Below are 72,089 nucleotides of genomic sequence, written 5' to 3'. Positions count from 1 at the left end.
TATATATATATATATATATATATATATATATATAAATTCGTACCCCATAGAAGGGGCATGACCTAAATTTTCTTTCGGGATTATTACGAGACCAAGAAATCTGCATTTTTAATAATACTCTGTGTTGACATCGCACTTGACTCTTCATCTTTGGATCTTCATTTTCAGTACAAAGATTGTTCAACTCCGATTTGAACTCTTTCATTAAGAACCCAAGAAAATAAAATTAAGTGAAATTACAAGAAATCAGTGAAATATAAAATGTAAATAAAAGAAGAGAATAATAATTTAGAGAAAATAATACTTACCACTAGAATCCATCGCACAGATTTGAAGTTTTTTTTTTCTTGAAGCTATGGCAACAATGGAGTTTAACGTTCAAAATGAAGAAAGGAAGAGAAAATAAAGGGGGGAGTTTTTTTTACCGTTATATTCGAGCCACGTGGCCAAAAGTAACACTTCAAATGCAGTAAAATATTTTGGTAACGCGCTGCTTGGTCGTGTAGTCACGCACAGTGTCACATCAGCACTAAAAGATCACTAAAATACTGAAAAAATAAGCCTGGGGGTAATAGGTCACCCGTAAAGGTTGGGTGCGTCATAATTAATCCGACTAAACGTTAAGGGGGCATTTGACGATATTCTCGTCTTTATATTGATGTATATCCGTGTATATCCATTGTTATATCTTTGTGTCTCTAGTTTATCAATGTATATTGCTTTCAATACCCTTGTGTCTCATGTATATCCATGAAAATTTGTCCGTAATCACTACAAAAAAAAAAAAAAAAAAAAGTAATTTGCGGAGGTTGAAAGTTGCAATTTGTGGAGAGTTTTAGCCTCCGCTAATTGCTTGAGGAGGCTAAAACTCTCGCGAATTGCAACTTTCAACCTTCGCAAATTACCATTTTTTTGTAGTGAATATATAATGATTAACAAAGTAATAATTACGTCCTAATCTTAAACAAGCTGGTGAGGTGGACTGAAATATATTTCATTCTATGCCAGCGTGCACAACAAGCAATGACTCAGTAAATGTGTACGTGATTCACGGACCTTCTGCTAAAAAATGTAGTACGTAAATTAAGACTATGGCTAAGTAGTTGACTTTGAGGAATCAATTAATAATTTTAGCTTGGTGTTTTTTCAACTCCTACTTAAGTGAAAAGTTAATTAGTCCTTCATTAATAAACAACCTCGAGATAATTTGATAATAAATGAATCACCATGATCATCACTAGCTAGCATAATTAATCGAGAAATGGTCATAGTCCTCTTCTTCCTTTCTTAAGGATTTCAAATTTTGTGTGGTGCATACGCTTAAAGGATTGCTAATCCACTCTAAGGTAACTGAAAATAAAAGCTACTCGTAGAATCTAATTTGTAGGACATACTGTGATGTTTTTCAGCTGTTGATTGTAATCCATTTTAATAATTATTATTATTTTCTTGTAAAGATTTCGAACTTAATGCTTGTAGTGTTTAATCCCTTGTAGAGGATTGTTAATGATAAAACTACATAAATAGGTTAAAGAAAGAAAGTTTCTTGACAATATCAACCATTAAGGTATATGTCTAATTACACAATGATATCATTTCAACGCTCTATAAAAAAAATTGAGATTAATGAATTTTATTTATTAAATGTGCATATATTCAGAGTCCAAATATTCAATTTATGTCATATGCCAATTTATTTTGTTTTCCCTGCATTAGAGCCCAAATATATTCGGAGGTGCTAAAATAATAGGCATGCGTGTAACTCTAGCATCAAGTTTGGGAATTAACGGTAGAGATTTATTGGCTTATTTTTTTTTCTTTTTTGGTCTATGTGCATGAAAGCCTCAAAATAATAACAAGTTTATAAATAAATTGTGACTGTCGAAGTATTCTGTCTTTTTTCTTTTTTCTTTTTTCTTAATGTGCATACAGGCTAATTAAGCTATTATGTATACCTTGGTAGCAAGTTTGAAAATGGGTGGTTCTTCAATCCATTTTTTTGCACGGATTAGCCTTCTTTTGGGGTGGTCTTTTAAGTTTTGCCCTTCGGTTGAAAAAGTGGCCGAAAATATCGAGGTTCTGGGTTTGAACTCCCGCTCAGGCATAAAAATAAAAATAATTTCGCAAGATAAGACTTCGAAGAAAGTCTGTCTTATGCGTCATAAGTTTCCTTAAGGCATAACTAAAGTTATGCCGGATCCGGCATATATTGCCTTAAGGCATAATTAAAAGTTTTCCTTATAAGGCAACCTATGTTGGATCCAGTATAACTTTAGTTATGCTTAAGACAACTTATGTTGTCTCCGGCATAACTAAAAGTCTGCCTTATAAATTGCCTTAAGGCATAAAAGTTATGTCGGATCCGAAAGTTATGCTGTCTCCGGCATAACAAAAAGTCTGCCTTATAATTGTCTTAAGGCATAAAAGTTATTCCAGAAAGTTATGCCTCAAGACAACTTATGTTGTCTCCGTGATAACTAAAAGTCTGCCTTATAATTGCCTTAAGGCATAAAAGTTATGTCGGATCCGGCATAACTTTGGTTTTGCCGGATCCGGCATAACTTTGGTTTTGCCTTAAGGTGCTTATACCGGATTCGGCAAAACTTTTCTCAAGCCTTGCCTTGAGAAATTATTTTTTATTTTTATGCTGAAGCCGAGGTTCAAAGCCAGAACTTGGCAAAAATTAAAGACCAGCAATTTGAGGGGCAAAAATTAAAGACCGCACCCCCACCCCGAATGAGGGGCGTTCCTGCAAATTGCCCTCTTAAATTTCTTTTATGTGTGTGGGGCCTCAAAATAAATGTTGGCCCAAATACGCATCCATACCAAAAATCAATTTGGTTTTTGGAAGGCAAAATAGTGTTTTAACTTTTTGAAAGCTATTTTGTTTTTTCAATTTTTATTTGGAGGTTCCTACTCATAACATAGTATGATAAGTAGATTTCTTCCTTTACCTTTACGTACGTGGAAGCCTGAAAATAGATATTTTGGACCAAGTTTGGAAATGAGTGGTGGAAATATGCAGGCTCATTTCTTCTTGTTCCTTTATGTCCATGGGTCGTGAAAATGATACGATTAAATGTGACTCAGTTTCAAATACGTTTTTTATAATTTAAAATTACGCATACATCTCTAATATTATGAAAATCATACACGTACATGCTTTATGATCAAAAATGGTAATAAATATATTCTAAAATATGTATATTTCATATTTGTAAGTAGAATAGGAACACAAATTACTTAATAAGATATACAACTATTAGCAAAGACTTTCTCGCACTTTAATCAAGGAAATTAATATATATATAATCAAGGAAATTAATATATATATATATATATATATATATATATATATATATATATATATATATATATATATATATTATTATATAAAATTTCTCATTTTTATTTTATTTTATTTATTTATTTATTCTTCGTTGAAAAATTATCTTAAATTCATTTAATTGGATGAAGTTTCGTTCTAAGAGGTTTAAATTACTACTATTAAGAAGAGCCGGTTGGGCTCCCAGGATCGTCGTCCGTTCCAATTTAATAATAATAATAAAAAAATTGTGAGCCCCATAATTCTAATATATATATATATATATATATATATATATATATATATATATATATATATATATATATATATATATCCATTCCAATTTAATTAAAAAAATGTGGGCCCCATATATATTAAACAACAACTAATATTAAAAAAATAGTGGAAATTAATAATGTCTAAAAAAAAGTGCACCCCATATTTAAAAATCAAACAATATTCATGTAATTTCCAAAGTATCTCATTAAGTCAATAACGATGGATTCATTGCCACGTGCGTATAACAAACACTAATATAATAAAGTTTTGAATACGGAGCACAAACTACAATGTTATATTAATCGTATTTTGAACATAGTATCCCATATTGACAAAATCAAGCAATATAAAAAAAAAAAAAAAGTGAATCCCATATTAAAAAAAACAAACAATGTCAAAAAAAAAGTGCAAAAACAAAATTGTGGGCCCCGTAATTCTAATATATATATATATATATATATATATATATATATATATATATATATATATATATATATATATATATATATATATAGTGCAAATTAATAATGTTAAAAAAAAAAGTGCACCCTGTATTAAAAAATCAAACAATATTCATGTAATTTCCAAAGTATCTCATTAAGTCAATAATGATGGATTCATTGCCACGTGCGTATTCGTAGCAAATACTAATATAATAAAGTTTTAAATACGGAGCACAAACTACAATATTATATTAATCGTGTTTTGAACATAGTATCCCATATTGACAAAATCAAGCAATATATATAAAAAAAAAAGTGCAGACTTTGTATTCGTATCAAACACTAATATAATAAAGTTTTAGATACGGAGCACAAATTATAATGTTATATCAATCGTGTTTTGAACATAGTATATATATATATATATATATATATATATATATATATATGCATAAAAATAGTGCAAACTAATAATGTCCAAAAGGGTGAGCCTCATACTAAACAACACCAAGCAATATAAAAAAAAATAATAAAAAAAAAAGAAGAAACTATATAAAGCATGGGTTTAGACCCATGATTCGTCGTCCGTTGTCCCTTAAAAGAAAAAAAAGGGTGGGCCCCATACTAAATAACACCGAGCAATAAAAAAAATGAAGAAAAAAAAGTGAAACTCACCATCTCCAAACTCATAGGAAAAAAAAAGTGGACCCTATATTATCAAAATCAAGCAATATCAAAAAAAAAAAAAAAAAAAGTGAACCCCGTATTAAAAAAAATATAATGTTTAAAAAAAAAAGTGTTGGCTTTGTATTCGTAGCAAACACTAATATAATAAAGTTTTAAATACGGAGCACAAACTACAATGTTATATTAATCGTGTTTTGAACATAGTATATGTATATATATTATATGCATAAAAATAGTACAAATTAATAATGGCCAAAAAAAAAAAAGTGCACCCCATAAAGGCTGGACCTCATACTAAACAACATCAAGCAATATAAAAAATAAAATAAAATAAAAAAAGTGGAACCCACCATCTCCAAACTCACTGTAAAAAAAAGTGGACCCCATATTAACAAAATCAAGCAATATAAAAAAAAAAAGTGAACCCCATATTAAAAAAAAAGTACAGACTTTGTATTCGTAGTAAACACTAATATACTAAAGTTTTAGATATGGAGTACAAACTACAATGTTATATTAATCGTGTTTTGAACATATATATATATATATATGCATAAAAATAGTGCAAATTAATAATGTCCAAAAAAAAAATGCACTCCATATTAAAAAATCAAACAATATTCATGTAATTCCAAAGTATCTCATTAAGTCAATAATGATGGATTCATTGCCACGTGCGTATCAATCCATTAGTGGGAGCAAATGAAATTGCTTTTCTTCAAAAAGTTAAGTAGTCAAACCATACAGTTTTATTTCTTTTTTTTTTTTATATTAGCCTGAGATCTAATCTAGATATTAAATTGTTGTATTTGCTATTCCATCATGTCATTTATTTGTTATGTTCACTAAAATAAATATACTTAAAATATTTATATTTTAAAATAAGATAGAATTTAATTACTGAAAGTATTAACTGATGCTTAAATATTGCTATTGTTTTATCTCAAAGAGAGGAAAATAGTTTCCTTTTAAACAAGTCTTCTCTTTTAAAAAATATTAATAAATTTTCCGATTTTGTATTCGTAGCAAACATTAATATAATAAAATTTTAGATACGGAACAAAAACTACAATGTTATATTAATCGTGTTTTGAACATAATATACTCTCTCTCTCTCTCTCTCTCTCTCTCTCTCTCTCTCTCTCTCTCTATCTATCTATCTATATATATATATATATATAATCACTATTCAAAGACAACTACATACACATAGATGCACTATAATCTAAAGTGTTGGGCACGGGCATAGGCCGTCTAGTGTTCTTAGAAATATGGGCCAATTTGTTGAGGATCAAATGGAAATTTGGCATGGTGTGCTAAAGTATTAGACTTAATTGGCATAAATTAGCCAAACTTTAATAAGCTGGCACAAAAAACCCATTAATTGTACCACATGACCCATAAATTTGCCCCCACATATTTGTTTCCCATTTTCTCTCCCACAATTTTCTCCACTCTCTTATTCATCCCCCTAAAATCTCTCCAGTGTTTATCTCTCTCTTATTTCTTCCATCTGTCCATTAGAGTGTGTATCTCATCCATTTTTACACTCTCTTTCCTTCCATCTTCTTAAATTTCTCCGATCAAAATCGAAAAATATATCATGATATGTTATGAAGTACCATGTATACATTCTGAGCATTCGATGGAGAAGAAGCGTACCATGTATATATTCTGGTATATATTGTGAAGTACCATGTATACATTCTGATATGTATATTGTGAATGTATATTGTGAAGTACATGTATACATACTGATATATACTATGAAGCATCATGTATACATTTTGACATATATTTTGAAATACCATGTATACATTCTGATATATAATGTGAAGCACCATGTATACATTATGGGAATTCAACGGAGAAGAAGAGTACCATGTATACATTTTGGGAATCGTGAAGCACCCTGTGGACATTATCAGAATTGGATATAGACAAACTTTCGGATATACTTATTGTGAAGACATCTTCAGTTCTGTATTCAAATGATAAGAATGTATATAATGTAGCACATACATAGATTAATCAAAATATTCATGATTAAAAGTTTAATATGCCAGAATTGTTTTATAATTATTTAATGTATGTTGCTATACATCTTATGTATTTTCTGCCTATTCTGCAAAAATATACTGGGAATATTTTCTAAATAAAATGCATAAATAAACACAAACACATATATATATATACACACAAATAATTATTATACTATTAATCAATGCATATTTGTTATGTATAAAAAATGATACAAATATGATACCAAACTATACATTAAATATGCAGAATTATAACCATTTAAGTTTTAAAGAAAAATCAATATTTTTCTTGATGTATTTTGACCGCAGAATATAGACGTTATATAGGATATTATATGGAAGATGAAGAAAGTCTTCAGCATTATAGGAGCTAATCTGGCTAAAAAGTAGGAAGAAATTCTTTTGAAATACTATTTGAATGAATTTTAGTCCAAGTAAACACCCTTGATAGAAGGATTCTATTATGAAAGATTATGTTACTATAAATTAGGGGGAGTATGTACTGATTGTAGAGAAAAGAATATTTTGCTTAGCATGATTTTAGGGTTGAATACAAATTTGGCTACATAATGCCATTATTTTAGGACTATTTTTGCTATAAATGTTTTGGGTCAAAAAGATGCCAATTTTATGTAGAACTTATACCATTGTGTCAATTCCCCCAAATGGAATACTATTGACCCCCCTTCAACAAGGGAAAAGTACAGGGTGTGACCACCGGCCAAAAAAAAAAAGGGCAACTTACATAAATGACTACACTTTGGGGTTTTTTCTTAGACATAGCTACACTTTTGCTAATTACATTTCATAGCTATAGTAATGTGTATTCAAATTCGGTTGTATTCCAATTCGGCTGTATTTTGCTGTATTTAATTCGGATATATTCAATTCAGTTGTATTCATTCTTAACTACTTTTACACTATATTCAACTTATTGTATTTAAATTCGGTTGTATTCAAACAATATAAATGCAAAACAAATACAGGGATATTCAGATGTATTGAAATTTCACTGTATTCATTTGTATACAAAAAAATCTCTTTCCAAATACAGGTGAAAAATACATAAAAGAAACACTCTATTTTACACTAAAAAAATAACGAATACGTGAAATACAATCGGATATGAGATACAAGAAAAAAATACACTCACAGATTTGGGATACAAAGAAATAAAATACACTCGGATTTGAGATACAAGAAAAAAATACACTCAGATCTTAAAATACACCGCCGGAGTTTCCATTATCGGCAATGGCACCGTCATCCGGTAAGGATCCAACCAGAAACCATTTCTTTCTATGTATTCAACACGAACAAATAAAAGCAACACAATTTTACACTTAGATCTGAGCGGTGTCGGTGGCGGCGACGTGAGAAAAAGGAACTCATTAATGTATCAGAAGATGAGAAGAAGAGATTTGTAGATCAAAATAGAAAATATTTTGTGGAGTTGAGATCTGAATCGTGTAGTTGAATCGATAGATCTAATTTGATTGTTGTAAACGATCTTCGGTCTATAAAGCAAGGGAGATCTTCGGTCTATAAAGCAGTAAAATCAAAAGAAATGATGCTAAACATTTTTTAGCTCAAGATCTGTTCCATTGTTGAAAGAAGAAGAGAAATCCATTGTTGAAAGCAGAGATCTGTTCCATTGTTGAAAGAACAAGAGAAATCCATTGTTCAAAGGAGAGAGAGTTGAGGGAGAAGAGAGAGAGGGTTGAGGGAAAAGATTGGATACAGTGGAATAATTTTGATGCAGGGGAATATTAGTTATCTTGTGTAATTGAAATACAAGATTTAACTATGAGATGTAATTAAAATAAAGTGTAGCTACTAAATATAAATAACTCCTAATATTCTCTACACCATGTAGAATTCCCAAAAAAAAAAGGGTCCAAAAAGGCCCCATTTTAAGCAAATGACCCGAGTTGTCCATTCGGTCCAAATTAATACCAAGCGCTAGCCGCCCAGCCAATTCACTACCCAAAAAAATCAGACTTTTGTCGCAACAAAAGAGCGAAAAGTCATCACTAAGAGGTTCGCTACAAAAAGAACAAGACTATTTGTGCCTACTAAAGTCGCCACAAAAGATTGAATAGTCGACACTAAAGATTGACGAAAAAAATTCATGTTAAGCCTTCAAAAAATATCCCAAAACATGTATGCATACATTTATTAAACAGAAATTAGACACCAATGATACATTTTGTAAGTATACATTAATTATACATTAATTAAGCAAAAATTATACGTTGCTTATACAATTATTATACACAAATTATACAACAATGATATATTTTCTATATATATACTTTAGAGATACATATTCTATACGATAATGATACAGTTTATATACGTGTGTGATACATTTTTTCTATACATACTCAGTTGTGATACATATCCTATACAACAATGATACAATTTCTATACGTATGATACATTTTCTATACATATACAGTAGTGATATATATACAACAATGATACAGTTTATATACATATGCTGGAATTAGTTAAAAAATGACTAGAAAATGGAATTATTTTGAAAGGACTAAAAAATGACTTTTAAGATTCTTGAGCTATCGAGTGTTAATAGTTTCACCCGGATGATCATTTGTGTCCTTTTTGTATCGAACAAAGCTGGGCTCGAATTGATTCAAATTTTCTTGAAGTAGGTTATTAAGGGTAAAAATGGAGATGTTAAGACAGATACGTAACTTGTGGAAGATTATTGGACAGTGCAAAAATATTTACTTCTTGCAAATACTGGTGTCACTAACATCTGATTAAGTGCTGGAGAAAAGAGAAAATTAACACCTTTATATATTCTCCATTTTACATTGTACATCACATCATTGAGTTGGCTATACTTAATTGTAACATGTAATTTGTTCTTATATATTGTTAGAAATGGTACGTAATTAGCTAAGTTAGATTTCTCCTCCAAAACTGTTATGTGTTTGCTTCCACGAGTAACAGATTGCTTTAAATACGATTCTACAATATTGTGCGTATTTCGACTAATTGAGCGCTTTCAACCAACTCCTCAAATATAAAACTAGGTGAACATTTTGTTAAATATCATATTCAACAAGCAAATCATAGCGTATCTGGATGAAAATGTCAGCTTCTAATTTGTGAAAAGGCTTAAATATGGTAGTTCATAAATTGGTCATGACACGGCTACATGTATGGAGATAACTAAAGATACACATACAATTGTATGTCTTTCGTAAGTCAGCAACTTTTCCTCGTTTGTGCATTATCTGAAATTGGAATTTATATCTATAGCCTATAAATAATTAAAGATACACACATACAACTGTATGTCTTTCGTGAGTCAGCAACTTTTCCTCGTTTGTGCATTATCTGAAATTGGAATTTATATATATAGCCTATAAATAATTAAAGATACACACATACAATTGTATGTCTTTCGTAAGTCAGCAATTTTTTCCTCGTTTGTGCATTATCTGAAATTGAAATTTATTATCTATAGCCTATAGGCTAAAGCGTACATTAGATGACTAAGTAAAGTTAGCCCGTGCTGTGCTCGGGCCCAACCTCTAGTGCAGAAATTAGAATAAATCAATTTAATTAATATTTTTTAGCTATAATCAGCAAATTTAATCTCAATTTTAATTTATGATCATGAAGTAACTCAAGTTAATATTAACGTGATTTTTTTTATTTATTTTACAGTTGGGTTGCGGAATTATGGAGTTATACGGACATTCTAATACATGAAATAAAACTGTTATCGTTTCAATATTCAAGTGGGGCAACTTTATCTTCCTTTTTTGTCGGGTTTTTATTGAATATGTTTGCATGGAATTTTTCCTTAGAAATTTGATGCTAAAGTGAAAGTTAATGATAGAATTAAGAGTTTTTCAGCTTCTATTAATGGATTACGCAAACAACTATCAACATTTCATTCGCTTGATTCCTTTAAAGTTTAAACATGATGTGTTGCTATAGTTAAAATTGTAAGGAAAAAGAATTTTATGGAAATTTTATGACGCTTCTAAAAAATTGATAGCTCCTGCTTAATGTACTCTCTCTCTATATATATATATATTGATAAATTGTTCTTTCTCATTTAAGTTTTGTCACCTACAGAGCAATGACATCAATTTTGTTTGTAGAAATATAATAGTGGGTTTTGTGATACATCGCAACACAACTATTATAGTACAAATAAGTATTCGGCTCTTACAATTGTGCTCATCAAATAACAGGAAATATTTTTAGGACTTTAATGTGAATTAATACTATCAAATAAGCTTTTAAATCTTCTTTAATCCCAAACAATTTGTTGATAAAGAGGACAAAAGGGAAAAATTGAAACATGCAAGTTGTTTCAGTTGGCATTTAAAAGGAGTTCATGAATATTCTTTCTAATCTTGTATGCAAAGATTTCTATGAATAGTGATATATAAATTATTGTTGCTGTGTTATACTCTATAACTATGAATAGTCTGCTGATTAGTAGTCTTGATTTATTAATTATTTTGGAGTGAATATAAACCACCTATTCCTTGCGTTGTTGTGGAGTGCTTTTTTTGTTTGTTAATACTGTAAATAATTATGCAAATACTATCGATCAGCAACTATATACACGTTGAAGCTAAGAGTACAGCAGATGAGATAAAATAGAAAGAATAATTAACTTTTAAAAGCTGCAAATGGAGTAATGGAGTGCACCTGCATAAAGCTGAGAATTCAAAAGGGATCCACCGTACAGAGGGGTTAGTAAAAGGACAATTTGGTCGACACAACAAAGATTTTATGAATGAGCTACAGTAATCTATTTTTTCAGCCAATAGAACTGCTTCATTTGTTTACAATTACAGTTTTATAATTATCTTCATGGGCCCATATTACAAAAAAGCAGGATTGTTTTGATTAAAACGTTGATAGTTACATCAGCAAAAGGACACACTGGTAAATTCAGTGGCTGACCCTAAGCTTCTCTAGTTAGTGGCTTATATATAACTAGTGTATTTGACCGTGCTTCGCGTGGTATCTTAATAAATTTAAAAATGATCTTTTATAAATTACGTCAAGATAAATGAGATAATTTGTTTTGCTTAGACTGAAACTTCTTTTCCTTATTAACAAATTATGTATTATAAGATGCAATGCTATTGAAAACGATTAAAAAGAAAGGCATACAGATAATTAACGATCTTTTTGGATTGGTTGTGCCAAGTCAAGAAGGAAAATACAACTTCATAAAAGAGCAGATAAAATAGTTGAAAGCGGTAACCCTCCTATAATTCTGAAATCTAAGTAGTATTCTCTATAATTACACACAAACAAATGATGTTAAGCTTGGTATTGACTCTTAATTATATGTAATTAAAATTAGAACATTGGAGCACATAAATGATTTTATGATACCACACAGAATTCTATATGATACAATATATAGCTATTGTATAAAAATGACGTTCTTTTTAGTTGAACTTCTAGATTTGCGGAGATGAATAATGCATGGAACACATTTAAAAGATGAGGAAGTCGATCTACTTTCTTCATGTTTGTCAATTGCCATGTAGAATCCAGTTTCAAATATTTTGTAGTTGTTGTTATGCAATTTTGTGTTCACCTCTTCTCATATGGAATTAAATATGAACGAATTGCAAGAAGACAAAGAGTTAGAAAACATGTAACGTTTAATTTATCTGTTTCACTTTGATTTTGAAAGTTATTGTGTGTAAACACCTTAAATAGGGAAAGAGGACCTTCTGATCATCCATTTTCCTAAACGTCTTTCTCATTTAACATTTTTTAAACATAGCGCAATTAATCATAATTAAGAGAGTTAAGAAGTGACTTTTGAGTTATTTTAACATGGCACATATATGAACGGGGGAAATAGAAAAATGCCAAAAAAAATGAAGGAAAGAAAATTAATTGTTCTTGGCCAGAGAGGGGAAAAGATTTATTACCATAGCTATTTTTCACAAATATTGAGAAAAGAAAGTTCATAAATCAGTAATACTCTAGCAATTTCTAAATAAACTAAAGAGTATTACAAAGAACACGAAGGAGAACAAAAATAGCAACATACCTTGTATCAAATGTCTTTTTCGATGAAGTAGCGGAGGCTTGGCGCAAGAGACAAACGTGATCATTTTTTTTTTTTTTTTGTACAGCACCTAAATTGAGAATTTTGAAGGTAAAAGTGTAAAATCTAAGAAAATGGAAAAATCAAAATCCTGATCAATAAATGGTGCCATATCATCTTCCCAAGAACATCAATTTTTTTTATTAAAATAATTAGGACATTCATGCCAATAATGATAAATAGAAAATATGGGGAATTTTTTTTAAAAAAAAAAAGAAGAAAAAAAATAATTGTGCTTTTTGGTAAAAGGAAAGAGTCAGGTCACTCTCCTTTGCCTAGCTTTATAATATATATGGATATAGGTGATAGTAGATTTTGCTAGAATTATTTAGCTTGCCAATCAAAATCATCCAAGCAACAAAGTCTATATATTTTAATTTTCATATATTAAGGTGTATAATATAGACTAAACTAAAAGGTATGATGACCATTCTCAACAATTTTGTGTCACGAATAAACTCAAAAAGAAGATCAACAATAGAAGTTCTATAACATAATAATCTAAGGGTGAAAAAAAAAACATTCTAAAAAAATATTCATATAATAAAAGTACCAAGACACTCACTCACTTGCTAAAATAAATATTGTACCTGAGATGGGAACAATTCCTTCTGCATCAACATTTTCTTTATTTTGTGCTTTTGATCTCCTCCTCAGTTATACAATTTTGTGTTTTTGATCTCCTCGTCCATTCGACAATACTCTCCATTTATTGGAATGAATACCATGTTGGTGTGATTTTAATTAGGTGTCATAACCTGTACATTAAATTGTGAATTATGAAATTAATTACTAATACTAATTAAAGGTAGAAGTTATGAAGATGAGGGGGTGTGAGTTATGTAGATGACTTTGTAAATTAAAATAGAATAATTTAAAATGATATAAAAAATAAAAAAAATGAGAAAAAAGATAAATAGAATCCTTGGCCATATAGAGGTGCCACATAGGATTTTCTATTCCTAGTTTTATATTATATATAGATAGTAAAGTAATGACTTCTAAAATTTTCAATTTTCCGATTTCCAAATTCAGTTTGCATCATAACAAATGGTTATGCGTACGTCAATTTTCTTTCCAAATGTTGTATGAGAGTATTCGCGGGAACAAATGTTTGGTTGGCTAAAATTTCCGAAAGTACTTTGATACCTTGATCAAGCACAAACAGTTGCTCTAATATTAACAAAAATATCTTAAACTTATTAGTCAACATAAACTGCTAATTATAAAAAAACTATTTATTCTTAGTCTTCAATTGTTATTAGCAGGTAGATGAATTGTTCATATTGGGCTGAGTTGAGCTGAAAGGGTGGGATATGAACACTGAAAATTTATACTGTAACTGACATTAATAATTTACTTAGAATTGAAGCATAGTAAGTTATTATGGTTGAGAATAAATTACCTACGTCCTGCCCACACAGTATCGGCCACACTCCCAATCACATGTCGCAAATGTACACTTTAAGAAATAAAGTCACCACAAAATACTCTATTAATATATCAATCGCAACAATCAACCTTTCATTATTTTCTCATTTTCATTATATTAGTCTCATCTCATCTTACTCTGTACCATTCGCAAATCTCTCAAAATGTACTAGTGATTATGGGTAGCTCACAACTAGAGGTGTCAAATGGGTTAGCCCAGCCCAATCCAATCCAGCCCTAAAGGGTTAAAGAATTAAAAAGGCTAGGACGGGCTGACCCTTTTAATTGAAGGGCCAGCAAAATGGTAGCCCAACCCAGTCCTAAGTGAGCCGCGGGCTAGGACGGGTCAGCCCTTTAAGTTTTTTCGTCTTCCGAAATAACATTTTCTAAGTGATTTTTGGTACAATTTGAACATGAAACTTTTACAATATGAAATAGAATTTTCTACCACCCATTCTTGCACAAATCTTAAAGGGAACAAATAAAAAAATATTATTTTTGATCACTAATTCAGATCACGTTGGGCATAAATACCGAAAACCGAAAAAACGGACCGAACCGAATTAATTCGGTTTTTCGGTGTTCAGGTTTTCGGTTCGGGTTCGGTTTCAATTTTCAAAAATTTTGGGGTTCGATTCGGTGTTCGGGGTTTAGTATTCGGTTTTTCGGGTTTTCGGTTTAAACCGAAATATTATATATTAGCCAAAAAATATTAAATAGTCCAAGCTCATGCCAATTAAATTTAAGCCCAAAAAAAATAGAACCCAAGCCCTCTTTCATTCTTTCTGTTGTATCTCTAATTACCCAAGCCCACTTTCACTCTTTTGTTTTTGTATCAATCTTCAGACCTCAAACCTAACGTATCCCTAATTTTCCTAATTTTCACTTCTCAGTCATCATACCATGGCTAGTCAATCAAACAAGCCTCAATCTGTTTATGACTTCACTGTTAAGGTTAGCCCTTTAATTATTTCAATTTCGGGTTCTTTTTTTCTTTCTAAATTGTTCAATTTTGCCTATATTTTCAGCAAGAAATATTGTTCTGTTTGGTTTATTAGTTACGAATTAGGAAATTGAGTTATGGAGGGTTTTTTTAAATCTTTTTTTGGGTTAGTGAGTGATTGAATTTTGTTTTTGTATTGATATGAACAACCAACTTAAGTAAAGAATGTGAAAAGATCATTCATTTTTGCTTTTGTTTATTTTCTTGTGGTTTTGTTGATTGGGGTTTTGAGTTCTGAGGCACTGGTTTGAGTTTGTGGCTTAGTAAATGATTTAAAGACCTTTTTGTCTATATATGAACTACCAAGATATGCTAACAATGTGAAAAATCATTCATATTTTATTCACTTATAGTTTTGGTGTAAAGGGTTCTAGCTATGACGTGTAGATAGTTGGGATATTTTGTTAAAATGGATGTGGTTGAACAACACAAGCATAGTGTATTGTATACATTTTCCAACCATCTAAGTGCTATTAATGCAATTGATTAAACTTATCAGTAAAACAGAAAGGAAAAGATGAGCAGAAGGTGTAAACTTGTGGTATATGGTATTAGCTTAGTGCTAGCAGCCAATTAACTTGTGATATATGCATTTTGTGGAGCTTGTTTTAGTTTCTTTATAGTCTAAAGTTTTGGTTTCAAATCTGTTTTGATGTTGATAAGTAATGAAACATTATTGATTGAGAGTAGTTCTTTCTCAGGATTATACGGCTTAAGCTGTAACCGTGATAAGATATCGGATGGCTAAAGCTCTTTTAATTTTTGCAGGATGCCAAGGGCAATGATGTTGATCTCAGCATTTACAAGGGGAAGGTCCTTATCATTGTCAATGTTGCATCACAGTGGTATGTATTAGCTTGATAGTTGTTTTATTCAGTATATGTTTGAGATCTCTTCCTCTGTTTTCCAAGATTTCAGTAGGAACTTTTGTCAGAGAAATAATAGTCTGTTTTTTCATTCCTTTTTGTGATTTGTAAAGTGTGCTGCTGCCACAGTTTCTGTGCTGCTGCTGCTGCTGAAACTGTGGTGCTGACTGCTGAAAGCCTGAATTGAAAAAACCGAAACCGAACCGAACCAAACTTCAAAAAACCGAAACCGAATTAGTTTGGTTCGGTGTTCGGTGTCCACTTTCAAAACACCGAAACCGAAATATCCGAACCGAAGTATGAGAAAACCGAACCGAAGAACCGAACGCCCACCCCTACGTTCAAAAGAAATTAAACATAATATAAATTCTAAGACTAAAAAGTATTACTCCAGTTTCTAATTTATTACTCAATAGTAAATACATTCTTTTTTCTCATTACTTTTTATCTTTTTCTTTAATTTACTTATATTTTTTAAAAAATTAATTAATTTATTATTCTTTTCTGGCCTCAAGGGCTGGCCTCAGCCCACCCTTAAGGTCGGCGGGCCAAGAAAGGCTGGACTTTTGAGTCTCACTTCTATATGGGCCAAAAAAATCTTAACCCAACCCTACTTAAATAAAGAATTGGGTTGGGCCGACCCCGCCGGCCAAGTCCATATTAACAGCTCTGCTCACAACATGCATTTTTTTGCACGGATTGCCCTTCTTTTGGGGTGGTCTTTAAATTTTACCCCTCATATTTGTGTTCTTTAAGTTTTGCCCTTCGCTTGGATACCTGAGGTTCTGGGTTCGAACCCCCGCTCAGGCATAAAATAAAAAAATAATTTCGCAAGGCAGGGCTGGGGGGAGTGTATGCCGGATCCGACATACAATCCTTAAGGAAAAACTAAAGTTATGCCAGAAGGGGCAGACTTTGCCTTGAAACATATTTTTTTTTTTTACTTTTCAAGGCAAACTTTTAATTATGCCTTAAGGAAAAGTTCCGCCTTATGGGGCATACTTTTAGTTATGCCTTAACTAAAAGTGTGCCCCATAAAATATAACTAAAAGTATGCCCCATAAGGCGAAACTTTTCCTTAAGGCATAACTAAAAGTTTGCCTTAAGGAAAAGTTCTGCCTTATGAGGCATACTTTTGGTTATGCCTTAATTAAAAGTCTGCCGCATAAGGCATAGTCCCTTAAGAAAAATTTTTGCCCATAAGGCATAACTAAACTATGCCTTGAGGAAACGTTATGCCCCCTCCGGCATAACTTTAGTTTTTCCTTAAGGACTTTATGCCGGATCCGGCATACAATCCTTAAGGAAAAACTAAAGTTATGCCGGAAGGGGCAGACTTTGCCTTGAGACATATATTTTTTTTTATTTTTTTTTACTTTTCAAGGCAAACTTTTAATTATGCCTTAAGAAAAAGTTCCGCCTTATGGGACATACTTTTAGTTATCCCTTAACTAAAAGTGTACCCCATAAAATATAACTAAAAGTATGCCCCATAAGGCATAGTTCCTTAAGGAAAAGTTTTGCCCATAAGACATAACTAAAAGTTTGTCTTAAGGAAAAGTTCTGCCTTAAGGCATAACTAAAAGTTCTTCCTTAAGACATAACTAAAAGTTTGCCCCATAAGACATAACTAAAAGTTTTCCTTAAGGCATAACTAAAAGTTTGCCTTAAGGAAAAGTTCTGCCTTATGAGACATACTTTTGGTTATGCCTTAATTAAAAGTCTGTCCCATAAGGCATAGTTCCTTAAGGAAAAGTTTTGCCCCATAAGACATAACTAAACTATGCCTTGAGGAAAAGTTATGCCCCCTCCGGCATAACTTTAGTTTTTCCTTAAGGACTTTATGCCGGATCCGGCATACACTCCCTCCAACCCTGTCTTGAGAAAATATTTTTTTATTTTATGCCTGAGCGGGGGTTCGAACCCAGAACCTCAGGTATCCAAGCTAAGGGCAAAACTTAAAGACCACAAATATGAGGGGCAAAATTTAAAGACCACCCCAAAAGAAGGGCAATTCGCATGTACTTCATGTTGGTATACTCTCAAGTCCAGGCTTAGGCCACATCATCCCCGTATTAGCCCTTGGAAACCGCCTCACCACTCACCATAACGTCTCTGTCAGCGTTTTTGTTATCACCTTCGGTAGCTCTCTGGCCGAAACAGATATTCTCAAATCCGCCAAAAAATCAAATCTTATTAATATAATTGAAATACCAGCTGTAGACATCTCTAACCTTATTGATTCCAACACAAAAATAGTCACTCAGCTTTGTGTACTTGTACGTGAAACTTTACATATTGTTAAGTCCGCGGTATCCGCCAAGAAGCATATTCTTGACGCTCTCATCGTTGACCTTTTCACCAAACTATGTATTTATTCCAACCAGTGCATGGTTTACAGCTTTGACTTTATACTGTCCTGGCCTTGACAAAGAAATTGAAGGTCTATATGACGAACCCAGGTTGCACACCGGTTCGACCCGAAGACATGGTTGATCCAATGCTGGACCGTAACAATCAGGATTATCGCGAGTACATCAGAGGACCTGGGATTGGGATATGTTTGTCGGATGTAGGGCTGCTTATCGAGCGGATTGGACGGATTATTACGCTTAACAGTTCGGCTTAGCGGTTATCTGCTTTTAAAAGTGCTAATCCGCTAGCCAACCTATAAGATATCGGTTGATTCGGTATCAGATTAGCAATTATCGGACGGTTATCGGGCGGTGTATCGGTTAAATCTAAGAGAAAAATGAATGATAAAATCACATGTAGTCAAGGAAATTACCTGCATTTAAAGTGACTCAAAATGTAATATTTTTACCTTATAGGTTATAAAGAAGATATTGATATCCTCCAAAAAAAAAAAAAGGGATAGGAACATAACCATGAAGATTGAAATGTTGGATTCAATATTAGTAAAAATACCATAGCAAGTAGCAACAGTTTTCCAAGAAAATTAGCAAACTACAATATAGGCAAACAAGAAACAGGGAATGAACTATTTGATAGAAAACAACCAGGTTTCACAATTAACAGAAATAGAGATACATATTTTAGGTTGAGGCTTTAGCTTTAGGTTTACAAATTACAATCACAATACATATTTTATTTTTTAGGGCTAAGAATATAAATATGACAAATTCTTAACGGATTAACGGTTTACTCGATAAGAAAATTGAGTAATCCGCCCCCGCACCGATAAGCCGATAACTATAAAATTTTAATCCATTCCCCAACCGCTGATCCGATAACGCAATACCATTAAGCCAATAAGTCAATTTTGCAGTTGGGTTAACGGTAGCGGTTCGGTTTTGAACAGCTCCTGTCGGATGGAATCTTGATGAACACTTGGGAAGATGCGGAGACCCGTTCACTCAAAGCACTTCGAGAAAATGAAATATTAAAAGCAATCGTGAATTCACCGGTTTATCCAATTGGACCATTAAGAAGACACAACCAACAAATCCTAGATGGTGACAAGAATTTCGTAGTCAATTGGTTGGACGAACAAACTCCTAATTCGGTGCTATACATATCTTTCGGAAGTGGTGGGACTCGTTAGCTTTTGGGTTGGAATTAAGCCAGCAGAAGTTCATTTGGGTGGTAAGGCCACCATCAGAAGATGGTGCAAACAAGACATTTTTCACAACGGTAAAAGGTGGCGATGGCACTTCTGAGTACTTGCCGGGAGATTTTCTAACACGGACTAAAGATTTTGGATTGGTGATTCACGTTTGGACGGATCAAGCGCAAATTTTTAGCCCTCCGTCAGTTGGGGGATTTTGTCACACTGTGGATGGAATTCCAGCATTGAGAGCATAACAAATGGTGTGCCAATGATTGCATGGCCGTTATATGCTGAACAGAGACTAAGTGCCACTATGCATACAGAGGAACTAGGGATTGCTGTCAGCCCAATAGTATTACCAGCCAAAAAAGTAGTGGAAAGGGAAGAAATAGAGCAATTGGTGAGAACGGCAATGCAATATATAAAAGGAAATGAATTGAGAAAGTGCAGAAAAAGCGCTAAGTATAGGAGGCTCATCTCATGATTCCATGTGTGAAGTCCTCAAAGACATTCAGAAGAGAATACTGTTAAGTTTAAAGACTACAGATGCATTAAGTGAGAGACTTTAAAGGTGAAGTATGAATTGGGAAATGGAGGGAAATGAAAGTTTGAAAAACAACCTTTCAAGTGAACACTTCTCCCACATTGGTGGTTGAAAGTGTTATGTGTGTGCTTATATTAAGCAACACATTCTCTAGCTCATAAAAGGTTGAGAAGAGGTCCATCCCTTGCGCCGTCGTCGTCGCTCGGTTCGGATTTGGGGATTTGGATTTGGTCAAATGATCTGATTGATATTATTTCCATTTTCGTTACTTAATATTTCCAATCCGGATATTAATTAATTCACGCGAAATTTAACTTAATTCATTAAATTCGCGGAATTAACATAACTATGACCTCTTCTTCACCGAACATGCACTTTCACACCTGTTCAGATCAAAATAACAGGCTATAAATTTTCAGAGGCTTCGCCTCATTTTTTACACTGAAAAACTACAAACATTTTTTTGTTCTCTGAAAAAAACGCATTTTCCTTTCCCCTCATACTACATTCGTTTCAAAACAAGAAAACAATAAGTGTCGTGCGATTACTACCATTCGTTGAGTTCGCTGAAATTCTGCAATTTTCATTGTCGGTATTGCAGAATAGAATTCCGTTCTATCCTGGGAAGAATTAATCCAAACCTTTGGCAACTGTGAGGGGATTAAATTCTTTAAGGAAACACAGTTTTTCTGTGGGCTCGAAATAAACATATTGTTCTTTAGTTTATGTAAACAGATTACTATTTGATTAACAAGAATCACAAATGCTTGGTTACAAGAAAAATATGTGTTAGGAAACTGTCTAAAAGGGTTGAGCAGATTGGTAATAAAGGCTAATATATCGGCCTAAAATAATCTGTGTTATGCACTTTATGTATTGTAATTATTTACAGTATGCTTCGAATAATTTGTAATAAGCAATCTAATTGCTTGGGTTGATATTTCTCTCCTTTATATAACTTGCAAATCTTCACAATTAAACTTGGTATATATGTGGCGAAAGAAAATTATAAAAGTATATGTACTAGCACAGGCATGATCATAGGTCGACGGTACGCAAGGTAACAGAAAAAGCGTACATTGGTTGTATTAATATATGGTCCTGTATATAATTTTAAGATACATTTTCCGGACGGTTCTTCTCATCCACTTTGAGCAAATAAATTTAGGAACAATACAGGGTGACATAACGGTTAATAAAATTGAAATGAATCATGAGATATTATAGTTTAGTTATGTAGGAACAATCATGTGGAAGTTAATATACCGTAAATAGATCTTTGCACAGAAAAAACAATTACTTATATGTGATATTTTTCTTGAACTTATCTATATTTTAGTAGAAAAACTTTATCCAATACATGATGTACCAATACTTACCCTGCCTAATAGGGTACTTTAACCCCAAAAAAATTAATACATGCACTGAGGGGAGTATAGTTTATAAACTAATTAAGGGGCGTGGTGGTTTGTCCACCACCCTTACAAGAAAATAAATAAATAGAGGAACACTTTTCATTGACTTGTTTTTAGTATCTCAACTTCAGATTTACTCCCTTAGTTTTGTCATTTCTGGCCTGGGTTGTGGCGAGGCTAATAATACAGACCTAACCCGTGCATTTTTTGTCATCTAGGATTAGTATAAGTAACAGGCTGTCAAATTATGCCTCATTTGTTTTCATTAAAATTATGGCGTCTGAATCTAAATGCACATCTAAATAATTAAGATATTGTTTTTAAATCTGAACATTGAATGAGCAAGACTAGTTTTCAACACTTGAATGTGCATACTTTATATATTTGTAATTATAGTAAATATACACTTCAAATAAAAAAGTAATTATATTAGAATAGATAGAATAGATATATTAATTTAATAGAATAAAATCATTATTGATTAAAATGAAATATTTATGTTCGCTTGTGATGGTGGAGATGGTTTGTAGTTATGGTGGAGATGGTTTGTAGTTATGGTGGTGATGGTGTTAGTGGCTATAGTAATAGTGGTGGTGATAGTTGTGATGGTGGAAGTCGCTGGTGTTGTAGTGACTGGTACTGTTGTAGTGACTGACGGTTGGAAGAGGGGTGATGGTTGTGATGGTGGAGTTGGTTGATGTTAGTAGTTGGTGGTGGTTGACGATGTTTTGGTAGTAGTTGGCGGCGGTGCTAGTTGTGGGGGTGGAGGTGGTTGGTAGTAAGGATTGGCCGCAAATGATCGCAGAGGGCAAAAATTTAACTAAGCAAATTTTCGTAATTTATTCATCTTTGTCAAATTACCTCAAGGAGTACTGCCTGACGACCAAAAACACTTATTTATTCGTAAAAGATGGGTCAATTTTCGAACATAAGTACTTTTGGCTACATAAAACTTGATCAATCTTCAATTCTTTTGAACAGGTCGATGAATTGTTCATTATATTGAAATACTAGGTGAGTATGGCCCATGCCAGCATTGGCCCACTATTGTGAGCGTTGGAACCGTTATTTTTTATTTAGCTTCTATTTTGGTATGAAACTGCATATAATAAAAAAGGATTACCTCTGAAAATATAGAGAGCAAAAGGAAGGAGGAAGTAAACTGAGAATCAGTATATGATTATCAAATTTATATCTCAAACACTATGTTTTTCAATTTATTAGATAGAAAAATATCTATATGACATCGATCCAAGTCGAAGTTGATTTTTTTAAAAAAAGTGATTGAAACAGAGAATGTAAAAGAGTTTTCTCAAGGTCGTGATCTCTATTTGAACCTTAAAATCATAGAAAATTCAAGCCGAAAGATCCATTAACTTTTTAGAAATTAACAGGGTGTAACGATAACATACTAAAGATTTTTGTCCTACTATATTCCTCCAAAAGAAAACTAATGATGAGTCCAAATTAAAAGAGAATGAACAAATTAGAAAAGCAAAATTAAAAGAGAATGAACAAATTAGAAAAGAACAGAAGTTGACAGAAATATCGTTTTATAGGTCGGTCCGTTGTGGCTGTGGCTGTTGGAATAATAACCAGCTTATAAGCAAAAGGCGGAAACGGCCCTCAACTTAATTTTAAATGACCAAAAACAGACATGTTGAAACTAATGCTTATTAAATAAAGAAAAGAAATATATCCCCTGACTATTTAGTCTTAGTCTTCAATTGTTTTTAGCAGGTAGATGAATTGTTCATAACGGGCTGAGAGAGTTGAACGGGTGCGATATGAAGAATGAAAAGTTATATAAACTGATCTTAATAATTTACTTAGAATTGAGGTATATATAGTAAATTATTATTGTTGATAATAAATCATTTACTTACGTACTGCATTGAAATATATACCATACTAACCAATCACATGTCGCCAGTGTACATATACTGATACACGTTAAGAAATAAGACGTCACCAACAAAAATGCTCTATAAATATATCAATCGCAACAATCAACATTTTCATTCTGTTCTCATTTTCATACCTTCATCTCATCTCATCTCATTTTACTCTGTACCATTCACAAATCCCTCAGAAAATAATATTGTGACAATGTGTAGCTCACAACAAGTTCTTCATGTTGGTATACTCTCAAGTCCAGGCTTAGGCCATATCATCCCCGTATTAGCCCTCGGTAACCGCCTCATCACCCACCATAACGTCTCTGTCACCATTTTTGTTATCACCTCCGGCAGCTCTCTGGCAGAAACGGAGATTCTCAAATCTGCCAACAGCTCAAATTTGATTAATATAGTTGAAATACCAGCTGTAGACATCTCCAACCTTATTGATTCCAGCACAAAAATGGTCAATCAACTTTGCGTACTTGTACGTGAAACTTTACCTGTTGTTAAGCCCGCGATATTTGGCAAGAAGAATATTTTGGACGCTTTCATTGTTGACCTTTTCTGCACTGAAGCTTTGCCAATTGCAAAAGAATTTGGATTACCTAAGTATGTGTATATTCCAACGACTGCATGGTTTACTGCTTTGACTGTATACTGTCCTGTTCTTGACAAAGAAATTGAAGGTCAATATGTGGAGCAAGACGAACCGTTGAAAATCCCGGGTTGCAAACCGGTTCGACCGGAAGATGTGGTTGATCCAATGCTGGACCGGAACGATCAGGATTATCACGAGTACATGAGAGTACTTGGGACAGGGTTCTGTTTGTCGGATGGGATCTTGATGAACACTTGGGAAGATGTGGAGACCGGTTCACTCAAAGCGCTTCGAGAAAATGAAATATTAAAAGAGATCGTGAATTCACCGGTTTATCCGATTGGACCGTTAAGAAGACACAACCAACAAATCATCATAGAAGGGAGTGATGATGACGATAGGAACTTTGTACTCAATTGGTTGGACGAACAAACTCCTGTTTCAGTGCTATACGTATCTTTTGGGAGTGGTGGGACCCTTTCATTAGAGCAATTAGCGGAACTAGCTTTTGGGTTGGAGTTAAGCCAGCAGAAGTTTGTTTGGGTTGTAAGGCCACCGTCTGAGATCGGTGCAGACAAGTCATTTTTCACGACGGGAAAATGTGGCGATGGCACTCCTGAGTATTTGCCAGAAGATTTTCTAAGTCGAACGAAAGATTTTGGATTGGTGATTCAGATGTGGACGGATCAAGCCGGAATTTTGAGCCACCCATCAGTTGGAGGATTTTTGTCACACTGTGGATGGAATTCGAGCATTGAGAGTATAACAAATGGTGTGCCAATGATTGCATGGCCGTTATATGCTGAACAAAGACAAAATGCGACTATGCTTGCCGAGGAACTTGGAGTGGCTGTTAGGCCAAAGGTGTTACCAACTAAGAAAGTGGTGGAAAGGGAAGAAATAGAGAAATTGGTAAGAACGGTAATGCAATATAAAGAAGGAAAGGAATTGAGGGAAAATGTGAAGAAGCTGAAGATGAGTGCAGAGAAAGCACTAAATGTAGGAGACTCCTCTCACAATTCAATGTGTGAATTCCTCAAAGACATTGAGAAAAGAACCCATGGTTCCAAGGAAAACATGTCCGATGTAACTATCTAAAAAGGGTAAGCAACTTGGTAATTAGGGCTATATATATTGCCCAAAAATTTTCTATGTTATGCTGTTTATCCACTGTAATTTACATATGCTTCGAATAATTTGTAGTAATAATTAAGCAGTCTCGTTGAAAGTGTAGAGACCTTAGCTTGAAGCAACGAATGAATAATGTTGATTGCCGTGTATGATCTCTATGGTCGATGGTAACAAAAAGAGCATACATACCTTGATTGTATAATATGTTGTCCTATAGTTAAGATGGATGTATCGAATGGGCTTTCTCATTCTTTTAGAACAAATATATTAAGGAACAATACAGTGTGGCGTAGCGGTTATTTTAAAAAAAAAAAAAAAAAAATTGGAACAGAGTTTAAATTTCAATAAAGTGAAAAAAATGCTTTGTGTTTGTTGGTTTATGGTTTTGTTGTGTGTAATTATCATGCGGAGTTTAATACCGTAAGTCAAACGAGATATATTAGTTAAACTGAGAAAAGGATTGCTTCAAGGTAATGTTTTTGTATTTATTTAAATTGCAATAATAAAAAAACTTATCTATGCACGTACTAACAGTAATAAAAAAAAGTTATCTATACACGTACTAAGAGTAATAAAAAAAGTTATCTATACACGTACTAAGAGTAATAAAAAATGTTATCCATACACGTACTAACGAGAATATACTTTACAAATTAGTTAAGATATGTGGGAGGTGGTTTGGCTTCCACCCTTATAAAAAAATAAAAAAATAGAAGAACACTTTTCATTGTTTTAGTATTCCCTCTCTTTCATAATAAATAGAGGAACACTTTTCAATGTTTTTTACTTGGATATACCTCTTAAGAAAACTATTCATTTTGATGAAGTAGTATTTTTATTAACTTACCTTTGATAAATATCTTGAAAAAATGTAGCTCTTTAATTAGTAGTTTTTTATTTATTATATAAAACTCTCTTTATTTAAGCAAGGATAAAATTATATTGAAAGAACATCATTAATGTCTTCTTGATTATGTAAAACACCATTTATTTTAAAATGGAGAGAGTATCTCAACTAAAGATTTACTCAAAGTATCTCAACTACAAATTTACTCCCCTGGGTTTGTCATTTCTAAAGTATTCATATGGGTTGTGCGGATGCTAATAATACAAGACAGAACCTGTTACACCACGTATCTTAGAACCAAGGTTAGACTCGTATTATTAGAGTTTTAACGAAAATGTTAAAAGTTTGATTGTTTTGCGAAAATGATTGACAGGCCTAATTCGGGCAGCCATAACACCTTGATTAATTGAGAATGTGGGAAAGTTCTCTTAATGAAAGTTGCATTACGTAGAAATACCCAACCATATAAAGATTAGTTTCAAAACAGAGAGCAGAGCAAGAAGTTATGAGCGTCGCAAAACCTCTTAGAGGGGCAGGCCTGCATCCGCGTTGGCCACTCGTCGCAGGCCCAGAGCAGAAATATCAGGTTCTGAATCTCGGCCTGATCTGCGTTGGCCACACGTCGCGGGCCCAAATGGGTGGGCTGGGGTTTCAGGTCAGATTTCGAGTTTTCGCATGTTAAGTTATATTTAAGTTTGGGGTTCATTCCTTAACACCCTTAGTCACGGAAAATCATTCTGAGGCAAGAGATAACAAGTCCCAAGCCTCAAGAATCCTTCAAGGTGAGTTCCAATGATTATAGGTTGTATTCAAGTCTCTAGTCGCTTTCTAACTTGAGTAAACCCTTCTAATCCATAGAGTTATAATTGGAACATTGTTGTTGGATGTGGAAATCCTAACATTCGAATTCAAAGAGATAGAACTTCAAAAAGGTAATACTTCTACTCTCTAATCATTTATAGTTATGAATTGATGAGTCATTCGGAGAGTAGTAAATGGGTTTGATAAAGAGCATCATATGTGTTATACCCCATTTTAACCCGGGAGTTGAAGCGGAAGTACAACATATTGGAGATTCCTAAATATGCTTTGTTTATTTTTAAGGAGTCGCCACCTAATTGATTTTATGGTGAATTAGGACACCTGATTATTAACTAAGGTAAAGTTAAAACTAAACCTCTGTTAATGGTCTGCTTAACCAGTGTGATTCTAGGTAAGGGTTCTATATTATCCTAAAGGGAAGGGGTTAGGCATCCTTTAGAATCCGTTAACTTACGATTATCCGACCAAACTTAGATTAATTAATCAATGTTGGATATAGTATTTAAATTTTAAAAGAAAGCTTGTGCAAATAAGACTTGTAAAAATATAACAATTTACGCAAAAGAGGATTTTAAAATGTCATTTTTTATAAAAGAAAGAAGACTTCAAATAATAATACTGTAAAAAAATGGGACTAATAATTCGCATAAGAGGGGATTTTAGAATACTATTTGAAATAGAAGTTTATAAATGTTGCTAAGATTTAAAATAAAATACTAATAAAACTTATGGAAAAGAAGATAATAATTTGTATAAAAGGAGACTTCAAATGCCATAAAATTTAGAAAATATTGTTAAGGTTTAAATAGAAAAAAAAGTGTTGTTTAAAATGAAATTTGTAGAAAATATAATAATTCGCATAAAAGAAACTGCAAATGCCATATAAAATAAACTTATAAATGTTACAAAGATTTTAAATAATGATGTTAATTAAAATAAAAATAAAAACTCGCATGAAATGTATAAGTAAAAGAAGACGCGGGTTTGCATAATGCCTTAACAAATATTTGAAACAAACTAAACGATGATGTATTGATTGATTTTGCGTTTTAGAAGTTCAAAAAAAAAAAAAAAAAAAAAAATCTTTAATTCCTATTTGCATGATGTTTCAAAATTCTCAAGATAATAATATGTGAATCCTTTAATATATGGTCACGTCATTTTTTGCAAATTGATTATTTTAAATAAAAGCATGAAGAGAAGGGAATAATTTGTGAAATTGATTGTTAGTTCTCTCTTAAGTTAACTACCCATAGCTAAGGTTAATCCACTAATTCATCTAAAGTTCATCTAAACTAGCAAGGATAAAACAAAATAAAACGTTAGTCACATAATACACAATCAAACGAAAAATAAAAAATGAATCAAATGGGCCCAGTCATTTTGGGGCTGTTGGGCCTTGTTCGCTATTGGGCTTCGGCCCAGCAGCTCTATTTTTTTGTTGGGCCGCTGCTGCTTAATACTGGGTCACTGTTGGGTTTGGGCCCAGCAATTTTATTACTGGGGCTGCTGCTGTTGGAATTGGGCTCGGCCCAGAATATTGGTTTTGTTTTTTGCTGTAGTTGATGGCTGGACAGAGAAGATTTCGTTGGGCTTTTAGCCCAACACCGAATATGGAAGAAGAATGAGTCTCTCGGACTCGTATACGGTGATCATGCAAAAAATGAAGAGGAAAAGGATTAGTACCTAAACAATAAATAAGGCTAAACATATATATAATATAAATTCAGAACAGATCAGTGGATTATGTATATACCGCGTATATTTTGCATAATTCAGGTACAACACAATTTAATTTACAAGCAGAACAGCACTTAGACATGGCAGAATCCAAAACCGTATAGCATTTGTGCATTTAAGCATGAACAGGATTAAGATAAGCAAATAGAATGCGAAAGTGTTTTATATCATAAGGGCGGGAAACAACAGGTAGACTACTGGCATACCACTGATACTGGAAAGCAACTGGAAAGCATGGTATACGCAGGTATACCATTAATAGACCACTGATATGCCCCCTTTTCCCCCTTAAAATTTTCTAAGCATAGAGTGTGATATACATCAACATACCACTTAAATTTGATGCTTTTCTCTGAAATTTTACTAAGTATAGGCAGCTATATATACCTGATATACCTCTCATATACCTAGGATATAGAGGGCAAAATCACCAAGAAGAGCATACCCTCTTATATCCATCTAGAGCTCACATTATGTCATATATTTACACTCAGATTTGTACTCTCAAACTTAATAAAACACTGCCCAATGAACACAACTTGGAATCAGATTAATGAGAAAGGTTCAGCAAGATCAAAGTATATTGGACACAGTAGGTTTTTTAAAAAAATATTTTGCTGCATAGCACATGTTTATTAGCATATATGAGGACAAGTAGCATGATACTAAATTCATTTTATATCCAGAGTTTTATTAGTAGTCTCAGACAAGCAAACAAAATAAACGGGAGACATACCAACTTTCTAATATATCATAGTGAGGATTATCTTCGAGCTTACAAACCAATGATTCAAACTGATAGTGCATACTAAGTCAGGGAAGAGGCACAAATTGTGACTTCCAACTTCAAAGAGAAAAAGAGAAGAAAATACAACAGCAGGAGCAGAACACATGATCATGGACCCTGAAGTCCAATTAAGCAGACACATGGAGAAGGTAGTAGAAAATAGTGTTACCATTACTGGGCATAGCAAAGGATAACAAGCAGATACCAGACATTGCATTTAATCAATGCATATTTGGGTGTTCTCATTTTAATATATTAACCAGATGTAGCAACTCATTATTCATACAGATTCCGATCAACATTACAAGTTGAACACGTACAGAGGTAAGCAGATATACAATGTCACCAATAATAAGCAGGGACATTTTGAACATGAATATAGGCGGACCAAACATTGGACCCTCTAGGGCATTTAAAGAAGCATGCTTGCACCCCTTTTATTCTGGCATGACTACTTAAAGGACTAAGTAAAGCATGTTTTTTCTTTATGGAGTATGGCAATATCGCAACTTTCAGGTTTAAACAAGTATGACATGGAGATGTGCACTCAACTGATCCCGGTAATGCTCTTGAATGGCATTAGTGAATAAAGACAGCTTGTATTCGACAGAGAGTGATCCTTTAACTAATCTATATGTCATATAAAGGTATAGCAAAAAAAAAAAACACAGAAATCTGATGCTCAATTAACTAGAATTAGGCATGTGTGGAACAACTAAGATGAGCTACAGACCTGAACTGATCAATGAACAATCATCATCGAGCATACAAACTGTGCCTAAACTGCTATGGGCTGAATACATATGACTAATTCAAGTTGATACATGATACGGAACTGAACAACTACAAACTAGAAAAAACAGGAATAATCTAAGCTTAATCATGCGTAATTCAACTAAAACAAATACAAACAAGAACTAAACCATAACCAATCAAGCAGATCCTATAAATAGTTTAAAGCACTCAAATAATTACTAAAGCTTAACTAAGGGAAAGTGGATTACATACCAAGGAAGAGAGCACTTAACTGATTTCATACGAATACAGGAAGATAAACTTATACATGAAAACCAAGGCAAGTAATTTTCATTCGAGGCAGGGGAGGGGCAAAGTCATAGTGAGGACAATAGCCTCCAGGTTTCAACTAAGCCTAAACGTAACAATGTTTCCTCAAATTGCAATAGCTAAACCAACATCAAACTAAACCATACGAGCACACAAGCGTATACACTGAAATACAAGGAAACAAATGCGATTTTACTGACCTTTTGCAGGCGCAGCGAAGTGGGATTTTGAATCTCCGATCTACGCTCGAATTCGTAAGGTATTAAAGATCCCTTTTGGTGTGGTATTCGTCTATAATGAAGTCGAACCTTCGTTTCTAAGGCTGGGATTTACTCAAACAGAATGAAACAGAACAAAAAAAATGAAAATCCACAAAAAGGGATCGGACTCGACAGAAATTCTACTACTAAAACTTCCCTTTTTTTTTTTGATGACTGGGACTCGATATCAAGCGACGATGCAACTGCTGAAACACTAATTTTTTAAGGAATTTAGGCTGCTAAACTTGTATTTTTGTAGGGGGGATTCTCACGATTCAAAAGGTCTCAGTGCTTGGGGAATTAAAAATGCAACAGATTTCTTCGATTCCAAAAAAAAAAAACCCCTTTCTTCAACTAATCAAACCCTCTTTTATAGGTTTTTTCGTCGACGAAGAGAGAGAGAGAGGAGCGGGGGAGACAAGATCAAGTGGGGAACAGGAACCAGTGGGGGACAGTGGAGAAGAAGGAGGAAAAGGGGGAGGGGTGTGCGCGGCGGAGGAGAAAGCGGGAAAGGAGAGGGAAAGGGGTGGGATGTGCGGCGGTGGAAGATGAAAAATGAAGGGGAAACCCTAAAAGGGTTTCCCTTATTTGGATGAAAAATTGATCGGACCCGGTCCATTTGTGGACCGGGTCAAATTTTAGACTGGGTAGTAAAAGGATGGACTAGTGAATTAAAACATGGGCTGGTCTAAAAATTGAGATAAAAAATATGGTCTAGTCCGAAAAAAAATTAGGAGTTAATCGGACTTTGATTTGGGGTCCGGTAAGTCAAAATACGGACCGAGTGCAAGAAATAGTTTGGCTTCTAAATTTAAATAAGAGACCCATTTTGATTAACGATGTACTAAGGGTGCCAGAATATCACCTAACACGAAAATATGTAATTATAAAAGATCCGGATAATAAAATTATATGATGTTGCAATGACCGTGCAATAATATTTAATAACAAACGCTATCATTTAAATGTGCGAAATAAATGCGATGTGTATGCGGAAGTTGGTAGAACGTTGAGAAATGCAAGTTTCAATAATACTAAATAATAGCAGCAAACAAATAGCGGTAGTAATACTGCTAATAATGATAACAATAATGATAATGGTAATAATGATAATGCTGATAAAAAATAATAATAGATATAATAATAATAGTAGATAACAAATATTGATAATTAATAACAAAAAAATAACAATAAGAATAATGATAATAATTAATAATAATAATAAAGATGATAATAATTAATAATAACAATAATAGTGGTAATAATAAAACAATAATGATAATAAGAATAAGAAATAATAATGATGATAATAATAATAATAAATAACAATTATTGATAAAATAATGATAATAATTAATCATAACGATGATAATGATGATTAATAATTAATAACAAAGATAACGCTGATAACAATGATTAGTAATCAATAATAATAATAATAATAATAATAATAATAATAATAATAATGGAAATAACAAGAATAATAATAATTAATGACAATTAGTAATAAATGATAATTTTAAGAATAATAATAATAATAATAATAATAATAATAATAATAATAACTGTAGTAGAATAAATAAAACGTGGGTGTTAATAAAAGACTAATAATTATAGTAAAACTTACATGCATATTTTAATTTCTCGAAATACCAGAAGTGTAAATAGGTATTTCGGAGGAGAGGCGGGACAAAATTGGGTGTCAACAATATGAACTATGCTAGGGTTTTGGATTGTTGACTTGAGATTGTTGTGATCATATAGGTGATGAAAAATGATGTTAATTACACCTAATTGAGATTGTAGAATCAGCTAGAAGTAATAAAATGGGAATTGGGTGAAGAAAACACTATTAATGAAGGTTGTGGAGCTTTATGCCCACCAAGTGTTTGATAAAATGCTTAGATGACTAAAGCATGGATATTATTGCTAATATGGAATCCTTTGACTTGTATTGCTATAGATTAAAGTTGAAAGAGGTGATGAACGTTGTATTACGCTCAAAGGCCGGAATTAAGGTATGTGAGACTAACTCTCTACGTTTGGGAATGTTAATGATTCTCCCTACGTAGTGTTCTTTTACAACGTTACTAATTGTCTTAGAACTATAGTTAGCTTAGTTCCTCGAATAGTTGCAGAACTTCTATTCCCTAGTTTCGTAGTTCGTTCATGACTTTCATTCCGAACGTTGTGAGCTCAGTACGTAATCAATATAGACTTGTGGTTGATGCCCATGAGTCACAATCTAGAATGCTCAGTATGTTATGAACAGTTAAAGTTTTAGTTCTCATAATCAGTCATGAATACATGTCTCAGCCTAGTCTTATTCAGTATTCGAGTATCATGTAACTCAATTCAGTATTTTAGCATCACGTTTTACAGTATGATTTTCAGTTCCTTCATATAAATTGTTGAATGTTGAACACATATATTTGGGCCTGAGGTCGTAGTTTTTGCTTTATGCATCTTGGGCCCGAGGCCGTAGTTATGTATACTTATACTTGGGCCCGAGGTCTTAGCTTATACACTTATATATTAGGCCTGAGACCGTAGCTTATTTACTCAGATAAAAATGTGGGTTCTCATTCAGAACAAGGAGTATTCATATCTTTGCTTTTAATTGTTCAGTTAAGTTATCAATTTTTAGTTTTCAATTTTAGTAGTTACAGTTCTTTCTTTATGTTGCTTTACATACCAATGCAATTCAAATGTACTGACATCCCTTTTTGCCCGGGGCCTACATCTCACGATACAGGTAACGATTTATAGGTTGACGATTCTGCTTGCTAGGACATTCTCATATCAGCTGCTTGGTGAGCCCCAGTTCCCTCGGGGCGTTATCATACTTTCAGTCATTATAGTAGTTCAATCAGTGAGTTATATATGCCGGGGGCCTTGTCCCGATAAACAGTTAGCAATTCAGTACTCTTTAGAGTCTTTTAAGACTATAGTCCAGTCAGTCAGATGTTTAGTAGCTTTTGTGTTAGCCTTGTCGGCTACTTATTCAGACTTATCAGTATTTCCGCATTATGATATTTCAGTCAGCTTTTAGTAGAACAACTTGTGTTAATGTTATTTCCGTACTCAGTATGTTTTGATCTCACATGTTGATTCAGCCAACCAGTTGGTTCGCTCCATCACATGCAGTCAGGCACTGAGTACCGTGTTACGCCCAGACCATGATTCGGGGCGTGAGAGAACCCGTGCATTTTGTGTCATCTAGCGCAGGATTATTTAACGTAAGACGATTTCATGGTTATGTCCCAGAAAGGACCACACATGCATCGAATGGCTACATACATTTCTTTGGGTACGATAACCAAGAAATTTTGATATTTTTGACCTCAACAATGATGATTGAACACATTATTAATCCATTAATCCCCTCTTCAATGAAAATACAACTTGTTGAAAATCAAACCCTTCCAGAATCTGGCTCGAATTGATTAAAAACTTCACCCTTCCAGAATTTGGCTCAAATTGATTAAAAACTTCTTAAATAAGGTCATTATGCTGTAGGGGTCTTGCCAAACCCCTATCACCACGGGAGATGAAAGCTTGGGTGAATGGATTTTGGTAAATTAAAAAAATTATTAGAGGTAAAAATTGAGATGTCGAGACAAAATAATTTCACAAAAAAGAAAGCAAGGCGTCATTAAATTATTGACAAACTAAAAAGAAAAATGTTTAAAATTAATAAAATCATGAGACCGAGGAAGTACCAATTTTTTTTAACAAAAAACTACGCTCATGAAAAATGGAAAATGCTTAAGAAGTAAATAAGAATTGCCTAAAATTTTTGGTAAACATGCACATCATATGATAGTTTATTTACTTACTGTTTGTTAGAGATGCCCTTCTAGAGATTGAGGGAGATGTCTCAACGTGCTCGTTGAGGTCGCTGTTGTTAAAGCCTTCGATGGCTTCAATGCAATTTACATAATGTGGAATCTGGGAGTGAAGATGACATGTAACTAATGCCATCACTAATAAGTACGTCTATTGTAAAGTGTCAACTATATAATTAAGAGCCGAAGAAAAGAGGATATATCAACTCCTTTATTCGTCACTGATGGATATGTCCGCGCTTCGCGCGGTTGAGAAGAAAAATTAAATATTGTTAAATAATCTACGTAATGAGAGTAACTTTTGTATGTATAAAAAAATGTCTCTACTTTCCATAAAATTTTCTGTTACATAAAGCCGTGAGTAACACTTATGTTTTTCTCTTGACAATAGTAATTGATGAGTAACCAATTAAGAGATCTAACCGAAAAAAATATGATCTATAAATTCATGATGTTGAAATATCACATACAGCAAAAATTAATACATAATAACACAAATAATTAGAGAGTAAAAGAAAAACGAATATAAAAACGTTACCAAATAATCACTGGTATTGCATTATTTCTTTAACACAATAAAGTATAATATTTGAATTAACTCTCACATTACAGTACAATATTTGAAGTCTGTTATCGTGAGAGAGGAAGATGAAGAAATATAGTTCGTACTTAGAAGGTAAGCCCGTGCATTCCCTAAACAGTTATATTTATAAGCAAATTAAATTACATCAAAAACTGTCTAGAACTTTGAATATAAAATTTTACGTAAATGAAAAAATGGATAATAGAAAATTAGAAATTATAGCCCTATAGAATGCTAAATGATTTATATAAGTGGATAATGAAAATATAACCCTATAAAAATAGGAGGACTGCAAAGTAAAGAAAAAGACAATATTGTGAAAAATACGTTTAATTTAAACTTCTAGGAAATTAAAAAGTTAGCTTAGCAAGTTAATTTTTTTTATATAAAACAGAAAGTGAAGATTTGAGTAATTAAATATGAAACCGGTTTAAGTCACTCATAATATACAACAGGCTTTAACTTTCACTCTTTTTTTTTTGTCACCTTATCTTCAGTGGCGGAGTCAGGAATTTTATTAAGGGGTGTCAAATTTGTTTTTTTTTTTTTTATAAAAGGCCAATGACTTGAAGTCAAAAAAAAATAACCATGTCATCAACTGGGATCGAACACGCAACCTTGTTAGCCTGAACCTTTGACACCCCTCAACCACTCGGCTAAGCCCTCAACTTATTACAAGAGGTGTCAATAGTAATACATATATGTATAAAATCAGAATTTCACATACCTATACAACGTAATTTTCCGGCGAAGGAGTGTCGCTTGACACCCCTCGGGACCAGGTAGCTCCGCCCCTGTATCTGTTCACTGTTTTCTAAACCCAAAATATTATTATCACACAATAACCAAAGATAAACTTCATGAAATTGATCAATATGATAATATAACGCATAATAGGTTAGAACACTTATAGAAAATGGAATTAAGTTAATCATCTTTTTCGTTTTTAATTTTACTGAATTATTTTTTGAATTGATCAAAGGTAACCATGGTCTTCATATAAACTCCATACTTTAAGTGCCTTAAAAATGTTTGTTCTCATGAAAATTCACCAAATTAATGTGAAGAATTTTCATTGTTTTGGTTTATATAAAAATTTCATTATTTTTATTTGTTTCAAGAAAAGAAAAAAGATGAGGATATGAATATAAAAAACAGCTCAACCTGTCAAGCTCTTGGTTTTCCAACTCAAACTCTAATTATTTGTCGTGGTTATTAAAAATGATTTTCTCAAATTATCTGTCTTTTTAAAAGTTCAAAGCATAATTAATGAACATGAGACATAAATAGAGTAAATATTTAATGAAGAGAAATTATAACACATATTTGAAGGTAAAATAGTCAAACACATGTCCTAACTAAAGTGTCTTATGGGCTTGTAAAACAAAAAATGATGATAGATAATTTGGGACACAGAAAGTATCAATTTTAATTTGTCAACCCGATTGCTCTTACTTTGGTTTAGCAAAAACGTAAAAAAGCATTAAATATCAACCTCTTCGTTAGTTAATTTTACTTTCACCAAAGGGAAAAACAAACAAACAAATTAAAGGCGTACACATGGCCAAGATAATCTTGATCATTTGGGAAAGGGAAGCATTTGCTTCTACAATACCTTTTCGTGGTACGAGCACGGCCACGTCAACACAATAACTAACAGTTTGCTTTAAATACGACTATATAATATTCCGAGTATTTCGACTAATTGAGGCGTTTTCAACCTCCTCTAAGAGACAAAGATCCAAAAGGTTTCCCAATTGCAAGATGGCATATCTGCCGAGCAATTACTCCCTCCGTCCAATTTTATTTGTCACGTATTGATTTGATATGTCTATTAAGAAGTTAAAAATAGAATAACAATTTACTATATTACCTCTAATTATTGCTGAGTAACGTAATGATTGAAATTAATAAAATATACTTTAAAAGTTGTGCAATCACTAAAAATCATTGAAATGATAAATTTCTCTTAATTTTTCAAATTGAACAAGTAAAAATGGACGGAGTGACTAGCATCCACGGAATGGGGAGAGGTAGAGCACGAGGATGTGTTGGCAGTGCTACTTTTCGTGCTTAAATTATGGAATCGTTTTCAGGAAGTGTTGAATGCAATGGGATATGCATGATAGCAGGATAATATTATCTTAAATTCTTATCTCTAGCAAGAAAATGATGTTTACTATAAGAAACTCCGTCAAACAATTAAGAGTAAGATGTCCCAAAAAAAAGCATGCAATCTGATGAGTTACAACATTTCATAGTTTTGATGATATGACAAATAAGCGAGGGACCAGGTTCTCCACTCGTTTCCATGAGAGCAGCACAACACAATAACAGCTGTAAAGCTACTGCACTGTTCACGCAGAACTGCAGCAGAACAGTTGTATGTCTACCAAAAAACTAAGGCCTCTGTAAGGTCACTATCCATGGTCACATGTTCCTCACATGCTCATTGCTTGGCCTCATATATATCTATATATATATATATATACACACACACAACATGTTAGGATCATTTGACCCATCACTTGAAAACCTAAAAGGGCAAAATCTTACAAGTGCATCCGCCACCTTTCTCAAGGTGCTCTAAAGTGCAAAGCCTCAATAAGCGAAAGGACCAGATCCCAGAACTGAAGATGCTTTAAGTCCTTAGGTTTGTTGAGAGTCGTTGTTTCTTGTTCTATATATTGTAAACCTACATTCCCTTGAGAAGGGCTGTTTGTAGGTATTTTCTTGTTCTTAGTTTTCAAACAGTGTGTTAACACTTTGGCTAGAGTTAGTCATTGTGGTTTGAATTCTCAAGGGATGCCCTTGAGTAGTACACTAGGATTGGTCTAGGTGTATTAGTTTCTCGGCCTATAGGAGTGAAAAGGGTGAAAGTTGCGGAGCTATTTGTGAGGGGAGATTAGTCGTCTAGATTCACCTACAACAGAGGTGTTGTGAGGGGTAGAATTAGGAACTAATTCCAAGGACAAAAACTTGCAATCTTACACTTTGCTCAGTCTAGTGAAATTGAAATCCTACTGGTGTAGGTCGTGATTTTTAATTCTTTAATCAAGGAATTTTCCACATAAAACATCTTGTCTTATTTACCTTTCCGCACGTTAAACAGTTCAGGGACCTGGCAAAGTATTCTGATCCATTTACATGGGTATCCATGGTTTACCTCAGTTGTTTCTGTTGAAAATCAGAGGGAAATCACTGTGAATGGGAGAAAAAGATTTCTTGCTTAACGTACCCGAGTCAATTGTTATTTTTGTCCAGTCGTCATTCATTGAGATACTTGTACACTAGAATTAGACTAACGTGAAAGCAAAGACTTTGGACCAGATTCCAACACTACTGCTGTTTAACTTTAGAAAACTTTTTGTACCCATATAATGTTGATTGAGCTTTTATTACAGGTGACGTTACGTATACCTATTAATGCAAATGGAGTTCAAACATAATGGGAGCTGTATATAATTTCTATTAAAAAGAGTGAAGGGAAGGAGAAGAGTGACAACAAGTGAGCCAGCAAAATTGAATTATATATATATATATATTAAGTCCGCGAAGAGACTTCCTGTTCCTCTTACCAAATTTTGCTCAACCATCGGCAACAACAACATACCAAGTGTAATCCCACAAGTGGGATCTGGGGAGGGTAGAGTGTACGCAGACTTTACCCCTACCTCGCGAAGGTAGAGAGGCTATTTCTGAAAGACTCTCGGCTCAAGTAACGCATATCAAAACAGATTTAACAGAAGAAAACAGAATGTAGCATAAACTCATCGCATCTCCTTGAAGTGCACAAATCTGTCATGTGCTGACCCCCTTTGTGAAATCGTTGGAAGATAAATCTATCTCCACAGGGCACACATTTGCTGTATTAGCGCACTACATGATTTAACTACATTTGACAAAGGGCTAATTGATTAACCTTAACTCCAATCCTCTAAGAAAGGGGCATGTCAAGCTGCAATGGGTTCGGTAGCCTTCTTCAGCCATTCCATCTCAGATGTATTCATGTAAGGAGCAAGAATATCCCTACATTTCACATGGTATTCATTCTACCATTCAATCTCTTCAGGCACCAGAAGGGTCACATCGATTAGTTTCCTCTGGTACGGTGCCTACATTAAACAAACAAGATTCTTACCTTCATGACACATTACACTTCCAACCTATAGAATTAGGAAGTAGCATATATATCATAGGAAAGTGAAATCGAAGTTTAAAAGAGATAGAAAGGGAAAAGGAAAGAGAATGTCTTGCTTTCTCTTGGACCGCAAAAGTGCAATCACACCACACTTTTGTACATCTAGAGCATCCGCGTAAATGCATATCACGTGTACATAGACATAAAACATGGTTTTTACAAACTTACCCAAGTTATATGCTCAAATGATAAGTAGCCTTTATCGCTGAAGTTGAACTTCGTATTGCCCTCCTTGACAATAAGAACATTCTCTATTCTTAGACCAAAATTCCCATCTTCATAGTAACCAGGTTCTGGAAAATACTATATGAATGTTAGGTTCTGGAAAGTTGAAACAAGAAAACTATAAAGATGTGCAGAAGAAAGGTAAAAACTATAGTATTAGACTATTGAGGAAGCTGGATAACACGGCGGTATGACGTGGTTTACCCTAATTTTATTGACAGGCCTTTTACTAGTACAACTAAATAGCATGATATTTCCCCGGATCATATATTCATATCAGTTTTCTAAGTAGTAGATCTCCAGTTAGCAACTTCAGGACCGACTATGTTAGGATAGGATATTTATCAATGCCCGCACTTCATAAATTAACATTTCAAACCTACTAATTCATGTTAAGAGTGAAAATACACTGAAGTATGCAGAGGCATAAATCATGCTAAGGAAAATTTTACTTTCTAACTCGCAATGTAATAAGATGCTACTGACCATCTTTTACAGTCATTGAAACTTGTAGCGGCACATTCCGTGCAGATGGTCTGAAACTAATTTGATGAGGTCCTGCCAAAGATAAATTAAAGGTAAATATAAATTGCTGCAAGTACCTCTTCAGTGATAATGGCAAGTTTACCTTCATGGACATTTAAGACCCGATCCCATGTCCAGTACCATGCCTATAGTCAAGACCATCTTTCCACAAAGGAATTCGAGCAAGAATGTCAAGAGCATGCCCTATAAAGAGTAGCCAAGCACAATGTTCTGATAAGCCAACAATCTTGGGCTACATCATTTGAATAAAATGAAAATGGTAAGCAGACGCCTACCAATAATAGCCTGCGGATTTAGGGATTAGTACATCCAACCACTGAAGAAAATTTAGCAAATTGTAGACATCAAGTATACTAAGAACCATTCCACATAATCATAGCGTTGGTTCCGTTGGGAAACCTGGCATTTCCCAGAGATATATGTCCTTTAAGAACCTACATAAAATAAAGCAACCTTTTAGAAGCAATATTGTGATAAAGGAAAGAAAGTATAAGATTCTCAAGAATCAATCACACAAAGAAAAAAACAGCATAGAAATAGTATGAGAAGTAAAAATAAAAGGAGAAGACGAACCTACATGCATATATAACAAAAAAACTGATTCTAAGTGTTGCAAACATTATCCTTTCTCACCACTAACCCCTCAAAAAATAAACCAGAAAAGAAAGCCTTAAGAATAAAGACTAAAGCATTTTACAGAAAAGTTTTGACTTATTGTTGCTTCTTTTACTCACAAGACAATTGTTGCACCTTAATTCTTATGGATTTCAAATCAACATTCATTGCAAAGAGAGAAAATTTCCCGCAGGAAAGCATATGTACTGCGTATATGTTAGGCCTGAGTAAGAAGGATCACAAGAAACACGAACAGGAATGAAAAGCTACAGATCTCTAGGATGACAATGCCTCCAATAGTTTCTCTGATCAAGGCTTAAAACGGATTAATGCTTCTACGATGATCTTAAGGAAGTGTGGGCTAGCCATGTGTGGAAGGAGACTGGACAGAGATTAGATCAGCAAAAGTAATCTGATTGTCAATCAGAAATCAGAACTCTAATTATGAAATTTCACTCCATCGTGCATGGCCAAACTCTACATGGTTTGGCATCATATCAATTTAAAAGACTTAAAAGAATTCACATACCGCCGTGTAACTAGATTTCTCATGTGGAGTAGGTTTTCCAAAATGAACACTCCGTGTAATATCAGTTGTTCCATCCAGATACTTCAGCAACACCATCATATATGTAGAAAGATCACATGTTAAATATAGAAGTATGTAAAACAACTCGCAATCCCGAATATATGTTCTCAGTTCTCACATACCTGTGCACCAGAATCAAATAGGCAAATGCAATCTGGATTGAGTTCAGCACATGTTTCTGCCTCGGGTTTATAGTGGATAATGGCCGCATTTGAACCAACAGAAGAGGTAGTTGGGAAACTTAGTCCTCTAAAATGCTGCCGATGTAGAGGAACAACATTGCATGTTGAGAAAACAAGATTCTTAATAATTTAGCAAACTTCAAGAAAGATCACACCCATCAGAAAAGGAACCAAGCTAAGTGACCTCAAGGCAAAGGCTTCTTATTCATTGAAACAACTAAACATACTATCCCGAATTATCTCAAGTCCTGATACATGTTATTAGCATTTTGATAATACTATTCGTACTTTCTACCTCTTGTTTTTGGCCACCCCCTTACTTTTCTATTTTGAAATTTTACTATACTCACTTGCAATGTGGATACAATAGAAAAGTGATATTATTGCTCGTGTACATCATAAAGATTAAACATAGAGAAACTGTGTCAGTGTGTAACTGGACAGAGCTTGAGTCAAAATCAGCATGTCATGTGGTTCAGAATACAACAGCATTGCGGCAAAACAGAAGCAACAAACTGGAAATAAACTCTAAAGTCATCAGCTCAACAACCTAAATGATGATAACTTAAACATAAATAGAGTGATAAGACAACAATTTTCATGCAAGATTTTTCACCAGAATACAACCATTTACCTCCTTTGATGCACGGAACTCCTCCAGCTTATCACTCACAGATACTTCTGTCAGCCTTCTAGTACCCCTAAAATATTTAATTACGGTAAAGTAAGGTAAAAAACATGAAACCACTACTAAAGAAAACAGCATAATGTATCCCATGCTTCATCAGAAGTTCCTCAATAAATAACTTAACATATTGGCTGAAGATCAGTAACTTGCAGAAGCTTCTGTCAGTAAATCAAGGGCCACTAAAACTTTTAGAGCCCGTTTGGATTAGCTGGAAAAAAGTGGCTTTTAAGCATAAGTGCTGAAAGTTATTTTATAAATAAGCAGTTACGTGTTTGGATAAAAGTGCTTAATTGGTTTTTAGAAGTAAGGGTAGTATTGGATTAACATAAAACATAAGGGATAAAAGGGTAAAGTTGTTGGTGAAACCAAAATGGCTTTTAAGCCAAAAAAAAAAAAAATTGAGGTTGAGCAACTTCTTGGTTTTGGCTTATTTTAAGCACTTTTTAACTTAATTTAAGTTGTTTTCTATTTTTGCCAAACACTTAAATAAGTTAAAAATGGCTTATAAGCTGGTTTGACTAACTTATAAGACAATCCAAACAGGCTTCTAGTTTTGTCATCAACTAAGAAATCAAAGTTTTAATGTTACAAGCTTTTCAAATACACACAGCCCACAGCCCACAAGAATAACCTTCTACCCAGACAATAAACCAAGAAACCACTTCTTGGATAATGTCTCTCTCCAATCACCACAAGATGCTAACTCTAATAGATGAAGTCCCAGCTTAAAATATTATCAATACTCCCCGAATTTGTTTTCTTGGATCTTGACTAGTGGACTATTCTTTTTCTTTTTTTGATAAGTCCTGAACTAGTGGGACTATAACAGATCAATTCCTAGCATGTATCTATCGCCAAAACCATGAAACATACAAGAAACCAGAAAAACTTACAATTGTTTCTTCTGTTCGGTACTTTCAGCCTCCATGAAATAACCGGATGCCCCATAAATTTCCTGCATCTGGAAAATTTGAACAAGGTTAAAACTCATCTTGCCAAACTACTGAAACAATGAATAGGTTGGCTCAAGTGCGTCTGCACCTAAAACCGAAGAAGTCCCTGCTAAAAATATAAAGTCCAGACTATTTGCAAAAAAGGCATTGCAAGTAGATCTAATGTCTTTTCTGAGAGTTACATTATCCTTCTACTCTTCTAGTTTGGCAGCAACAAGAACTTCTAACCCCAACATATTTGGCCAGCATATACCAACTTACACTAGTTATTCCTGTAAAGATTAAAAAGAAAACATGCATACACATATGTACATAGACACACGCGCGCGCACACAAAGGAATGCATGCATACACACATGCATAAATACATATATAATCTTCGGAAGATGCAAATGCAGTAGGCGGAAGTAACTCACAAGATTACTATAAGATGGACTCTAAGAATCTGACATACCTGCTTATCAAGCCAGACAAGATATTGCACAACAGCTGCCCCATCCCTAATATGGGCCTTTTTCAGTCCTTTTATCTCAACAGGGTTCTAGAAATTATAATTTCATAAGTCAGCAATCAACAGTAAGATTGAGAGTAAATCTAAGATCACAAACCAGATGGTATTTCTAAAGCTTAATAACTTTTTTTGAGAGACGGTAAGTGTAATAAACTTACCATCTCCACACAGTAAAATCTTCTACAACAACACTCACTTTGATACCAACAAGAAATTATTGAAGGAAAAAAAAATATTGCAGTGAACAGATCATAGCCGACGCGTAAAAGACAGAAAAAGACAGACAGATTTGGTTTAATCACATAAATATGAAGAAACTAGTACGTTAGGCAGTCTGATAACTTCAAAAATAACTATAGTTGGGAGTAAATTTGGCACTGGAAGAAAGTAATTCCATTGATGAAAGACCACGACAGAAGTTGGCGCTTAGCGACAAAAAAGTTAATTAAAGGTGTCAAATTAGTCGACTGTAAACTCACACCAGAATTTTCATATTTCAAATAGAAAATAGTTTGACATCAATAATACAAATGTAACAATTATTGACAAGGAAAATAGAACTGCTATACCAGCTTTGGTTAATCATACAAGTGCAAAAAAATCAGTGCTGAATTACATTTCAAACAAATTTGTTACTGACAAAATGGATGGTTTCTATTATCAAAATATGATCACGGATTTGTCATTTCACTCGGGAACTCTTAGAGGAGGTGGGTCGAAATCACTAAGTCCATATCATACTTCAGGAAAATAAAAAAAATGATGATAGAGTCGGCTCAAAATGTTGAAAAGCATATGGAGGTCATGCATAATAATGGAACCTAAATTGCATGGACTCACGTCACTCACCAGTTTAGGTGCCATCCCCGTCTCGACACGGGTAAGGTGCGGGTGCTGGGACGGCAAACGTCCGGGATACGGTCAACTAACTCCGGATACTTTGACCGGAGTCCGTCGACAAATTAGGGGGGGGGGGGGGGGGGGGGGGGAAATTTGAGATTTTGATTTCTCAAAATTAAAAATAAAACAGATTTAAGATAAGGAAAATGACAGATTTGTAATAAAACAGATTTAAGATAAGAAAAATAAAACAGATTTAAGATAAGGAAGAATAATGTCCATCTTGGAAAGATTGAATTCTACAATATACATGTAATTTTTTCATAAGAATATCTCTCAAAATTTGTAATATCTTTATAGCTCTATTTTTTATATAATTTTGAATTTTCTTAGCCGAATCCCCGCACCCGTATCCATAACTAGATACGCACCCCCGAATCTTAAAAGTTAGATTTTGCCGAATCTGACACTCGGATCCGTACCCGTATCGGATACCCACACCTGAGTCCGTGCAACTTAGAATGGAACAACAAATGCTCATCAAGCTCGTGGCCATCAATTGTCTTCATGTACTACCATAATCGCGCACTATTATTCCATTTTCTTCCATGTAACAGTTTGCCTGCATGGTATATACATGCTTACTTCAGAGTATAAAAAACGTAACATTATGCAATTGTATTCAGTTAAAACAAAAAGGTTATGCCGTGTAGATGCAACCTCAGGAGACAATTTCTGCTTATCCACATATAAGAAGGCTGAATCTATAGTCACAATCGCAAATGCATGAACAACCGGGCAATAAGATACATCACCGCCACGGACATTATATAACCATGCAACCTGTAAATTGGCAATAATATTGGAGAAATGAAGAATATTGAAGACAAGATTTGCCAAAGCTAAAAGATGGAAAGCATTTGGGTCTAGGGTTACAGATTTACTTCATCAAGTGCTGTTATAATCATAGCACGAGCCTTTCCCTGTACAAGCTTTTTGCTCAATGCTTTCAACTTATCTGCAACAGACTGACCAGCAAATTGCAACGGATGCACAATTACAGGATTTGCTTAGGCAGGTGGCCGATTTTTCCAAACTTCATCAACCAAGTACGTAGTCGTTTGGACCAACTTTTGTTGTTTCTTAGCAAAAGCACGCTCCCATTTCTGCGCAGTATCTACTGATACACACCATGTATCAACACCAATGGCTACTTCCTTTGGCAAATTCTAGTAAAGCGCATCATAAAATCAAATAACATATCAGCTGAACTTCAGGGTCACAAAGTTCACACTCCTCAATTTGCAATTTCAGAGTAAAAAAAATTAACAGCACCTTGTTGCACAGGATACAATGATTAGAAGAAAAAACATGGACATGGGAGCATAATTGTTGAAATGATACAGCACATCATTATCACTAGGGCTGGAGAGAAAATCACAATGCATGGGTTAATAATATTCTATTTCAATCAATGGAGTGCAGTTTGACATACTAAATTCCTATATTATCATTCGGTTATTGCTGCCAAAATCTTAAAACAAACTATATATCCACTGAAATAAATAAAAAGAGGCAAGAGTAAGACGGCAGAAAATAAAGATCTAATAAATATAATAGAATCAAGCCGAAATATGATCCATGAGAACTAACAAACAAAAATGGACTCAAGCACCTGTGTCCGCCAAAATGAACTGAGAGAGGAGATTTCCTTGGAAGAATGGGACTGTTTATTGGTTGTACTATACTCGTATACCAGTGATTCTCTAACCATCACGTCGGTCCTTTGATTTTTGAAAACAAAAGGCAAATGAAATAGGATTCCCCCGGAAGACACAAATTTTTCTTGGATTTTATTTTCCTCATTATTTTTTTTTTCTCCTTTGCCTAGTCTATGTATATAGCATAATACAAAGCTAGGCATAAATAATCTTATATGACACCTTTTTATGCTCTCCGTTGACATTTTTTTTTCTCCTTTTTTTGCCATTTTTTATTGCATCTTTTGGTTCATTTCAACTACACTAACTTATGGACTAATAAAAGTCTCCTACAATAAATGTACCATTCAACCCATACAGCACTAACTTTTGCAATACAGCCACATAAACCTTCAATCAGCGCACGATCAAAAGGTACTAAATAAGCCGTAAATGGTACTTTAAAAGTTTGGTTTTTTAAGCTTAAATTACATGTTATTATTGCTTCTCTTCAAAAAATCATTAATAACCATTGATAAGTAACACAAATTTAATCAATCTTAACCCAACCAATTTTATCATTCCTTTTACATCAGGTGAGTGTTTTTGGCTTCTCTGTTTCTATTTTTCTTTTTTAATTTCTAAAACATTATATTGTTATACTTTATTATGGCTATGATTTTTTTTGCAGATTGAAACAAGGTAAGTAATTAGTTTATATGGGGATGCAATAATCCCCAACCTTGTTATACTATTGTTTTTTTGTGGATTATTATGATTTCTATTTGCGTTAATCCCATTTTCTTTCTTTTATGGCTACTATACTATTGTTTTTTGCAGATTATCATGATTTCTTTTTCCATTATTCTCTTCTTCTTTCTTTTTTGATCGCTAATAGGTATGAACTTTCTTGAATTGAAAGCATGCATGTTTATTCGAGTACTAAATTTTTTTATACGAATTGTTTTCTATTTCTTTTTTTATACAATTTGTACTTCTCATCCCTCTATCTTGTATTTTTATAGCTTTTGTAAGCATGCTTTTGTTGCTTAGCTATTAATTACTAAGGTTGAATAATATATCAACAATAGTAAGTAAAGATGTTACTTTACAATTAGCTTTACCAAATAATTTTACATCTTTTCAATGAAAAAATTAGTAAATGGTAAAATTTTCAATTGTAAAGGATTCTCAATGAAATTGAAGCTTGAAAATTCTATTCTATTTTTCAATTCTCTCGCTATTTTGAATTCTCTCTCCTTTTTCAACGATGTCGTGTATTGAATTCATAGAAAAATGTTTTAAAAGAAATGAACAATTTTTCTAGATTTTATGAAATTTTAGTACACTTAGGATAATCTTGAGGATGGAAAAAATTAGCTTTAGAGTGAAGTTGTTAGTTATAAAGAATGTCATGTTCCAGTGAAAGAAGAAGAAGAAGAAGAAAAGAAAGGAAGAGCGGAAAAAAGGGAAATGGAAGAAAAAAGATAAGGCAAAAATTAATACGAAGAGTTTTGGTTATGGACTTTTCTTCCCTTTCCTTATACTTCTGTAGTAGACATTATTGTTGATGCATTTTTCTTTTTAAAGGTTTTTAGAGAAATAACTAAAATGTAACTCTTGAAAGGTAGAGAAGAGAAGTTAAATAGATGCTTAATATATAAGATGAACAAAGAAAACTACATTTAAAATTTATAAGCATATCAACATAAAGATGTTAAAATCCATAAAATAAAATGAATATAAAATTCATGTATTACTGGAAGATTAAAAAAGAGTAATTGTTACAAAATTAAAGAAAAAAAACTTAGTGACAATAATCTAATTCATTAGAATTTGAAGACTAAAAAGGATTTAATATTTTGAATATTCTGTTATTAAAAAAATATTTTATAAATTCAATAAGAATTTTATAATCGCGCGAAGCGCGAACCAATTCACTAGTTATTGATTATAGCCAAAGATTTTGGGAGCATTTTCAGAATATTTTTTCAAATTTTGTTTGGCCTTAAAATTTTAACAAATTCTGAAAACAAACCTTCAAATTTTAAAATGCGGCTCAAACTTGTTTTGGGGCCAAGATCTATTCTTAGGCCTCATTTGTATGCACTTATTGAAGGTCTGATTCAGACCTTAAGTCATTAAGTGCATTTGTTTGCATTAAGACTTAAGCACTTATTGGGTCTGAATAGGTCTTAATCATTAAGATCTTGAACCAAGTCTTAATATCATTATTTTATCATCAGCTTCAACCCCAAACCCTCCAACTCAACCCTTCCCTCACCCACTCTCTACTCCAACCCCACCCATCCACCTCAGCCCCACCCCACCACCCACCCACTCTCCACTTCCCAGCATCCCCACCCCACCAACAACCCCAATCCCACCCCACACCACCCACCCCCACCTCCTACCAACAACCCTACCCCCACTCCCCACCAACCCCCACTATCTCTCACCCTTCACCCCACCCCCCACTACCTCCCACCCTTCACCCCAACCACCCGCTCACCCCTTCACCCTCACTCACCACCCACCACGATTACAAAGCATCTCCACCATTACTAGTAAACATAAATGTTTCATTTTTTTCAAATAATATTTTATTTTATTAAATTTGTATTTATTTTCTACTATTCAGTTACTTTTTAATTTAAATTGTATATTTATTATGTTTAAATAAATATATTATGCACATTTAGATATTGAAAAACAAACAGTCTTAATTATTCAGTGTTCAGACCTAGAGACAACATCTTAATCATTCAGATGTGCATTCAGATTCAGACGTCTTAATCTTAATAAAAATAAATGAGGCCTAGCCTTTTTAAATTTTTTAAAACTTACCCAAATCTATATCTATATATAATATAAAGCTAGACATAAATAAGGTGATGTAACACCTCTCTATGGCTCAGAAGATCATTTATCTTTTTTCTCCTTTTTTTTACTTTTTTTTCTCATCTTAAAATTAATATGTTATGTAATAAAATGCAAAAAGTCACTCTCTTAATTCTATTAATTACACCTTTTCCTCTTTCTCTATAACCACTGTTAGTGGTACTATTCGACTACTCTTTCTTCCTCCTAAAACACTTTTTTAATTTCATCTTTTCACTTATCTTATTTCAAAAAAAAAAAAATCACAGATGTAACTCACCTCTTTATTGAGGGGTTATGAGTTTTCAAATCCATAACACCCAATTATTAACATGTTATAAATTGCGTCCTTCCTTCCTTTATTTTTTTTCTCGACAAATTGCATCTTCCATATTTACTTGATAAGAAACATGACCTTGGGGGACGTGGATTTATTTTGAAGTTTTCCTCTGCAAAAGCATGAAGCAAGCAAGATGACACTTTTTGCGGAGTGTCGAGCTGAATAAAGTGGTGGACATTTTCCTCTGCCGGATTTTAATGCTATTCATCCTATGTTTCCTTTTTATGTTTCTTTTTTCCATATATATTTCATGCCTTATATATTTATTCTTCGTAAAATCTATGTATTCGGAAAAAGTTCTAGAAAAGTTATATATAGATGTATGAACTTATCTTTTGTGTTTTACATGCAGCCAACATAAAAATGGGATTAGGGCCAAGTCATGGGTGTTAAAGATTAGAGATTTTAGGGCGTTTTCTTCTATTCAATTTGTAAGTGGCCATAAGAGATCATTTCCTCATCTATTTATGTTTCTTTCTTTTGTTTTCTATTTTTATTCTATAATCAATCTTCTTGGTTTTATTATTGTTCAAGTGTACTTTCTTTATTGAATCTATTGTGAGATTTCGGGAAATATTTTGAGAGAATACATCACCATTGTTAGTGTGTGTGTGTTTTGGTTTTTGTGATCTGCCTTTGTACGTAATGTGCTTTGTTCTCTTCTCTTCCTTTTCCGTTATTTTTCAATTCTGGTTCAAGATGTTCCTTTCTCCTAGGATTTGGATTTAATGGAAAGGTTTGATAGCAATATGCAAGAAATAAAAGTAAAGTTATTTCACTTATAAAGCTCCAATAGTTCAAAAAGCACGGTGAATCTGTCGATTATTTGAGTTAAACTATCTAACTTCATCCAAAAGATTTAAAATTCACCATCAAGTCAAATAGATTCATATGCGGGCCCTTAATTTCGTATGGAGCAATATTGTTAAAGAGGATCGATGTGATGGGATCCGGCTCCCCTCCAGTGGCTAATCCCTCCGGTTTGTCCAGTGGGCTGTTGGATTTATTGCACGTGTCCTCCTAAAGATTTTATGGTCCAGATTTATTTAGTTAACTCAGTCATTTTAACCATGGTTATTAAGTTTCCTCTCGCTTTTTCACTGACCCCTTCGTTTTCCTACCAAATTTCTCAAACAAGAGAAAACCTAAGCAATAATGCCGGAGGCAGATACAGTTACGAAATTTTACCATTGAAGCAAAAAAGAGAAAAAGAAAAAATTGGCACTACTTCTTTTCCCAAATAATTATGTTTTGGAACTTCACATGGTGATGTTGTTAACACAGATTTGCTTCGCTCTCGAAATTAAAACATAATGTTGCTTCTCTCCTTTTCTGGCTATACACAGAAAAAGGTATCATAGCTGATTGCTCAAAAATTGTAGATTAATGTGATTTATATCAATAGTGGTCCATAATTATATCTCAATCGAAGAGCTACACGTACAATGTTTCAATTATATATTCTTCTAGCAAATTTCTCTTTGTAAACCATAAAGCAAAAATCAATCAAGTCTTCTATAATAAAAACCTTCCTTCTAGCAAATTTCTCTTGTCTTATTCACCTACTATTCCCTTAGTGATCTTGAGTGTAGTAATCTAGGCTGATTTGACATAGCAAGATCGTAAACAAGCTGTGCAAGAACGTGAGCGAGTTGTCAAGTGCCGCATGTGCGCTTAGTTGAAGACTAAGGACGTGACAACGAGCCTTTAAATTCATTACCTAGTGCTAATCACCAAGTAATGGCTATTGTGGTGCAACTATGAACAGTCATTTCTTAATGAAGTACATTAAAATATTGTATTCTGGATAATTTGAGATTAGTAATTATGTTTGGTATGGTTGAGTATTCTTGGTAATTTCATTAACTAGTGCTAATCACCAAGTAATGGCTATTGTGGTGCAACTATGAACAGTCATTTCTTAATGAAGTACATTAAAATATTGTATTCTGGATAATTTGAGATTAGTAATTATGTTTTGTATGGTTGAGTATTCTTGGTAATTTTTAGAACGAAGTAATATTTCATGTTTTTAAAAAAAAAGTAAAAAAAAAATGGAAACATGTTTTGAGAAATTGTGGCCAAACACATTTTCAAAATTTGAAAAATTTCACCGAAATTAAGTTTTTCAAATTTATTTTTTGGGAATCTATGGCCAAACGCTAGCTAACTTGTTTGGAAGTAAGACTTAGCTAGTATATTCGGGACTACCCCCCGTCTCAAATTATATGACACTTTTAGTCAGTTTAAAAAAAAATGACCCCTTTCTTTATTTAGTAATAATTCAACTCTAAATTTACCTCAGTAATAGTGCAACTCTAAATTTACCTGTTTACCCTTAATAAAATGATTTCTAGCCACATAAATTTCTATGGGTTGTTTTACGCCACACGTTTTAAAAGTCTTCCTTTATTTCTTAAAGTTCATACGCAGTCAAACACCCTCATATAAAAAAAATACTTAGGAGAGATAAATCTCAAAGAGCCACTACAAGAAAGTACAGAAATGGCAACAACTCTTTGGCAACAAAAATAATTTTGCGACTCAATATTCGGCAACAACTTAGTTTTATTGTTGGCATATATGATGAAACTTTTAAAAATGAACTTTTTTGCCAACAATTTAATGTTGTTGTTATAGTATTGACTATTGTTGTAAAAAGTACATTTGGCAATAACAAAAAAGTTGTTGCACGTTGTTGCAATAACTGCCAATGGGAAAAGTTTATACAACAACAAAAAGAATGTTATTGCCAAAAGTACTTTTTGCAACAATAGTCAATACTATGACAACAAAAAAAAATTATTGACAAATGTCTTCTTTCTTATAGTGAGTAGATTACCCGGGGTATGTGTTGAGAGTTGAGATGGGGGTGAAGGTTATTTGGATTTTGGCCCCTGTCGAAATAGTTCCAGTGATTTTGTTTTGGTTTAAAATGGTATCATAGATTCAAATGTTGTTAGTAGAGGGAAGCCCAGTGCACTAAGCTCCCCTTATGCGCGGGTTCCAAGAAAGGACCCGATCACAGGGATCTATTGTTAGTCACATAGTTCTCACCTTTGGGTAGTAATGAAAGATTCCTGATTAATATGGGTCAGTAGATGCTATCGCTACTAACATGGTATTGTCATCAGGAATGTTCAAAACCAACAGACTAAGTTGGCACTAGCCCATGACTTGAGCCCAACAATTGCCCAAAAAGGCCCAAAGTTTTTATCTGAAGGAATGATATGGACGGTCATCCCATGAAGCTTTTCTCTTCCTGCTCTAGTTGTTTGTTTAATTGTCTCTTCTTCACCCAAAAGATTAACTGAATTGCTATTATCTTTGTACAATTGCCTTTTTTAATTTTAAAGATCTTTGGTAAATTGATTGTTTCTTTCACTTCATTCATGTATTATATGTTGCTATTACCGTCTATTATTATTGTTGCTTTGCACCTTCTCTTGAGCTGGGGGTCTATTAGAAACAACCTCCTTACCCTCACAAAATAAGGATGGAGTCTGCATATACTCTACCCTTCTCAGACTCGACTTCACCTGGTGCGATTATACTGAATATGTTGTTGTTATTATTTTAACAAGTATTAAGCTCCATGAAAAGGGAATGCATAGGCACCTAACTAGTGTTGGAATAAAACTAATATTTAAAATAACTTATAATATTATCTTAAACGTAGAAATAAAATCTTTGCATAATATATATAACTTCCAACAAAATTCGTAAAATTAGAAATTTTAAAGATCTTTCTCTTTCTTCTTATCTTTTCTTTCAGATTTTCACAAAATCTAATTCAAAGAATTCATCAAGAAATGCCATCGGAGAAATAAGCTATGTACCTCCTGAATTCAAAGTAACAGCGGAAGACTTTGTTTTAAGACACTTGCGGTTGGAATCTGATTTTAAGCTTAATAGTTGTTGATAATCATCGAGTAAAGCTGAAACTTGTAATCAACTACTATTATTTTGGTGATTAAGCTATCGTTGATGAAGCTTTAAAGCTGAAATTCGAGTTTGTGAACGTAATGTCATTCAGCTTCAAAGCAGAATGCCAAATACATTTTTTATTTAAAAATTTCTCCCTAACTAATTTCCCTTAGTAGAAATTAGTTGTCAAATCTGTGAACTTGAAATAGCAAACTTAATAGTTGCTGAAAATATCTTAGCCTTCTCACATGATATATATAGACACCTGCCTTCCATTTATCACCATTAGCTTTGTACCACTGACATCAATTATGTTTCTAGAGGCACTTAGTAGACGTTTGGCCATGAAAACAGAATACTTTTCACTTTATTTGGAATTTTGAAGTAGGAGTTGTGTTTGGTTATAATTTTTGCATAGAATGTATTGAAACTGAAATTTTTTTTAAGTATTTTTCAAATTTCAAATACGATTTCAAATTGTATTTGAAATTTTCATGACCAAATGTTGATTTCCAAAGAAAGTAAAATAATTTTTTGAAAAAAAGTAAAAAATTCTTATGGCCAAACAGGTCCTTAACTTTCACTTTCAAGATTTTTGAATCTGCCTTCAGATGCATTATCGTGAACCCCAAGATTTCGAAAAAAAATATCTCAAAAAAGAATCCAACAAGATATGGACGAACCGCCCAGAATATGCTAAAATTACATTGTTTACAGTTTTTCGTAGTTAAATGCAGTGGCCAAAAAAAAAAAACAAAAAAACAAAAAAAAAAAACAAAGAAGAAGAAGAAGAAAACAGGGCTATATGAACCAGTAGCTTGAACCACTAATAGCTAGTTTGGATTAGTTGAAAAAATGTGACTTTTATAAATGCTTAAATTACTTTTTATGTGAAGAAAGTTATTTTATAAATAAGCAGTTACATGTTTAGATAAAAGTATCGAAACTGAAAATAAGTTGTTGAGAGGAAAAGATGATAGTTTAGGGTTTTTATTAGTGAGGATAATATTGGAAATAGAAGAAAATATTAGGGATAAAAAAATAAAATTATTGGTCAAATCAAAATGGCACAAAAAAAAAAAGTTGGGTTCTCTAATTTCTTATTTTTGATTTATTTTAAATATTTTTTGACTTATTTTAAGTATTTTTTTTATTTTGTCAAACATTCAAAAAAGTTTCAAATGATTCATAAGCTGCTCTTAACCATTTCTTTTCGAATCTACGAAACCTGAAGGACTTGTTTACAGCCCCTTTTTCATAATCTTAATTTAATGTAGAAGTAACATCTAGATCGTTAAAGATATGGTCATGGTTAAAGATCAACACTCAACACCTGTACGAAGTTTCAGATGGATAGTGATCAAAAACAAAATTGCTAAGTGGGTGACCATGTGCTCAAAGCTAGCAAGTTTTCTAATAGCACATTGCAAGATTTGAAATGACAACTCATTTCTCAACCATGTATGTTGTACTAAGTCTGATCATTACTCTTATATTACCTACTTATTTAATTGATTAATACAGGGATTTGTTTTGGCAAAGAATCGGTACACGTAACCCAATTAGCTGTTCTGGAGATTTTTGCTTCCTAATATGGTTGAGTAATCGTACTTTATGATTGTTTAATTGGCTTAGGGCTTAGGCTAGCTGTGTACACTGTACAAGACACAAACACACTCCCTGTCTATCTTTAATGAAGTTATAAACTAGTACGTACCTACCAATAGCAAAAAGCAAAGTGAAACAAATTTAAACTATCAATAGAATTTAACCTGTTTTACAAGGTTATTGACTTCCATTTATTATGGAAAATTACCAGTAATTATATTTAAATGATCCTATAATCTATAAAGCTTTTAATCGAGTGAAGTAATTCATTCGCAAGTAGAATATGTGGCCATTAGCATGGCCGGGTGGAGCTTAGGGCACTCAAAAGCCATAATTAACCTACATATAATATGACTCAATTTAAGGCGTAAATTAGGGGTTGCTAAATTCTAATGGCATTTAAGTAGAATATTATATGTGGGCCATTGGCAAATAGGATTATGCAAAACGGGCTCAAACTCAGAGGAGAAAAGGCAAAAGAAAAAGATTGGTAAAATTGGTGCTTATTATTTAGGGTGGAGGGAAACATGGAAGGAGAGTGTGCGTGCCTGCGTGGCATTATTACAACAAAAATACAAAATTGAACGATCAATGGAAGAGAATTTGGACATATATATGAGAAAGGGACAGAATTATTAGCTGGTGTCAGAAGAATATACTACATATATATTCGTCACAAATTTTTGTGACAATTTCCACCCCAATAAAAAATTATCCCATGCACTAAATATGTAATTGAATCATCTTTGGATTATTTTTTGGTAACAGCACTATGGCAAGATTCGAGCTCTTATTTTGGGACAGTCAAATTCCTATATATTCAACTTGAGATATATCAGAGTCCGGAACCAAAATGACCCCCAAAAAAACTTTTGAATCAAAATATCCTAACAAAAAAAGGTGACGTAAATACTTTTAGCGCAATATTTTACTGCACTAAAGCACTTAACTGTGACGGAACCGTTAAGTGCTTTAGCGCAGTAAAATACTACACTAAACCAAATTCTCTCTCCCCTATAGTGCAGTATTTTACTGCGCTATAGGAGTCCACCATTTTCCCAAAACAACCACTTATTACATTTTCACACTTTGTTACGTAGTTTAACCATATATTAATCGTGCTTTGAGACTCCAGAACTTCAATATTTTATATAGAACCCTACTTATATTTGTACGATTAATAAGGTAGGCTCAATACTTCAAGGATATGCAAAAGTTTGGATTGTCGTTTTAGTAGTTGAAAAGTGCTCGAAGTCCTTTTTTGTTTGAAGACTTGTAGTCATTAGCTTTACGTTATTTATCTTTTAGGGTTTCGTGTTATTTTTAAATTAATGCTTAACTTTATTTTGAATGTGTCACCTTTTTTTTTTATTATCAATTTAGGATGTGAAACAATAAACAATAATAAAGACTAAGATAATATTTATAAATATAAATAGATATGCAAAAAATATATAATATTTACGATAAACTGTACAACACTAATGTATATACACTATCGTGGATGGGCCCCACATGTGGTATGCCTGAGACTATCCTTAGGCCTAAGGTTCATACCATCCCCACTGTCCTCGCCATCGTCTCCATCGCCCTTTTTCCTCTTAATAACCGGGCGCTCCAAGTCATGATCATCTCCTCTTCCCCTGACCCGTGCGCCCTTGACTAGAATGTGCCTCTTTTTGGGATTTAGTCCCACTAGCACGGGCAGAACCTCATGCTGACCTAGGTCTGGAAACGCGACCTCTTCCTAGTCGGGAGTCGCCACCGCAGGCGCCGAAGGATGAACCTGAAAAGTATATAATAATTAGTAACATTTCTTATTTATATTGAATACATTAACGTTTGTTGAATAATCAAACCTGTGTATCAACATGCGCCTAAGTAGGCTCCTGAGATGGGTATGGTGCAGAATATGAGGAAGTATCCTGGACGAGATGTTGTTCGAAGTCTAAATAAAGGTTATAAAAATTAAATAAATATTTACCTTATATTGAATCAAATTGATTTTAAGTAAAAATCTTACCTGCACCTCGGTAGGCTCATAAGAAGACACCTCTGCCTCGGCAGGCTGATGAGAAAGCTCCTGAATGGGTCACTCTTGTGGACCCACTGGCGTCGAATCCTAAAATATGAAGAAAAAAAATGAAATAATAAGTAACATACATATTTAAAATAAGTACTTTAAATAATCAAATATGTATTTTAAATATTGACCTTATATTGAATAAAACTAATTTTAATAAAAAGCATACCTGTGGCTCGACAGTCACATGGGAAGACACTGTTGGCTCGGTAGGCCCATGAGAAAACACCGGAGTGGGTGGCTCTGCTGGACCCGCTGCGCCCAATCCTAAAATATAAAATATTACTAAATAATGAGTAACATATATATTTAAAATAAGTAATTTAAATGAAAAATAAGTACTTTAAATACTAACCCGGATAAAAAACTCATCGAAGTCAAAAATCCTGGCTCCCTCTAAATTCCTCACAGACCGCTCATCAACTAATGAAGCGTGTAACGCCGCCCAATCGACGTTATCACGCTCCTCCGTGTATGCATTCTGGCTCGGCTGTAATAACGACCCAGGTACCTCAGCAAGTACGAGCGCCGGTGTAAACGTAGGTGAGTCCCCAGGTGAGCTGCCACCCGGCTTGGAACGGCTGCGGATGGACTAGAACGGGAACGTCCTCTAGAATGGGATCGGCCTCATCTACCAGACGGTATCCTCCACCACCAGGTCCTCTAGCAGCAGCACCGCGTCCTTTGCGCGTACGGCGTCCTCTGGCAGCACGACCTCCTCCTCTGGGAACACCTGGTCCTCCTCCCGGCGTTGGCTGATACACAGCCTGTGGAACAGGCTTCTCCATGAGCCTAATCTCTCCTGCCTGTCGGATGCCATCCTCGGATATCCGTACCATCTCTGACGCAAGCCCCCCAAGCTCGGGGTAAGGCATATGCTCTAACCCCAACATGCGTAATCGTTGTACGGCCACCAGCTGCATTTATGTTCAACAGTAAAAAAATAGTTATTTTTTAAAATGTAACAATTAATGCTATTAAATAAATCTAAATACGATAAACTTATCAATGCCTAGTACTGCCCCGCGACTGCTGAGTATCCTTCATCCCTAGCGGGATGCAAAGCTGTGTTGCCAATCAATCGCCGTGTGATCTAATGATACCAGCGCATGTAATCCTCAATAGGAGTCAAATGGCCAACCATTGCTAAAGTGCCTAACCTTTCTCCCAACGGTGGAGCTGGACAGACACGAATGCTAGAAAAACATCATCAACGGCAGCCCGATTGTCTCGCTGGTAGTGTCGGAGCTCATGACGGACGTCAGGGGGTATATTCTGTGTATGCCCAAACTATCGTAAGACACGCTCGGGCATGTGGTCTTCTACGATGTCTAGGTGTATAAATGGACACTGCGACCTCCAAACCCCCTGACCTACCCTGCAAAAGGCCGGCAAACCATCTAATATAGCAGCGTACGACGTCCATATAAATAGTTGCATAACATATAAATACAAATAAGTGATCACCAAGTAGAAAAGACGTTTAATTAAATTAATAATGTAAAGTTAAATAGTTTTACCGCATCGTCCGTCATGTGATCAAGCTGGTCCCGGAATGGAAGAATACTGTGGTGCGTATCCACATCCCGATCAAAACCCGTTGTCCACCTCCTAGCATAAGGCATGTCAATCTCGAGGTGATGCCTAGGTACAGGCTGAAAAGGCAGCATCCTCTCCCACACCCATAACTATAAGCGATACAATAAAATACGAATTTTTAGTCGTCGTTTCAAGAGGTTTGTTTACATTAAATGCACACTTAAAATATTACCTGGAGAAGAGGAAAAAATCCACACACATCTCTGACAGCACCAATAGACGCTCGGCATAGACATCTGTAAAGATACGCAAAAACAGCACCGCCCCAACTGTAGTCTCCCAAGCAGTCCTGATGCTCCAAGAAAACTAAATAACGTAAACTGACAAAGGCACCCGATGAGTTCGGGAACAAGATGCCCCTGAATATAATAAGCAGGTACAAACGGGCATGACGATCAACATCATCCTACTGGGTGCCGTCCTCAACCGGATCCAGACCCTCAAAATAAGTGCAGAGTGCACTAAACTGAACCCGACTCTGTCTCGATATCTGGGCCGCGACATCAGGCACAAAGTGGGCGAGCCTAGTCAACTCTGTCATCCATGTCTGACCGGGAGGAGGCTCGTACCGAGTGTATAGTGGCACTCCATCTACCCGCAATCCAAAGAGGACCTCCACATCCTGAAGTGTAATCGTGGCCTCACTAGTGCGAAGATGGAAGGTATGTGTCTCCGGCCTCCACCGATCAACCATGGTCGTAATGAGCCCCCAATCATGCTGTACCCGACCAACGGACACGCAACGATAGATGCCGACTTGAAGCAATATCTCTAAGACGCGAGGGTATGGGGGTGCTCGCGTAAAATAGTCCACGCTCTCTGGATCCTATGGGGACGGAGCTTAGTCGATATCCCTATAGTACCAGCCCATAATAACTCTGACCTATGATTGCCTTGCAAAGACAATACTGATCTATCAGTGGACCCCGGGTGAACAGCGGGGCCCAGGTAATCATCGGGCCCCGGGTGTTCATCAGGGCCCGGATGATCATCGGGCCAGGGGGAATATTCGGATCCATGAAAGAGTCCGGTCTGTACAAACTAAATTATTCATTATTCTTGAAATGAAAGATAAATTATATTAACTAATTAATAATTTGTAGGGAATATGTGAATTATGTTGTATTATATCTTGTGACTAATTAAAATGGGATAAACAATTTCACAAATAAATAAAATAACAATGGCATAATTAACATAATAGGAGATTACTATATTTTGGGGGTATGTAGTCTCTGTACGTGCGTTGCACGAATATTTCTTGTCGATTTTTATAATATTATTTATATTCTATTGATCAGCAACTTGGAAATAAAATATCTACTTATTATCTTGAATACAATATTTATTTTGAATGTATAAATCTTTAGTAGATATTCTTTTCCAAAAATTATTTTCACTCTCCAACCAAATATTGGAATAAAAATAATTATTTTCGACATGACTTTCGTCATTTTAAACGTGCAGTAAATTTAATATGTGATAGTAAGGAGACATATATGATGGCAAATACTTTTAAGTTAATTAGTTTTGAATTATGTGATGGCAAAAACTTTTAAGTTAATTAGTTTGAGAGTCGAAATTCAGCAGTAAAATTTTTTTAGAACTCTATTTTGAATATGTGATATATTTTTGGTTGACCAAATAGCCAACACAACTATGATAAAATTAGGCTAAAAGAGTATATTCATCGACCACATATTTTCCTACAAACTTTACATTTTTATCGTTAACTTATGTATTTATGAAAAGAAGAACTTTAACTATTCTTTTTTAGATAATCTTTTTTTATTTAACATATATATATTCATGCTTTTAAAATAATATAGATTAACAATTCATAATCATTTACGACTTGTTTGGATGGTTGTTACCTATTGTATTATATTGTGTTGTTAGTTTAAATACAATATTTGTTTTAATTTAATTTCATTATATCGTATCGTTAAATCCATTGTTATGTAACGACGAAAGGTCCTATTTTATGTAACGATTGATTTGGTCCTATACAATACAATACAATACGATACATTATGAAACAATACATAACAATCATCAAAACAAAAGTGTTAACAAAATAATAATTCATTACCAATCAACTTCTTTCAATTCATAATCAATATTTAACAAATAATCAATTAACAAAATCATAATTCATTAACAATTAACAATTAACAATTCATCAACAATTAACAATTCATCAACAATTAACAATTCATAAACAATTAACAAATTAACAACTCATAAACATATAACAACTTAACAATTCATAAACATTTAACAAATTAATAATTCATACACATTTAACAATTAATGAATTTGCCAAAAAAAAAAGGGGAACAGTGGCAAAAGCCACTGCCCAACCGATCAAACGAAAAAAAAATTGACTTTTTTTTTTTTTGAAAATTAGCGATGATTAAATGTTAAACATGCGTATAATATAATGTATATAACAAATTAATAAAAAACATTCATAGTAGAAAACCTTAATCAAAGATTTTTTGTAGAGTTGTGTTAATCGAGTTGTACGCCGCTTTTTCCCATAATTCGAGCTTAAAATCTTGCTCCTTGACTTGAATATACCAAGAATCTAAACTTTTCCGACGAAAATTAATAGAAAACGACGTTTTTTTTTTTAAAGTGGGGACCACCTTAAATCGCCTCCGATGGCGTTTTTTAAAATTTTTAATGCCTCTGGAGGGACCAGTGGTGGAGCCGCCCGGGTTATTATGGTGGACTCCTATAACGCAGTAAAATACTGCGCTATAGGAGAGATACAGTTTGGTTTAGCACAGTATTTTACTGCGGTAAAGCACTTAACGGCTCCGTCACGGTTAAGTGCTTTAGCGCAGTAAAATACTGCGCTAAAGATATTTATGTCACTTTTTTTTTTATTGGGGTATTTTGGTTCAAAAGATTTTTTTTTGGGTCATTTTGAATCCGGACTCGATATATCATGTGTTAGAACAATATATTCTACAAAATATTATACTGCCTTTGTTAAAACATAGTAAATGGTCATAGCAGAGTAAATAATCAATCCCGTGGTTTTAACAAGAATAAATCTACGATTGATTGATGTGGATATCGGTCTTAATTATATTCAATTAAAGTATCATTGGAAAGTTTTTAACCCAAATCGCTAAGCAGAAACTTAAACCCGTTCCCTCTGCACCGCCCTGTACCTGTCCTGCCTTGCTGCCATCCCTACATATGCTTAATTAGGAAGTGAGGAAAGTAAAATTTCATAGACATAAGCACGTCTTGAAATTACTGTTGAGTAGTTTTAGCATTTTTGAAGATTTGCTTAGTATCCTTCAATCTTGGAAATACTAAACTAACATTGTTTATCATGTGTGTTATAGTGGCGTACTAGTTGTCATTTGCCAATAGGACAAGACAATAAACGTGAAAAATGTATGGAAACAAAAAGGCTGATAAAATAAATCACTTAAAGCGGGGTTCACATACACTTCAAATCAATTAGGACCACAAAAGCATATTTTGAAAGAAAAAATGGAACAAAAAAGAAGAGTAATAATACTATAAAGTTCGCCAGTTAAGATAATGCCCACGACACATAATAAAGGTACCTTTGAGGTCAATGTAGTACTAATAAAAACACTAGACAAATAGAATTATGATTGTGATTAGCCAAGAACTAGGTGTTTAAATCCAATCGTTAATTACTTGATGCTTATCATCATAATAACAAGTCGAAAAATGAGAAACATGAGCTAGACTTGTCGGGAAAAACATGAAACCAATTATTAGAAGACTCATCAAAAGCATATGGGAAATCCTCCCCACTCTATACGTATCTGTTTCAAAGCTCAATCTTTTGAATTTCTTTGTCTTATTTTAAGTAAAAGTTTAACTCAACGCATTGATGATATATATATATATATATATACTCGTAATACTTATACAATTATTTCATAAACATTGATTGATTACTAGATAAAAATAGTAACTAACATGCTATTAAATATTAACCTACACTAATATATATTGTAAAAATGAGTACATTATCACTATATATTATTTAAATCCTTTAAGTAAAGCAATAAACTATCCCTACCTAGAAGGGAACTCCTACACACAACCTCTTTCTTTCTTTCTTTCACTCTTTCTCTGTCGCTTTCTTTCCGCTTTGTCCTTATCCTTTCGTACCATCTTTACGTTTAGTTTAATCCTTGTTAACCTTGTAGGAGTAGGAATCGGAATAGTAATTAATCATCCTTACCCCAATTGTCTTATACTTCTTGCTTAAGATAACACCAAGTAATAATTATTCATGAATAATGAACTGTCATCTAGAGGATTGTCATGATTTTAATTAGAGTTTGAATTATGTACAGTATCATTATCATGTAAGGAAAAAATACCACAAGCTAGCCATCGAGTAGAAGCCATACGATTATTATAGCAATAAACTTTAAAAATTCGTGCGGGCGGTGCTATACAATCAAGACGTACGTTCGTCACAAATAACAAAAGCAAAAGAAAAAAAAATCTCCAATCACTATTTACTTCATCCAATGGCCTCCGAATGTTTGACGCTTTTCACTATCTCCATAACCAACAATCTACCAGTACTATTGTTCTTTCAAAAAAGGAAAGTTCAGTCTCCACCTCGAAAATGTACTATTGAAATGTGGGAACATATAAATGTATAATGATGAACTGAATTCATACTAGCTTGTGAGATACAAGCCGTAGATAATAAAACGTGCATGGTCTGATTTCAATGACAACAGGGTGTGGGGTTGCCGGGTTGGGGGTGTCTCTAAAAGATAGGAACAAATGGGAATCGAATCATATTATATTGAATATTCCCTCACATTGCATGCTAGTACAAAATTTGAGTTTGCACAGCGTAAACCAATACTATTTTCATAGCAGCAAATCAGCAATTGTTTGGTTAACATTACACTTTCACGGAGATTAGGGATATAATAGTAATTTTTTTGATATATTATCCACACACACAGTCTTTAAACTTAATATAGAAAAAGATGTACTGGAGAATATTCAACAAGTGTAAGCCTGACTGCCTGAGTGAAAAGAATCGTATTAATGATTAGACACATAACTAAAGTTCAATTCCCAATGATTCCCACGTTGACAAAATGATATGCATGGCCTTCTGATCTTTTAATTGTGTACCTAACTAATTTCAATTTGTTCTTATAAAATCGGCTTGAAGCAACCCGCTTTCCTAAAGTATCTATTAATCTTAATTGCTTAGCTTTTCTCTAAAGATAAAGAGACCTGTCCATTTCAACTTCAACCCATCTAACACTAATATCAATTATTACGGACTAGTTTTGGAAATTCCATCATTTCGCGTGGCCTCGGCGTTTCTCTATCTTTATCTCTTTTACTATCCAAAGTGCAGTTTTTCTAAACTTTCAATTAATGTTCATGTTTTGCTCCTTTTTATTATGTTGCACCCTCAGTCTCACTCAAGAAATGGGAAGTCTCTGTTGAAGTTAAGTGTCAGCATAATATTAAAAATGGTATACGACCTTTTATTAGTGGATTAGTAGCAATGAATCTTGAGCCTAACTTAATCTCAAAAATAGCTAAAGAGGTGAGGATTGTCCAAGATCGTATACGAAGACAGCGCATGTCTATTTCATCAAATGCGGGGACTCCTCAACACCCTACCTCACGCCGGACATTTGGAGCGTCGACAATTTAATATGGGTGTCTAACATCGGAAAATAAAAATTGGTATGAGTCCAACTCCGTTACCATGTAAATAATGAGATAGTGGGCCTATCTCAACCCCAAGAGCTAGCTCAAATGGAAGAAATTCTACAAAAGCTCAAATGGAAGAAATTGTACAAAACACTACTCATCCCTTTCTCATCCGAAGCGAGACTCTCTTCTTTGGGTGACTTTTGATTTGAAGCCACTTACCCCGTTACTTATTTATTTGGTGACTATCTCGTATCATCACTAATTGTTTGCCGTTAAGAGGGAGAGAATTGCTTAGATTACATGTAAACTGTGTTAAATTATGTAATTCTCATCTAATTTGTTTTTTAAATCTTTAGAAAATGTATATTTTTATTTATCTATCTTCAACATCATTTTCTCATGTTCCAACTTTGATTTTTTTCTTTTTCTTCCGGTTGAGTTTTGTCCTAATAGTTTGATGCGGAAAAAAATAGTTGAAGATAATAGAAGGGTGATAAATAAGTGAGACATAACATGCGATAAGTAATAGACAAACACTTATAGAAAAATCCAAAGTTATTTCCAGCTTGGTAGTTGCTAGCTAGCGTCAAATACTAGTAATACTAATTAACATACTAGTCTAGGAAAAGCTGGGAATAAGGATATATGTACATACATTAGTTTTAGTGGGGTCACTGTATCAACAAATAGAATTGTGGGAATCCTAAAAATAGAAATTATTCACATGATGATCATATCAAATTAAATATATAGGTTAACCCAATCTAATCCCTGAACATAATTGTTCTCTGGTGCATAGAACACATCATCCAATCCCTCCATTCCAAACTCCCCTAGAAATGGTGGTTCCATTGCAGCTTCCATTGAGAAAGATGAGGTACTTGGACTTGTGTTGCTTGAAACCCCATCACACCTCTCCATTAACAACCTTTGTATCTCCTTTTCAGCTTCAGTCAACTGTTCCTTCAACTTCAACACCTGCAAGAAAGATAATAACTATTGCTCAGTCCCAAATAATAATATATATTCATTATATTAGTAATATCTATTGATTTAAATTGATTATTCATAAAAAATAGCCCAGTAAATAAGTAAACATATAACTAGTAATTAGTACGTACTCCCTCTGTTTAAATTTGTTTGAATATATTCCTTTTTTAGTCCGTGTCAAAATGAATGATTTCTTTCCTAATTTGAAAATAAATTTACTTTATTAATGATTTACAGTCATATAAATTTTCAAAGCTTATTTTGAACCACAAGTTTCAAAAGTTTTTTTTTTTTAATATCATATCCAGTCAAATGAGTTCATATAAATTAAAATAGATGAAGTATTAATTAGTACAATAAGATTCGATTCAAAATGTGGAACAGCCACGTGAGAAACAAAGGCATGTGATGCACCACCCACCAAGAAGGGACGAAGGGATTAACTTGGCCACCTTAAATTAAACGATTGTATGTACGGAGGTTTGTTATTGGAGGATGTAGTTCCTTTTGCTGCCTATGGGGTGACACTTTTTCCCTCTTTCTCCGGCTTTTTTTTGTCGATTTCTTTGTGGGAACTGGGAAGTTATACTTATTTGATTTTTCTCTCCCTTTCATTCTTCACATTTATCATGCAAAATGTCAAGGCCTCTTTCTAGCCTAGGCCCTAGGGTGCATGCATGTCTTTAACATATGGCGTTTTTCATATTTAACATGTTGTAGGAGAATATATTTTCTATCTTTCAGTGGGTTTGATTTTTGTATATTGATGGCATAAAAAATACAGTATCTAAGCAAATCAAGTCACATATTAAGGTAAATATAATTGTAAACTTCTGTAATAAACATTAATCAGTAACCTAGCTAATAAAATTAATAATAATTTTGCTATCGTATGTTAAATTATATTGATAGTGTATAAAAACATTCACGTTAACAGTATATAAACTTTAATTCATTTACAAGTTAAGTAGTAACAAAATCATTTATCACGATAGCCATTTGTAGTAATTTTTTAGGATCGATCTGTATTATCACTGTATTTTAAATCCTTAAAATGTGGATATAATCACCAATATTTTTCTTGTTTTCTTCTTTTAAACAGCTCAACATGCAAAGCACAAGAAATTGATTTAGGACCACTAGTTCTACCTTCGTTTCCAGTTTTCACTTAACATATAAAAATAAAAAGGACAGAGAGAGGGAGAAAAATGAACCTCAGTTTCTAGACGGCACTTCTCAACGACATTAGTGTCATGCTCAGACTTCAACTTGGAGTATTCCTCCTCAAGCTTCTTGCTCTTCCAACGAGCCCTCCTGTTTTGGAACCACACCGCAACTTGGCGAGGGTCAAGCCCCAGCTCAGAGGCCAGCTTGTCCTTCCTCTCTGACTCTAGTTTGTGCTCGTTCCCAAAGCTTTGTTCAAGTAGGCTAACTTGTTCGTCGCTCAGCTTCCTCTTCCTCATCATCACAGCACTATTCCCTTCTCCTGATTTGTTCTTCTTACGTCTCCGCCTCGGCTTTGACTCTCCTGCATGTACGCATAATTCTACTCTTAATAAGACATCTCAGGTTCAAGCCGTAGATGGAGGGTGATCAGCTAAACATGCTTATTCAGAAACATATACTATATACACCGAAAATTATAGTATAGTACTAAATATATAGGTCAAATTTTTTCTTTACATATATGGTAGTATTAAAATTTAAATGGCCTTAGTGAAATTACTAACTTCATTGCTGAGTTCGAGTACTGAGAATTAGAATCCTACAGCTAGAAAGTGTTTTCTTCTTTGTATTCGAATTATCAGACATATAAATTTTGAATATTGTATGCACAAAATGAAAAAAAGGACGTTTTATGTTTCAGAGTGTTAGTGATAGCTAGAAAAGACAAAGAGATGGTTATACTAACCTTGTTGTGGTACAAGTTGGCTGTAAATACCAGGATAGTACTGGGAAATGAGTACCATCTCATCTTCTGCAACCTGATGGTTCATGCTGCTAATTGTCCTTATCTTTTTCTCTTGCTTTCTTTGTGGTGTAAAAGTGAAAGGAGAAAGATAGCTGCGAAGACTTCTCTTTTAACTTAAAAAAATGGAGTGAAAACTAAGGTGCTATTGGCTTTAAGACTTTGGTGAATACTGGGGTGACCTTATTTATAATACCCAACCCTTTGAAATACACCTTGCTTATATGGAGAATAATCTAGATTGCCATCTGTCAATCGTTTTGGGGTACAATATTTTTAGTGTGAGCTAAGTTGATAAAATTTGTTAAATTAAGAAATTGGACGGTGACATTGCACGGCATGGCATTGTTTCTGTCAGATTTGGCGAGACGTGACTTAGTAAAAATGATACTCCATCTGTCTCAAAAAGATTATTTTTCTTTTTTTTTTAATTTGTTCCAAAAAGATTCTTCCCTTTCTATATTTAGAAACAATTTAACTTTATAAAATAATTTACAACCACACAAATATCTAAGATTTAATTTTAGACCACAAATTTCAAAAGTCTCACTTTATTTCTTAAACTTTGTGCCAAGTCAAAAGAGGACAATCTTTTTAGAACGGAATGAGTAATAAGCAAGCGAATTACTCCAGTAGTTAGCATTGGACTACCGAGGATTTATAATGGATGCACGAGATCATCCACTTTTAACAAAATGTCTTGAATTCGAGTCTCGTAATTCCTTTTTTTTTTTTTGGAGGGAAAGCTTCCTCTTTTAGTTAGTCACCTTACACGGCGCAAACCCTTCGTCGAAGACCAAGAACATTGGATGAGAAACAAAACTAAATTAGTAACTAATTAGCATTGTCTTTTGGGGATATCTTATCTGCCTTGAACACTCACTCACCAATTTAAGTCACTAAACAAAATGGCAAGTATGTGGGACCATTTAGGGATTTATAAGACGATAAGGATCAATGAAATCAGATGGGTTTCTTGCTTTTGAATCATGGGATGAGGCATGTTAATTTGGAAATTAATCATTTGAGTCTCTTCTTCATGTACAATTGATTACGATGGTTTTAGTTGGTCTGAGGAATATGGCTGCCACACGCATCAACCATTTCAGGAGGGAGATACAGGGAGTGAAACTATATAATCAACGTATTTTAATTATGGCTACACGTCCGCCTGCATACTATATAGTCGATTCTTTTTTATAAGTCACCAGCTTGGGAAACTAAGAAGAAATCGCCTTTGTATCCGCTGAAATTTAAACTTGAGACCTGTTACGGGCTGCCTTCGTTGTGCCTTGGCGCCCATAACCCCTGCGCCCCCCAGGAGGGCCAAGCGAGTGTCAGTCGTGCAGGAGACGTGCGCAGATGAGTGTCAGCCGCGCGCAGGCAGTGTCAGCGGTGAGCGGGCGACGTGCACTGTCACGGGCCGACTCCTCCTGAGCGGAAGCGGCACACAAATATCCTGTGCGGCGCCCGTAGTCCCACCTGACTACAAGCCAGCCTTTCCTTATCCCAGGTTTTCTTGGCACGACCCCATGCCTATGATGAAGCTTGCCTCAGAGGCTTAGCGTTCCTTGTGCCGCTCGTTTGATGTCAAGGCCTCAGACTTGTCTTGCTAGCATACTCTCGTGGCACATTTCATCTACTGGGTCTCGTCTATGCGCGCCCCTTGGGTTGGCTACGGACATACATGTCCCTTGCTTGGTACTCAGCGTCGCTCCTGCGCGCACAGTCCTATCCTCAAGCTTGACACTTGCCTTGTGTCGTGCGTAGGGCAACTTCCAATCCTTGGCCTTTGTTAAGTGCGGTCCTCTTTTCTGTGCCTATGGCATTGGCAAACATAGCCCTCGCAACTTACTTCCATCCCTCGTAGTGCAGCGTTACCCCACGACTGCACGTCCAGGCCAACGGACCCTTGCTTGCAAGGCTGAACCCAAGCCAAGCTCACAAGTCAATACAAGAGGCTCTTAAGTGGTGCCTCGAGTACTCAATCGGTACGGAGGTCTTTAATATCCACAAAGATAGCTCGCGGGGCATAATCAGTTCCCACGTCAAGCCTCCGGCACTCGTTGTGCGCCCAACGCGGGCCCGCAGACACGTTTGGGCACGACACAAGATAAGTGTCAAGCTTGAGGATAGGACTGTGCGCGTAGGAGCGATGCTCAGTGCCAGGCAAGAGACATGTATATCCGTAGCCAACCCAAGGGGTGCGCATAGACGAGACCCATCATATGAAATGTGCCACGAGAGTATGCTAGCAAGACAAAGCTTCAACCGGCGGCACAAGGAACGCTAAGCCTCTGAGGCAAGCTTCATCATAGGCATGAGGTCGTTCCAAGAAAACCTGGGATAAGGAAAGGTTGGCTTGTAGTCAGGTGGGACTACGGGCGCCGCACGGGCTATTTGTGTGCCGCAGCCGCTTAGGAGGAGTCGGCCCGTGACAGTTGGTATCAGAGCGAAGGGGAGCATTGTGATACTCAGTTGATATCACGTGTGATTGATATTAGCAATAGTGGATTGCAGTGCGGTTTGAAATGAAGCCATTGGCGAAGGTTGATCTGGCAAGGGTTAGAAAGACGAGTGAAGCCATGGTTACGTTCACAGCTCCCATGAGCTAATTTTTTTTTAAGAGCATTGGTTGAATGTCAGTGCAGAGATCACATCAAAGCAGGAATGATATTCTTCGTGCCAGTCGAATGGGTGAACCCGATACTACTGGTTACAAGGGATTGGTTGCGCGTATTATGGCTAGAATGTGCTTTGTCAGCCATGAACTACGACTTTCAGGATCAGGCCATTTCACAGCCGTTGTTTCCGCTATCGTCTGTGTTTTGGGAGTTAATTTTGGGGCATCCTAGTTTGATTGAGGTATCTTCAGGGGATGTCTTCCGTGCAGTGGATGCTGTTTTCAGAGGGATTCCATTGAGGCATGTTTGGTTGGCTTTTGCACCATCAGAGGATGGTCAGCTTATTGCACCGACGTGCTATACTATTAGGATGTTATTGCCAGAAGGGACAAATGGATAGCTGAAGCTCAAATGTTCTTGATTGTGATGATCCATCAGTTAGTCAGAAACTCTGTTAGCAGTGGGCTAGCAGCTTTGCTGATCAAGGCATAAACTTGGCTAGAATGTCAAGTGAATGTAGCGAGCGTCCAGAGGGTTCACTTGCATCAGAAACTTGTCGGTTCAAAATGTCTGGTCGTGTGATGCAGCAAGTCAGAGTTGTTGGCCATTTTGAAAAGGGGAAATCGGAAACAAAATTTTCTTTCAAACAGTCTAGGCTCCGGTTGAGGAGAGGGACATGCCGATGAGTCGAGTGGTCAGACAGGCCATGTTTGCCAGGTCGAGCAACCATGTTGTGGAGAGCTACGAGCCATGGACTATAAACTTTGGGATTGATCGTGGAGATCCTACAGTGGATGCGACGGACGCATCAGTTGAGTGTCTTTCCAAGATGGATGGACTTGAGTATTGCCTGAGGGCATTGGAAATCGTCCTTCGAGGGTTGGACGTTGTGGGGAAGATGACGGACGCCTAGCCATCTTAAGGGTTGCAATGAATGGAAGGTGAGACCCTCAAAAACTATGTCGGACAAGTGGGCTTGGTGCCTACAACATGGAGCAAGCTTGGCTTGCAGGATTCAGTGAGGCGTGCCAGTGAGCCGCGACAACGTAAGGAATGGCCTGAGAGCAGGATTCCTTACTGTGTGATTGAGTGTCACAATGAGGTGGAGGCAGCCACCATGTTTGTGAAATAGAAGGCCAAACCATTTTAAATAGGGAGGTAAAATCATAAGGGAGCCACTACAGAGGTAGGGACGCATTATTAAAACCAAGCTGAACCGCTAGACGGGAAGGCATTGTTGGTTAGGATATGGAATTGCGTAGAGAAGGAAGAGGACGGAGTCGAACTGCGTGAAGCGGGGAGATCCTTGAAGGATGATGGACCACTTTATAGGGAGGCAAAGATGGAAATAGGGCCAAACTGCGAGGGCAGGGCAGTGATGCTGAAGGCGAGGCGAACCACTTAGCATGGGGAGGCAGATGTGTGGAAATGTGTCGACCCACCAGAGAGGGGAGATACAAGAGTTAGCCGAGGAGGCAATGGGCTGAATCACGGATGTGAGGAGGCCAAGGTAAAGTGGGGTTAGCTAAGCTTGGATTGGATGGGGTTTTCAAGTTTGAGAATGTGGTCTTTCCAGAGCAGAAAGTACTGGGGTACACCAAGCAATCGGGGAACCATAAATATGGAACTAAGTACTGAGGTACACCAGGAGCGTAAGGGATCTGTCGAGGAAGTGACAGTTTGAGAACAAAGGTGTTGCTCAGAATGGGCGAAGCTACCACTTTGAGAAAATGAAGTACTCACCAGGAGTACATCCCAAGAACTTGACGAGTGCCAAGTTGGTGAAGGGTATGTAAGTGCTAAAGACACCACTGTGGAGCGTGGGTCATGCAAGGGCCGTGTTAGACGTCAAAGGGGACAAGATTGGGTTTGAAAAGCCGTTAGTGTCAGTGTGTGGGAAAGTTAACTTTGATTTATGGGGTTGAGACTTGATTTGTTTATGCAGCAGATATAGCGGGATCTTGCGGAGGAAAACAGGCAAAGGACCAT

General features: G+C 34.5%; 2 protein-coding genes and 2 pseudogenes across 2 annotated transcripts; 2 read left to right on the top strand and 2 right to left on the bottom strand.

The window, feature by feature from the left end:
- Positions 1 to 15,147: 15,147 nt before the first annotated feature.
- Positions 15,148 to 25,919, top strand: LOC132623644 (anthocyanidin 3-O-glucosyltransferase 5-like). The gene is made up of 3 exons (XM_060338426.1): positions 15,148 to 15,294; positions 16,112 to 16,188; positions 23,857 to 25,919. Exons 1-3 carry the CDS (start codon positions 15,244 to 15,246, stop codon positions 25,334 to 25,336), a joined length of 1,608 nt encoding a protein of 535 aa, XP_060194409.1. The 5' UTR covers positions 15,148 to 15,243; the 3' UTR covers positions 25,337 to 25,919.
- Positions 18,834 to 20,910, top strand: LOC132623645 (anthocyanidin 3-O-glucosyltransferase 5-like; annotated as a pseudogene).
- Positions 25,920 to 39,035: 13,116 nt separating the features above from the next.
- LOC132624663 (aminopeptidase P1-like) lies at positions 39,036 to 58,048 on the bottom strand (annotated as a pseudogene).
- Positions 58,049 to 64,993: 6,945 nt separating this feature from the next.
- On the bottom strand, positions 64,994 to 67,647 carry LOC132624030 (homeobox-leucine zipper protein ATHB-40). Its single transcript, XM_060338852.1, has 3 exons — positions 67,420 to 67,647; positions 66,722 to 67,035; positions 64,994 to 65,495 (listed from the first exon to the last, which is right to left on the bottom strand). Exons 1-3 carry the CDS (start codon positions 67,502 to 67,504, stop codon positions 65,259 to 65,261), a joined length of 636 nt encoding a protein of 211 aa, XP_060194835.1. The 5' UTR covers positions 67,505 to 67,647; the 3' UTR covers positions 64,994 to 65,258.
- Between the last annotated feature and the right edge of the window lie 4,442 nt (positions 67,648 to 72,089).

Source organism: Lycium barbarum, chromosome 12 (genome assembly GCF_019175385.1).
Source record: "Lycium barbarum isolate Lr01 chromosome 12, ASM1917538v2, whole genome shotgun sequence".
Lineage (NCBI taxonomy): Eukaryota > Viridiplantae > Streptophyta > Magnoliopsida > Solanales > Solanaceae > Lycium > Lycium barbarum.
Note: the sequence above shows the minus strand (reverse complement) of the source record. Positions and strands in the feature narration are given on the sequence as shown.

What these genes read in the sequence shown, in the direction of transcription:
- LOC132623644 (XM_060338426.1), top strand. Translation starts at nt 15,244, where the DNA reads ATGGCTAGTCAATCAAACAAGCCTCAATCTGTTTATGACTTCACTGTT. An exon ending in TTTATGACTTCACTGTTAAG is followed by an intron (nt 15,295 to 16,111) that starts GTTAGCCCTTTA and finishes TAATTTTTGCAG; the next exon opens with GATGCCAAGGGCAATGATGT. An exon ending in GTCAATGTTGCATCACAGTG is followed by an intron (nt 16,189 to 23,856) that starts GTATGTATTAGC and finishes GACAATGTGTAG; the next exon opens with CTCACAACAAGTTCTTCATG.
- LOC132624030 (XM_060338852.1), bottom strand. Translation starts at nt 67,504, where the DNA reads ATGAACCATCAGGTTGCAGAAGATGAGATGGTACTCATTTCCCAGTAC. An exon ending in CCAACTTGTACCACAACAAG is followed by an intron (nt 67,036 to 67,419) that starts GTTAGTATAACC and finishes GCGTACATGCAG; the next exon opens with GAGAGTCAAAGCCGAGGCGG. An exon ending in AGTGCCGTCTAGAAACTGAG is followed by an intron (nt 65,496 to 66,721) that starts GTTCATTTTTCT and finishes TCTTTCTTGCAG; the next exon opens with GTGTTGAAGTTGAAGGAACA.